The sequence below is a fragment of the Anomalospiza imberbis genome, chromosome 3, assembly GCF_031753505.1.
Source record: "Anomalospiza imberbis isolate Cuckoo-Finch-1a 21T00152 chromosome 3, ASM3175350v1, whole genome shotgun sequence".
NCBI lineage: Eukaryota > Metazoa > Chordata > Aves > Passeriformes > Viduidae > Anomalospiza > Anomalospiza imberbis.
The window spans coordinates 44,213,146-44,285,234 of record NC_089683.1 but is presented as its reverse complement, the minus strand read 5'-3'; the positions used below and the strand labels follow the sequence as shown (position 1 = coordinate 44,285,234).

General features: G+C 41.2%; 3 long non-coding RNA genes across 3 annotated transcripts; 2 read left to right on the top strand and 1 right to left on the bottom strand.

Annotated features, from left to right (window-relative positions):
• Nucleotides 1-19,129: 19,129 nt before the first annotated feature.
• Nucleotides 19,130-20,388, top strand: LOC137469893 (uncharacterized). Its single transcript, XR_010996762.1, has 2 exons — nt 19,130-19,696; nt 20,339-20,388. It is a non-coding gene; the product is annotated as an uncharacterized lncRNA (long non-coding RNA).
• Nucleotides 20,389-38,201: 17,813 nt separating this feature from the next.
• On the bottom strand, nt 38,202-39,539 carry LOC137470615 (uncharacterized). Its single transcript, XR_010997160.1, has 2 exons — nt 39,280-39,539; nt 38,202-38,824 (listed from the first exon to the last, which is right to left on the bottom strand). It is a non-coding gene; the product is annotated as an uncharacterized lncRNA (long non-coding RNA).
• LOC137470614 (uncharacterized) lies at nt 39,453-43,725 on the top strand. Its single transcript, XR_010997159.1, has 3 exons — nt 39,453-39,660; nt 42,386-42,519; nt 43,431-43,725. It is a non-coding gene; the product is annotated as an uncharacterized lncRNA (long non-coding RNA).
• The last annotated feature ends 28,364 nt before the right edge of the window (nt 43,726-72,089 follow it).

Genomic DNA, 72,089 nt, shown 5'->3' with positions numbered 1-72,089 from the left:
GAATGTGTTCTAGTTTTATGTCTGTTGTTTAACATTTCCCAAGCTGTTACCCATTTTTGTGGCTGCCCTGGGCCTCTTTGAAATTCCTCTCAGTCTGTCACACTTTTGGCCAAGGTAACCACTTGCACCAGTTAAGATGGACACCACTTAGCTGAGTTGCACTTAACCTCCTTTTGCCTGCCAGACTGTGGGCAGGATGAGGTTGCTCAACGAGTTTAGGAAAGAAAGTAAAGGAGAGCTGGATGCTTGGGCCATCTTTTTGTCAAAGGACCTGAAGAACATAATCTCCTGATTATGTTCTTCCTCCTTAAAGGAAGATCCCTTATGCCTCCTCTCTGGAATGGGATTGTAGAAGCAGTGCTTTTGCAGCCTTTTGTGCTGTTTGTTTGAATCTGCTTATCAGCAGATAGATCATGGCTTTTGGAAACAATACTTTTTTTAGTAAAGGGCACACCAAAGAAAAATCAATTTTTTTGTTCAAAAATAACTTTAAATATCAGAAATACTACAAGCGATTAAACAGCTCTTTTCCCCTTCTCTGTTTGGCTATATCTACTACAGACACAAGAGAGACCCCATTCCCTCTGGATTAGAGACATGGTTAAAAGGCTAATAAAAAATCAAGGAGTAATAAATACTAAGTGATTTTTAAGTAAATATATGTGGGTTGTTTTTTTTCCTTCCAAAGGAATGCTCAGCTGTTAGTGTTACGTTTGACAGCTTGTAAAAAGATGAGTTTTTGCTGAAGAGCAAGAACAGGTTGAAGAGAGACAAAGGCATGGTCTAAGATAAAGAAACCGAGAGGTATCTGCTCCACAGATTGAAGGTGTTACATTACTCTGTGCAATGTCCAGAGAGGGAGAAATCTGCACAGCAAAATGGTCATAAAATACATTTTTGCAAAGAAGACAGGAAATGTTTCTGTCAAGAAACCTCTCCAACAAGCAAAAGCAACCTCAAAAAAAAAAAAAAAAAAAAAAAACAACAACAAAAAAAAAAAAAAAAAAACACCCACCAGTCCCTCTGGTACAGTTTTCCCATCTGGAGAAACAAAGTGAGACAGATCTCTCCCCTCTTTCAAACTACATACCTCAAAACAAGCCCAGTAAGCCCAGTGCCTTTTGGCAGCAGTTTCAGAGCCAGAGCAGGGCACTGTGCCCTGGGCCCCTCTGCAGGGAGGCTGTGGGACATGCTACCAGCCCTGCACGTGCTGGGACACTTTTGGCATCTTAACCAAGACAGGACAATCAAGTTGACTAGCACTGAGCTTGCTATAAGATCATGGCTCATTTAAGTATGTAACTCAGAGGTCACTGCATTACCTCTGAGAAAAAACACTTGCTATGTCATTCTTCCCTCAGGGTTTATTCCCAGCGTGATTATATTTTCAGGAGTGACAGGGAGGCCCTGAGCTATAAATCTAAGGGAGATAGAGAGTGAGCTGATTATCAGACACCTCCTTCCCCACTCCAAAGTCAATAACCTCAGCATCTCACAAGGTTACTTTCTGGAAGAAAACAATCTCTCAGATAGGTTCTGTCTGTTTGCATCTGCTGAATTGTATTCAGTCTGTCTTCTCAACAGCTGGGAAATCAATAGCTTGCCAAACATCCCAGAGCCCCAACAACACAATCTTTTTTGTGCTAGTGAGAAAGAGGCTCAGGTGGCACCAGGATTAGGTGAATTGGGTTTGAAAAGTGATTTAGGAGGAAAGTAAGTGCTTGCTTGAACGCAGGTCTCTGTTCCCCTCTCCCAAAATCCAGTATGTATGTTTCTTCCTCCTGGACACGTGGGGGCCCTTCTCTGTGAATCTCCCCCCCCCAAATAATTCTGTGGCGTTTTAATGACCAGGTAGCTACTAAAGACTATGCAAAACGTTCCATTTAGGACAATCCAAAAAAGACATCAGCAGTCTCCCGGAATCTCCTTTTCATCCCCGGGGGTAAGTTTATTTACAGAAAGGTAGCTTTGTTTTACCCTAACGGCAAGTGGTAAACTCAGCCGATAATAACAAGTCATTTATTTAGCTTCTGAGGAGCTGCTTGCAGATGGGAATCGGTTTTTATAAACCGTGCATGGAGGGACACATTTGAAGCAGCTCCCAGCGCTGCGGAGCCTGTAAGGAGCGTCAGGACTCGGCTCGGCTCAGTCACCTCCCGCCCGCGGCACCGCGACGCCGAGGAACGAGTTAACTCCTGGGAGCGAACATAAACCCCGTGCCGAGGGATTTAATGTGTTATCATAAATTTTCGCGCTTTATAACGCACTTAAAAGGGACTTTTTTTTCTTATTTATTTCACATAAATCCCCGTGAAGGAAAAAAAAAAAAAAAAAAAAAAAAAAAAAAAAAGAAGCCCGCTTTCCTTCCCGACACCCGCCCGAGCGTGTTTCCCGAGCATCAGGGCTCGTCCCGCCGGTGGCTGATTCACCCCTCAGCGCAGGAACCGCTAAGCCGTTCCCTGTTTGCGCTGCGCGCTGCAGAGCGGTCAAAGCCCAAGGCCGTGCCGGTAATCCCGCCGGCGACTGGTGCAAAGGGAAAGAAAAACACCCACCAGCCGTGGGGCCCGTGCCGGGCGCTGCAGCGGCCCGGCCCGGGCGCGGGGGACAGGCACCGCCGGGGCGGCGGCGCTCCCCGATCCCCGCGCCCCACCTGCGAGATGCGCCCCGGTGCTGCAGCGGCGCGGAGGGAAGGATCACTTAGCGCTGCGCTAATGAGCCCTCAGTTTTCGCACACCGCTCCTTTCAGCAATCCCCTCCGCGGCCCCAGTCTGCCGGGGTTGCGCCCGGCCCGGCCCACCTGCTGCTCGGCGCACCTGAGCGGGCTCGGCGGGCCGAGAGCAGCCGGCTGTGCCCGCCCGCCGTCCGCGGGGGCTCCGGCGCCGCAGCGTTCCCCGAGCTAGCGCGGAGCAAATACGGGCAGGTCTCCCCGACCCGCCCCTCGGCAGCACCGAGAAAAGTACGTTATTCCTAGCGTGTGCTCTTTTTCTTATTATTTTTTCCTTCCCCCTTTGTTTCTTTCTTTTTTTTTTTTTTTTTCCTTGCGCCCACTCAAAGTGCTTCGACGACGAGTGCGATTTAAATTTGAGCTCCGCCGTAGTTCTGGCACTATCAAACCACATTCATTTTCACATGCTTCCCAAAAGTTTTGCCGCGGTTCCCTCGCTGCAGTTTACGTAAACAGCTTTACTGAGTAACTATCCGGAACTATAAATACACGAAAATAAATAATAGCACGGCAATCGGAATTAATAACCCAGAGCAGATCGGGTAAAAGAGAGCAGAAAGTAGATATTATCTCCCATAATGTGCATTGCGTTTTTTTTTTTTTTTTTTGGTTTTTTTTTTTTTTACCTCGCTGTGCTTGCGGGGAAAAATTAATTAAAAGAAAGGGTTTCCCACCGCCCCTTGTTTGATGTATCTTGCTCGCGTAACAGCAACGTCTCGAAGAAGACAAAGCAGACGGATTCGGGCTCCGCTAATTAGAAAGCAACGAATGCCGGCATTTAATAAACATTTGAGTGGCCGGTGGCGCACAAGGAGCCAGCGGAGGGGCGGCGGTTTCCGAGTGCCGTGGGACCAGCGCCGAAACGGCTCCGCGGGACGGGAATTAGCGCGATTCTCCCCGCCGGACTGCGGACCGAGAGCGGAGTCGCGACGCGGGCAGGGAATCTTGCCCGCCTCTCGCCTCCAGCTCTCTGCCTGCGCAAACGCTCCACACGGCGCCGGGAGAGCCGGCGGGATGTCCACGCTGATTTATCCACGGGGGATCCAGCTCTCCCCTCCCCTGCTCCGGGTTTCTCGGGGTCTGTGGTGCTTCCCGCCCGGCCGCGCACCCTTTCTCTCCCCCGCAAGGTTCCCGTCCTCGCCGCGGGTGGCCGGCGACAGCTCCGCGCACCCCCGCGGCTCTCCGCTCCGGGGCGAGGGGCGGCGAGGACTGGGCAGGGGCAGCGCAGCTGTTGACAGACAGAAAACCTCGATCTCCCAACCCCTCCTCAATCCATCTTCGCGGGATGGCAGTGGACAGCCCCAATGGGTTAAAGTAAAAGGCTTTGTCACCGCTGAAAAGAGAGAGAAGTGGGGAGAGGAGGGAGGGAGGAAAGAGAGGTCTGATGCTGAGGAGGATAGATACAGGGTAGGGGGGGAATCACCTGCAGATCAAGCTGTGAGGGAAATTAAATACACACCCGTCCATCCATCCAACCATTCCACTGCCACCCCCCAGCGCTTCACCCCTGTGCACCCATAGCAGTGTTACCAAGTTGGGACCCACCTGGGGAAGGTGCAGTGCGGCTGCAGGTGTGCAGAGCAGAGTGGAGCGCTGTAGACCAGGGAGGAGAGCTAAGGGCAGCCAGAGAAGGGGTGAGGGTCTTGACCTGCCTGTACACCCCCAGCACCGATGGCCTCCATGGATGGAGGGTAGGGGGTTCACCTCCGTGGGTCGGGACAGGGTGGATGGAGTTTGCCCCAGCAGCAGAACCCTGGGCGGTGTGAGGAGCTGGCAAGGGAAGAGTTCCCCACTTGAATTACACTGGCTTTGCTAGTCCCACAGAAGGGACTGCAGCAAGTGGGGAAACGAAAGCCAGCTGAGCCCTCCTGCCAGCCTCCTCGGGGCTGAACTTGAGGTCAGTGGAGTGCAAAACTCCTCCAGGGAAGGAGGAAACAAATGTTCATGGATCGGGTATCGACAAACTTGAACAAGTGGGAGAGAGAGGAGGAGAAGGGACAGTCAGAGCTGCCTTCATAAAACTGTAAACAGTGGTGTTGGGACAGAGTTGAAAGGAAATTGCCTGGCAGCTGCTTGGAGTTTCCCTACTATGTGCTTGCCCTAGTGAGAGAGGAGAGAGCCCTTTACTGGAAACGTGAAGTCTCCCCCCACCCCCGGGAACTGCATCCTGTGGCAGAAGCTGTCCATCCCTCGCAGATTCCCCTCCAGGTTACAGTCAGACTGGTGGGGGAAAGCTGGAGAGAAGAAATCTTGTCACTGCTGATTCAGGCCTTCACACAGGGACACAATGCACTCCAGTGTCCTGGCCCTCGCAGCTCCTCCTAATGCCAGGGGAAAGGTGACTGCCCCTTCCACAGGCCACCTCTCTGTTCAGGTACTTATTAAATTGGCCCAGTCTGCTGGCAAGGAGAGAACTTCCCATTGATTTTTACAAACTGTGAAACCTTAAGCCTGTATCAGGTGATGAGAGAGAGGGGGAGATCAGGGGGTTTCAGCACTTGCAAATCTCTTCATTTCATCACTTTAAAAAGGAATTTTTATCTCCAACCATATTGAAGATAAATGATCTATTAATAACAATAAAAGAGAGTTCGAAGCAGAGAGACCCAGGTATTCAGTTTTTTTTTAATGGAGTTCTGGTTTAGGATTGATTTTTTGAACAATGCTTCAGTAATGGTTTTTCATAAGATACAATATTTGATTTTTCCACAAGATATCAAGAACAGATGCATCTAAGTAAACAGATACATGTAAGTACAGACTCTTGCAGAAGGCAGTGCTCATTTTGTCCATGTGAGCTTCGCGAATGATTTATTTTTGTAGCCTTTAAGCATAATAATAATAATAATAGAACATATGTGTCCATTTTATTGCCGTATTTCCAAAGTTCATACAACTCAGCAAGCAATGATCATTTTTGTTTCAAGCTGGGCCTTAGACCATATACTTTATTAAAAAGAGAATTCCACAAAACCCAGACCTGGTAAAACTGTGTACAAAGGGCCAGGAAGCTGCTTTATTACCATGGTTGCACCTAACATGCATGAAGGTTCGGAACTGGCTCCATACTTACTTATCTTACCAGCAGGCCTGCGACATCCCAAGCTAAAGCTGTATAATCATTCCATTATAAACCACACATTTCCCAGTTGTAAATGGTCATGGTAAAAAATGTATTTGTGGCTTAAATTTGGTGTGGAGAGTCTCAGGCAGGACATTTTTTTTCCACTCTGTAAGATTTTGAAATTAGGCATTTCGTCAATTGTTTGGGTTTGGAAAAAGTAGAAGAGGGTATTATGAATTTATTTCCAGGTTTTAATACTTAAAAGAGGTCTGGTTTTTAAGAGTGATCTTCAATCATTTGAGAAAGAACTTGAACCTATGCATTAAAGGTTAAGGGGAATTTATGATGAAGTTCAGCAGAAATGGGAGAGAGCTCCAAGTCTTTCCTGACAGTTATATGTGGTATATAGGCTGTGCATTGTAGGTAAAACATAGCTGAAGTTCCAGAAGTCAGTTTGGGAATATAGGGGCAGTGTGAGTGAAAAGTTATGATGAGATAAATACTTCAGTGTGATACATTTATACTGCACATGATGCTCCCAAGAATCTAGTTCTGTATCACCTTGTACAGACGGGAACTCTTCTCAATTTGTCAGTGAAACCTGGGATGCAGGATATGGTAACAGCCTAGCAACATAATAAATTATGAGGGAAATTAATTTTATTAACATTCATGATGTGATTAGCTAAAACTGGCACTCTGTAGTCCAAGGACCTCCCTACATCTAAGGGTCTTGTGCATCACTTCTGAAAATGGCTCTCAGAATGGGATCAGAACAAAGACACACAGGTCCAAAGATTTTGCAGCTGGACATAGTCATCCTGGAAATATTTCCCACCTCTGATTTTATTTTTGCCATAGAGACATAGGTAGTATTGGCAGGATACAGTGAAACCCTAAATATGAAAAAGCAAAAATACAGGTGTAGGAGATGAGGACAAAAGAAGGGTAGGAAGGAGAGACTAGCCAGGACACTACACAGTAGACTGACTGAATTAAAGATGTAACTAGTGAAACTTTAGGAAAGGTCTGCTCCCAAAGGTCAGTCAGAGTCCCTAGACATGAAACATGATCCCCCCATGACTAGTCGCCCAGACTCATGTCTCCATCTCTATCTGTACTCTATGCACAACTATCTACCTACCTGTGGGACTCTGTCTGCATTAACAACTTACGTTTCTGAGCTGTAGGCTGGTAGCAGTCTGGTATTTCTGCCTTTCCCATGTGCTGGGAAGAGCAGCTTCTCTCTCCCTCACAGAATTAGGGTGAAAGCTGGAAAGGGGCTCTGAGAAGGCAGAGGTCGCCATCCTTCTGCAACCTGGGATGCATCTAATGCATCCTGCAGTGCTGGAGAGCACTGACCTTGTGCTGGTTGAACTGCTATGTCAGCTCCAGAAACATGCTACGTTTTCTCAGCAGAATGGGTATCAGCATGTTCCACCAACACCCACAGTTGTCGCTGCCACTTAAGGGGGCTGCCTTAAGGCCCTGCCACAGAATGACTGCATATTGCATGTTCATGGAGACTAGACTTCTGGCGCAAGCCACATGTAATGCTGTTTCACTGTGCATTACACGGGCATGGTCACGCTGCTCATGAGTATCACCTAACAGTGCACATCATTCAGCACACCCACAATGTAATGCTGTGAGACCTCTCCAGCATGGTCAAAGTATCCAACAGAATGCACACTGAAAACTGCTCTTCAGCTAGGGCCCAGGGCCAGACCCTCTGAGCTCATGCTTGGCATTCACTAACATTATTCTGTTCAGAAAATGACCTCTTAGCAGTGAGATGCCTCCTAGGGTCACTCCTACTTCTGTGCTGGTGCGTGGTGATGGTGAGACTTGTGTTGAGGTGAATGGATCACAGGTTGAGGAAGAATGGATGTGTGGACCAGAGGGGGGGTCACACCCACCTCTCTGTCAATGTCAACATACTGCAAATATAATGTTTAAAAAAAGTTGCCTGAAAGGAGTAAAGAAGACTGAAGGAAGAGTGTGAACATGGAGACAGTTGCTATTATTCACTTATCCTTAGGCTGATGTTCCCAAGAGCAAGATGAATGGCCAAGAACAGGAGACAGGCTTAGCTAGCAAGAGTTAGATAAAAATTGGCAGTGTTAACAGTTGGACTTGATGATCTTACAGGTCTTTTTCAAATGAAATGATTCTATGATTCTATGAAAATGTGGCAGGTTCTGTGTGCAATTTCTATAAAGGCTCTTAACTAAAGCAGTGACTGTATTTATTCTTTGTCAGCTGGCCTGGTGCATGTTGTGGCCTCTCAATAGTCTCAGTTTTTGTGGTCCAAGGGTCGCGGAACAAGCAGATTGTGTTCCTGGTCCAGCATGGGGATGCTGTGTGCCTGGCCCCGCAGCCATAGTCACCTTGAGAAGCTGAGACACTGCCTCGGGGCACATCATCTGGCCCTACTGAATCTCCTTTTCTCTTTCACATGCTATTCTTGTCGGCCTGGCTTGTAAGAGCACCATGGTGTCACCTTTTAGCAGTGTGAGCGGAGCAGCCCTTCTGCTCCCCTCCCGGTGTCATGCTTACAGAAACTGAAACAAAAGGCAGGAGGAAAATCGGTGGCTGCATTTCAGTGTTCTGTGAATTACAACCTTGTGCCATCCTGTGGAATGAAATGCTCTGGGGGGTAAAAGAAAGAGGAAACACTATTTAGTTTTCCACGTGCTTTAGTGCACAACAACTGAGTGTGCTACTCAACATCTGCTAGTGATATTTAATTTAACTTCTGAAAGTGTGAGTTTAGGTACTATCAAATGGATGGTTCTGATCCTGGAAACCTCTTAAATGCATAGCTCTTACATACATTAATTGCTTTCATTTAAGTAAGAAGATTATTCCTTTATCATCAGGTAATTGATTTAAAAGTGTTTCACCTTATGCTTACACTTGATACGAATTGGTGCGACCAATAATTTAATCATTTAATAGATTTAGTCATTTAATAAAATCTGGTGGTCACTGCATTACACTAACACCTCATGACATTTATGCATTTCTTTCTTGAGGAGGAGCTGCACAACTCTGTATGCAGGAAGAACATTTCAGGGACTTCAGCCTCCATTTTTCCACCAAAGGTTTTGAAAGGGCTTATTGTGTGTGAAAGGTAGGCCACTGAACTGTGCATGCACATGAAGAGCAAATATTCACAATGCACAGTTTTTTACTGAATCTATCAGTATATTCTTTGTGGCATTGTCTTCGTAGCATTGTCCATATATAAGTTTTCTGTGTTTTATGGACTTTTTTTTGAAGCTGCCTGTTCATCATCAGCCTGCCCTGGTGTTTTTTGCTGCTTTGTGTCTACCTGGTAGATGCTGGTTAAGATAGTCTCCAAGAAAATAATAAACTTTTAGACCAGTTGTGGAGATGAAAATCTGCCAAATATCCAAAGTGCCTTTTAAAAACCAAATTCTAAAAAAATCTTTTTGCATTTTCATCTTATTGAGGTGACCAGCAGGGTAATGCAATAAAATACACTGCATTTAGCCTTGTTGTAAACCAACTTCTATTGATATGCAAGAATGTGTGAGAAGTCTTTCATTTGACTTTGCATGTATCTTGGGGTCATTTGCAGTATTAAGCAATCTTAGAGCTGGTCTTCAGCAATAGATTTTAAAAGTGACAAAGTAGAAATGCTCTGTAAATATATTACCAGTGGAAAATGCCTTTCTGACCAAAAGAGTTTATTGCGTTTTCTAGTTTGAGTTCTCATTTGTGGTTGATGGCATTCATACCATTAAAAGCAGTTATGTCAGGTTCTCAGTCAATGATAATGGTTAAGGATACTTGTGCTGGAAAAGCCTTTAGCCTATATTCAGTTTCCAAATAATTTTTATGGTTTCAGAGAAGTATCATTACTGCTCTAAAGGATGCACAAGCATGGATTTCATCTCCTTATACTTTTGCTTAATATAGTGTTATTTTTTTTCTCTTGGTATGTATGTAAAGGTGACATAATTTTAAGTTTATAGCATATTTGCTTATGACTATGAATCTTTCCCTATATATTCTACATTTAGTTCTCCAGTGGTACTTTAACTATTCATATATTTGTTAGGTCCCAAAGCAGCATATATCAGACTTGTTACTCTGGAGTTACCAAGCTCTTCAGTGCCTCATAGCAGCTGATAAAGTGCATTATAATGTTGAAGGAAGCTGTAGAAACACAGCTTCAATTCAGCAAAGTGTAACTCCCTCCTACTTGGATGTAAAGATACCTTCTCCTTCCCCTTCTCCATCATTGCCATCTTCCCTTAAAAATTGTTATAAACAACTCTTACTACTTTGTATAATTCCTATTTTTAAATCAGCCATCTTCTGTTTCCTCCTCCCCCCACCACAAATAATGTTACTCAGCTTTTGAGACAATAGCTGTAATTTGGCTATAATTAGAATCTGATCAGAGCAGGGAGAATGGGAGAATAAAAAAAATCATCATATTCCAGAGATGTGATACCATAGGCCAGATCCCACTTGCTTTGCTAATGAAAACTGACTTGCATGAGTTACATGAATATAATTTTAATCAAAAGGAAAAAAATCAGCTGTTACAGAGCCTAAAAAGAGAAAAAAAAAAGATCTGAGGTCTTTAAGTAAAAAAAAAAAATCTTCAAAGGCATATAAAGTATTTTGATTTAATCCTGCTGACATCTGCCTGTTTTGAACCCGAAAACAGCCTAATGTTTATCTAATAGTCTTAGTGCATTTTGTAATTAAACTAATTAAGGAAAACATCTTGCTGCTTTTCCCTGGAAAGGACTTCCCCCCTTCTCACTCTCATAACAGAAACTGAAAATAATCTCTTTTGTTTGCAGGGCAGATAAAATGAATTCCTTCTTATAGGCATATTCTCCAGCAAAACCCTTTTAATATTGGAGACTCAAGAAGCAATTGAGTCCTATCCAGAGGAGGCAGAAATTGCTCTCCCCTGAAACCTTTTTCTACAGAAGGAAAGTTTTTGATCTCAGGAGCTCTGCTTCCCCCCACTCTCGACTTCCAAAGTCCATAAAAATGCTTCTAAGCAAAATTAGCTTCCAAGTCCATAAAATTGCAATATATCATTTAAATCATGACTTTTATAGCATCCTTTTTTTAGTACTGGAAAGGGGAAACCCATGAAAGGGTGTGAAGACATTCTAGGCTTTGAAGATGGTTAGAGATATGATGGCTTTTTCAGCACACCTTCTCATTGCCATGAAATGAAAAGTGCTTAGTTGATTAGCAGGCTGATCCAACGGAGTGAACTACAATTAAAGTCAGTGGCAGTTTTGCCAGAGTAAGAATTGCATGAACAGCCATCCTAGGACTTCTTAACTACTTTCTCAGAACTGTAATGAAATCTCTCTTTTTTTTTTTTTTTTCCCTCCTCGTACTCCATCTACCTTTCTTCTTTGTTACATCTACTCCTGCTTAGACTCGATGAGTTCTGCTATTAAATAATTTATATCACCCTTATATATCTAAATAAAACCAAGCTTGCAAAGAGCATGGGCTTTTTGGTCTAAAGATTGTATCTATTTTCACAGCTGAGACTTTAAAATTCTGTCTCTGCTTCATGAACAAGAAAGTCCAGAATTACTTTGTGTGAGAAATGTGGTGCACTGAAATAGAACACATTGTGTTAACACCTAGGCAGTATTGGTACTAAGTGTTACTGATATGAATTGTGTATCTAGCTCTCACTCATGTGTGTACATGAACAACCAGGACAGTGTGAATTCTAAAACCACAAATTTTCTGAGACATTTGCAGGTGGCACCTCAGATGGTGTTAGGAAACTCTGCAAGAGTCTGCTCCCCCTGGACTCTGTGACAAAATTTCTGGTGCCTTCATGGCAACATGCCTTCATAAATACATATAACCTATTAATGTGGGCCCATGCCTGTTCTTGAGAAGCAGGATTCCCTTGCTTATCTGGGAAGCCCCTGGGCTGCAAGTCAAGAATTGTGTAATGCCTTTGTTCTCTGTAAGATCTGCTCTACTGAGTGGTGAAGACACAGAAGGACTCAGTATTCACCCATTCTGACTTTAAAGGGATGGGGGTACGACTCCTAATGAATATCACTGCCCCTTCAAGGAATAAATAGATTGTTCCCCCCCAGGAAACAGATAGGTACATTACATTAAGTGATGCAAAGGACAGTGCTATTTCCAAGATTTTTTTCAATAATTTCTCCAGAGCTTAATGCTGTATCCCCATACACAGCCTGTTCCTTTCCAAAAACATATGGTCATGATCATGATTTCACATCAGAGTGTTTGACATGCAGTTGTTTTATACATTGTGCAAGTGAATGTAAATGACACTGCTAACTTTATTACACTTTACAATTTCAATGACCAGATCAGGTGCAAGGGCTGAGAATTGCTCCTGTCAACTTCAGCTCATCTCCTCAGTGTCAGAAGTAAATCAGGTTCAAAATGTTTTTGTGTAAGTATAATACAAACCAACAAGACAACCAACAAACTCCCCTCTCTAGCAATATTTTCACATATTGTTTCAGCCAGAGAAACCAGCTACAAGGAGGAATTGAATTTCTAGAGGCTGCCAAATGTCTGTGCTCAGCCGAGACATTTTTATTAGTCAAGAGGAGCCTTTTCACTTGGCCAAAGCAAAACAGTACTCAAACCAACATTAAAAAAATGGGACATCGTGTCTATCACTGCTCTGGCAATTAGCAGTATTTTGTGCATGCATCTCTCATCTTCACTAATGATACTATCTATTGGTAGTGTTAATGCTTTTTAAGTGAAGCTTATGAACAGCAAATGTCAGCTACACTGGGAACAGTTCAGAGTGAAGGTGTGATTTTGCTGATCAACTTCATTGGATAGTGGCATATAAAAGTTTGATGTTTCTCCTTGTGTTACTGGAGTCCTCTCTGCCTTCTTGGCTGTTAATTCCATCTCCTGGTTCCTATTCTTCTTTTCTTGTCTCCTTGTGTTTCTAATGTTGTCAAACTGATTAGCCACTAAATTGCATTGCATTCAGGTAACAAGATCTTTGTTATTGATTTGCTCTGAAGGCTTTCTTTGACAGACAGACTGGCAGAATCCTTCATCCAGGTTAGAGAATAATCTATTTGAAGGATTCTTCCAGATGTCACTGCTATAGCAGCAGCTTCTATAGTGTTAATGCTGATATTAAATAGGGTTCAGCCCTGCATTACCATCTAGCCATATGGCTCTGTTTTTTTAAACTTGAAAATGAGTTTGCTGCTTCTTCCGTAGAGAGAGCCGCCTGTCTGTACCTTCTCATTATTTCCACTACTGACTCCTCTATCACTTCCAAAATCAGATTGTAAACCTCTCAGAAGACCATTAAGAAGGAGCTCAAATTCTTTTTTTTTTTTCATCTGTAGATCTGATGAGTCTTCCTCAGGAAATTATGGAAATCTGTGAGATTGTATAATTATCTTCTTGTTTAACTTGGTATTTCAGACATTTTCTGTTTGCTGTCAGTTGCTTTCTTTCCTAGGTAGGCTGAGTTGTGTCCATTTCATTTCCTCTCATCTCTTATTCACAAGAGTCCCAATCCAACTTCTTTTGTCTTCTAATTTCTAGAAGCTCCCTAAATTTCCAGGATATCTGATATTCCTGGAGACCCAGGTCTCCTCTCCCTGCTGGTAGAAATCTTCTGGGTAGATCATTTCCCCACTGGATGTGGCCATCTTTAGGTTTTTTTCCTCCTTTTGCTTGAAGTATGAGGGATAAGATTTAGCCAGCCTGTGTGTGTTGTGACCCCATTTTTTATTTCAAGTAGACTCACTAAATGCACCACAGCATCAGCCCTGAAGATCACCAAGGCCTCCTCTCTGATCAGACCCCACTAGCCAGACCCCAACTCACAAAGTGAGGAAGCCCCACCAAACACGGTGGGAGCAGCACAGCTGGTTTGGATGCCACTATGGAGGGCTGTGAGACGAGCAGTGGCCAAGGACCAGGGGAAGGTGGTATGAGGGAGTGGGGCAAGGCATAAGCTGGGTGGGAGGACCCTGTGTGACTGCAGGCAGCCTGGTGTGCATGAGGAAATGCAATTTCTCAGCCAGGCTCCTGGGACATGGACTCCCACAATGGTGGGAGTCACCTAAGATCATGCTGCAGGATGCATGGAAGGCTTTTTGTTCCCATAAAGCATTGCCCAATTAGTGAGGTACTTTACAAATAGAGTTAAAAAGGACAGGAAGGATGGTCTTGTAATTATAGGATTCAGTGGCAAATCAGGAAATCTGGGTTTAATAACCAACAGTGACAGATTTCCTTTGTGACCTTCTCTGGATCACTTCTTACTCATCCTGTGACTCAAGTCCCAGTTCGTAATATGGGGCAACAACACTTCTTTTCTCACACCTTTTAAGTGGCTTGTCCATTTGGGCAGCTCTTCCCATGGGTAAGGAGTTTCCTCCAGCTACATGTAGCACCTTTCCCCAAAGAGGTCACTTTTAGTTTGGTTCCCTCCTGTCATGGTTTGACACTGGCGCGATGCCAGCGCCCCCATGAAAATATACTTTTCTAAATAATTGCTGTGAGATGTGATCAGGAACAGAGCAGAGCAGGCCCATCTTAGTAACAAAGGAAAGAACTTTATTAAACTACTACTACTAGAAAACTACAAACACTAAATCCTGGATGAAGACTTTCTAAAACACCCCTCCTCCTCCTACCTAATTTCTAAACAAACTTAACAGTGAGACACCACCCAGGATCTTGATCAAGTTGCTACCCTTCAAATATTCAAATACTCAATCTTTCAAGGGAGACAGGAGTTTCTCCTGTGCCACAGACTCCCCAGGAAACACAATTGCCACCCTTGTGTTTCCATGTCACACATGGCAACCGCCCGGAGAAAATCTGCCATGGTGACACTCTCCTTTCCATGTCACAGTGCTCTCACCACCGTGCATGGACAGACCGCTCATAGGGCTCCTTTAAGGATGCTTTGCTATGGACCAAAAGAGACAACAGTTCAGCATCTCATTTCGGGACTACAGTCCCCCCCATTTCCCCCTGGGGCCAAGGGTCCAAGAACAGAGGTCTTCTTTTCCTCTTCTTCTTCCTTGAAGATAGAGGGCTTCTCCACACCTCCAACTCTCCTCTGTTCTCTCTACTCCTCTGTTGGTAATCACTGAAACAGGTCTCCTGGCACACCAACGCACCACCCTAAGTGCAGCTTCTGTTAGGAGAATTTGGTTCAGTCTATGGCTAACAAGAGAAGTCTAGCCACAAGCCACTCCATCATCTCCTTCCAACTCAAGATTTTCTTCTTCCATCATCTTGGATCCCAGACTGTCTCTCTTCTACTTCAAATCAAGGAGGAGTAATATTTTACAAAGCCTTCGTTTCTCAGGAAAGGGTTAAAAGCTCAGACTCCCTGGACGGCTGATATCTCTGCCCAGCAGCCGATTCCCAAGGCCAAGGCTGGGCGCCTTCCCCCCCTCCTTCTCCTCCGCGACGGCAAAGTTACAGGTGCCGTCCGGACTCTCTATCTCTTCCCTCTGGGGGAGGGGAATGACAAAGACATCTCCGCTTCTTTCCACCCTTTTGTCCACAGGAGCTGGCTCAGTTCCAGTCCTTCTACCCCTCGGCTCACCTCAACCAGGCCTCATGGCTCCCCCTCCCCCACCCAGCCCTATGGCTGGGCAGGGGAGGTCTGCACAGCACCTTGACCGGAACCAAAAAGAGAGCGAGCTCTTGGGAGTTCTTGCTTTTAACCCCCTGTGTTCTCAGAGGCGTATCGCTATCTTCAGTGGTCACTTCAGGTGCCAATATCCAAACTTGACCACTGATTGGTTTGACCCAACTTCCTGAAAAAAAAAAAAATCACTTCCATGTCAAACCACGACACCTCCTCATAAATGAAAGTACTTTGCTGTTACTTCAGTTCATACAGATTGTCATGGATCTGGCAAGACTAATAACAGAATCAAAGAGTCACAGAATCATAGAATGGTTTGGGTTAGAAGGGACCTTAAAGACCATCTAGTTCCAACCCTCTGCTATGGACAAGGACAACTTCCACTAGACCAGGTTTCTCAGAGCCCCATCCAACCTGGCCTTGAACACTTCCAGAGATGTGGCATTCACACTTCTCTGGACTACCTTTTCCAGGACCTCACCACCCTCACAGTAAAAAAATTTCTTCCTGATACCTAATCTTCACCTACTCTCTTCCTGTTTAAAATGCTTCCCCTTTGTCCTATCACTACATGCCCTTGTAAATAATCTCTCTACACCCTCTAGGCTTCTTTCAGGTACTGCAAGGCTGCAATCAGGGCACCCCAAAGCTTTTTTCTTTCCCTGAGTACATATTTTGATAATATGCTTCATGGCCATTTAACTATGAGAAGCCCCTTTTCATCTGAAATAACTGTATTTTTCTCAGAAGAGAAATTAAAGTGCAGTAATAAGAGAGGTGATCCCACTGATATATCACTAAGTAAAATCTGACATGCAGCTATAATGAAAACATGAGGCAGTTTAATAATGAAAAATGTATTGTCCTGAGCTAATGGCTGAAAAATGTTTAGTGAAGGATTACACTGAAGTAAAAAACCACAAGAAAGACATTCAGATAGATTAAACATTGGGAATTCATTTGTATGTCCAGACAATCTATGGCCTGTAATGTACTTTTATAGTACGACAGGATGCAAAGGAATCATTTTTCAAAAGACTTATTATCCTTCTGGTAGGACTTCTGTAGCCTTCATCAAGCACTATGGACTTTGAAACTCCTGTGTATCCCCAGAGTCCTTTGGTGCCATACCCACTGAGGGCTGCACAGTGGACCAAGAGTCCAAGGCTGCCTGAGGGAGAAGAAAAATGCTGGATATACCCAGGGGAAGTACTGAATATTAGTGGAAGACTTTGTGAATTTTTTAGAGGGTGAAACCCTGCACAAAATAGTGCAGTGGGACTGGTGAAGATGGGCCTGGGCTACAATGCTGAGTATGCATTGAATACATGCACTATAGAGACACAGAACATTGTTTACTGAAAATCTTGGTTCATGCTCTTTAACCTGCCTCGAGGCATTGCACACTAACTTACTGTATCTTTGGGACTTTTAAAGAGACTCCAGAGAAAGAGTCCTGCTTAGCCTCAGCCCTTTCTATCCTCTGAAAACAGGCAGGGAAGGGGAACTCTCACCCTACTCTGTGGTTCTTTCAGGCTCCCATGTGTCTTGGTAGGGCATGTGGATGCCTCTGTCAAGCAGGCAGCAGACTTGGTTTCTTTCATGTGCTCTGAAGACTGAGCCTTACACTTCACTGCAGGCTTTCATAAAATGTTCTGTCTGGAAGCTTTGCTTATTTTTTTCCCTGCTCCTGACCAGCCTCATTTTGCCAGCTATCCACAATGCAGGGATGTGTAAATTGTTGTCTCACTTGAAACTGAAGGGTATCTGCTCAGTATCAGCTTTGAGGACAACTCTTCTGCCCTGTCCCTGTTATTTTTTTTATTTTGCTGTTTCTTTAAATTTCTGTTATATCCTTGAGATTTTGTTTTTCCTTTCCCATCACCAACGACTTCATTTTTTGAAAAACTTTTGCCCAGCAGTATGCACTGTTGGTTGGACTACGAGGAGGGTGGTGCTTTCACAGTATTGGACAAGGTCCAGTGAAGGGTAGGGGCCAATGGGACCAGCTCTGGAGAGTTGTAATCAGCTTTTATGGGTAGGAGAAGAGACCTGAGATGCCAGGGCCTGCCACTGAGCCTTTTGTCTCAACCCTTCTTTTGCCTGACATGGGGTGTGTCAGATCCCGGCTGGCATGACTCCAGATCTCAGGAGGCCAGGCTGGGAATAGTCTGATGTTCCTCATTTGCTGATTATGGCTTAGAGCCATTTCTTCCCTGCACTGAACACTCCTTTGCACGTTAGCATTATGAACTATTGACTGGTAAACTATCTCTAACATAGTTGCTGTCTACCACTTAGGCACATCTGTTGCATCTTAACCCACCTGAGTGTTCCAGTCAAAGCCTTTCCACAGTTGGGACCAGCTTCTTCATGCTTTTGTTGTCTAATTTTGTGATCTTGGATTAACCCTTGTCATGTCTTCACATTTTAAAAAAGTGATGTCTTTGCAAGAGTCACAATCTCTAATGCTTTCAAAATGTGCCCACCAAGTTTTTATTTGAAGAGCACAGAGAGCAGTGAAGATGCTTCACATTAACAAATTACTGGGAGCTTTGTAAACAATTTTCTGTACAATTTTCTTCTCTGTTTTCCACTGTAGTTTCCCATTTTCTCTTTGCTTTTTAAAATTTATAAGGTTTATTTTAAGAAAACTGCTCCCTGAGCATAAAAATCAACATAAAATCTTTTAAGAGCTAGTTTACATTGACCAGCTGTCACAGAAACAGAGAAATGTGTGGGATAGTGGTCGACAACATGTGTACAGAGGAAGGTAGGCATTTTAGAGTAGTTAAATCCTATTGCTAAGCCCAGGGCTTAACAGGCTTCACATTTTTTTGCTCCAGGGTATCATGGTACAGTGAAAGCAAGTCGATGGGCTCCATTAGCATGAATGATAGCTTCCTTCTACACACAAGTCAATTTGCAGGTAACTGTTCTTTTTTCACGCTGTCAAGAGATAAAGGAAGCCTTTCTGAAAGTGTCCCAGAGCTGATCTTAGGGCAAGGGAGGGTCTCAGTTCAGTCAAAGCAAATGTTTGCTGACATTGTTCAGCTATTTTGGAAACTGTTAACCATTGTTTTCAGCCTGACAAAATTAATAAGTGGATTCCCCGAATCTGAACATTAATCTCTGTCATCACCAGCTTCACTTTAAACTTCAGGAGTGTTTTTGTTAAATTCTTGCTTGCATTTAGTTAGTAAAAGGACTTGTGTCGTTCACAAACCTCTATTCACACAATAAATGCTGCATGCATTTCTTGAAACTAGTTTTTTAAAGATATGGGTGCTTTTATAAGTTCTCCTTGCAGACTTGTGCTTGATTCCTTTGCCATTTGGTTCAATTGTGTCTTTTGCCAATGAATGAAGTGGGACAAATGGGAGGCCTTTCAAAAAATAGACTGTAAAAGAAAGCAGCGTATGTATTAGGCTATGGAAATCTAAAGAAGACATTATTAGGGCCAGGCGTAGAATACTTGAAGGATTAGATCCCAAAACAGCATGGGTGTTACATGCAGCATATTCTTGCTATTAGGCAATACTTGATGTCACTGTTTGCACTTTTAAGGAGAAATTTCACCTGCATGCTCTAATGCATCAGAAGAGTTAAAACACACATAAATTACTGCCTAAAAAGGCCACATGTGAAAACTCTCAAGTGGCAACACTGCTGTAAATATTTATGCTGGAATTAGGCACCTGCATATAACATGCCCACAATTCTTCAACAAGCTGTGGTTAGATTAGGTGTTATGGAAATAGCAAAAATGTAAATAAGATAAATTGTCACAAGACTGATCCAGAAAGTGAGTGCAAGCTCAGTGGTGAATCTTCAGCACTTCCCAAGACAGAGAAGAAAAAAAAAAAGGTGGTTCGGTCAGACCAGAACATCAGTTTGTGGCTAATCTCCGCTTGCTTTCCCTCAAAAACTTTCAGGGTCCTGGTGGTAGCTTTGTGTTGCTCCTTTCATTGCAGCTCTGCATGGAGCAGTTGAGGGTATTGATTTAAGCAAGGAGAGTTAACAGGGCTCATGATACTATCACTCAGGCTGTCTGCATCCTTCTGTTTCCTGGGGCTTCACCCCCTAGGGCTTAATGCCATTAAAATTGCTGAAAATACTACAAATAACAAGCGTAGCAGCACTTTCCAAAGACTGATGAGATTGCCTGGCAGCTTGTACAGATCAGAGTGAAACTCTGGCCTCAAGAAGTCAGTGTTAACATCCTGCTAACTTCAAGAAGGTAAGATTTTTATTCTTCATATGTATCTGTCTGCTAGAGCATGCCACTGCTGCCCCTTCATGCTCTTTCATTTTCCATTTCATTACTGAAAGGAAACCCAGCCCCAGTTCATAAGGTACCAGGAACTAGAAGTGTACAAGGAAATTGGCAGGAACTGACTTTTGGTTTATGGGCAGACGGTCTGCATTTGTAATGAAGCTTTTTACAAGAACCTCCATGGCTTTATAAAAGTTCTGTTCTCTCTCCAAGGACATCATGGCTCTGTCTCATTTATGGGCATGGTGCAGCATGCCTTATTCACCCAGAGTGTTTGCCATAGCCAGACATAACCTTTAATATTAATTTATTTCAGGGAGATAATACAACAAGCTCTGCAATGGCTTACAAAAGAAGGAGAATTCAGATGAACAATGTCTCTGAAGAAAGTGTTTGCTTACATCTCTGACCTGCAAGTTGCTGGAGGCTAGGAGAGTATTATGGTTGAGAAAGTGTACTGGGAAAACATTGCTGTATTTTTCCTTGTTTTGTACCCCTCCAATGTTATCTGCTTTTGGCCCCTGTCCCCATGGTTGTGGGCTTTTTTGTTGTTGTTGTTGTTGTTGTTGTTTGTTTGGTTTTTTTTTTTTTTTTTTTTCATTATAGGTATGGGAAGCATCCCATCCCCAACAGAAGCTAAAACAAAACAAACAAAACATATTAAAAAAAATTATAACAACAGGCACAGAGGGAGAAGAGGTGAAGAGAAGACCCTGGGGAGGAGGAAAAATACCTTGTGATCATAAGTGGCAGAAATTATAAACAGAGATACAGAGGAGAGACTGTGTGTTGAAAACAGGGAAACATAACAGGGGGTACTTGGCAGGGCAGCCCAGCTGTCCTCATTCCTCCCTTGAGGCACCCAAGAAGCTGCCAGATGGTGACCAGGGGTATCCTGCAAGGGGATATGGCAGGGCCAAGTATTGGAAACAGGTCCTACAGTCCCAGACTGACAAATTTTCCAGGCACACAGAATTTGCTCAGTGTGTGATGGCCCTCTGATGCTCCTGCCTTCTTCTGGTAAGGAGAGATCTTAGCACATTGTGTCTGGGTGGAATGGGTTGGTGAGGCAGTGGAGAGAGGGCAAGGACTCATTAAAATGTCATCAAGGTGTGCAAAGCAGTCTCTCTGGACATCATGTTTTCCTGTAGAGCAGCATGTGAGAGGGCACCTGGCAAGGATTATAAACTGGCAAGCCAGCAGTAGATGGGAATGCTTTGGAAGGGCTGAGGTTGCCAGCAGCATAGACTGCTAATGTACAAGACTCGTAGCTCTAATCTGCTGCAGTCCTGCCTCTAAAGCAGTTTTGCATCTCTCTGAGGCAGGGAATAGTTTGCACCTCTGTTTCTAGTGCCTTTCGTGGCACCACTTGTATCCCGGGAGAGCAGATTAGATCAGTCTGTTTCCAAGTGTCCAAAAGTCTCTGTTTCTGAACCACAGAGGATCTAAGGAAAAGCAAAATCAATCAGAGCTGATCCATGGCTATCATGGCTGAAAGATGGACTCAAAGAGTGGGTTAGATCCTGGGCTACCTTTTCTGTACCATTTGGACTCTGAGACACTATACCTTGTGCAAGAAACTTATTCTCAGCACCAGCTTCCTGGGAAAACAATAAACACGCTGTGCAGTAAGAAAGCTCATGTATAACTTCTCTACAATATATTTTTGACTGAGTAATTTACTTAGCATTTTTGAAAACAAAGCCATGTCCTTTATAAAAAGAAATGCTTGTTCACCTGCACCTTCTGTCTGCCTGACAAAGTTTAATTATCAGTTTTAGTGGGGCTTTTATCTAGTCAAGTGTGGGACAAGAATGAAGACAACCTTCCTTAGATGTAAACTGCTGCAGCTGCTTGGATTTTTCTCGTGACTCCATGCTGTGGGAGAGGACTCTGCTCCCTCAGGGCGTCAGTCATTACAGGTGAGGCAGTGGAAGGTCTGCACTGATGGAGGAAAGGTCACTGAAAAGATGGACAGTTAATGCAGGCAGAAATCCTCTTTTTTAGTGTTTTTCTGAAGATCTTTACAGGTGTTATAGACAATGACCTGTCAACCTAATGGCAAGCCATTGCTTGTTTGAAAGCTGGGGATGGATCCACCTTCCTCCTTTCTCCACTGCTCCTTCTGTCCTCTGCTGTGTCCATCTCTGCTTCCTCAGGCACTGGGTACCTGGTTCCTTGCAGTGTGATAAGAGTTAGATGGGCTTAGCTTCTTTGGCAGGTTTGTTGCTTCAGAAAGATCTCAGAGAACTAGTTTGATAGGAACTGAACTACAGCCGCTCGTGAAGAAGGGACTTTGCTGCTCTCACCACTCCCCACACTGGGCTGACTGAGGAGTCTGACATGCTGTGAGAGGAAAATCCCCTTGCTAAACCATATATATAGAGAGATATATAGTTAGCTATTATCTTTCCATGCAGCATTTTCCTTAAGGAAACATGACTGAATACCTCTCAGCCTGTGTTACCTGGGTCTCAGCCTGGGTCTCAGGAATTAGCAGAATGCACCTACTACTTCTCCTTAGGGAATTTGTCTGTCCTCCATCTCTTGCACTTGTACTTGTACCCAGAGCTACAGGGGTGGCCATCTCTCCACCCATTTCTCTCTTTTGCATGGGATACCTCACAGGGGTGCACTGTCCATTCCCATACCTAGCACAGAGATTATCTGAGTTACCCAGTGTCAGCAATCCTACACATCCCAACCTTAAATCCAAGGCAAGTCAGATTCAGCCTGGTGGGAAGACATGAGACCTCTCACTTGGCTGTGGCTGCTGATCTGCATCCTGCTTACCTGCACTGAGCGATATGCATGTTATTTTTCTCAGGTTATTCAAATGAGATCATTATGGGAATATTCCTCCCCCCTACAAAGCTTCTCAGCAATTTGAATTTCAGTTGAAAAGGAATTTATTAAAATGTGAAGACTAAAACTGATCTAATTCTTCCAGGAAAATTTAAACAAAAGCCTGAAACTGCCCAATCTGTATAGTTAAGGTTCAGTAACTAAACAGATGCTTGTGTGACCAAGGGGTGTATGAGCCCTTGAACTAAGAAATGAAGCCATGTCAGAATTTAAATTTGTCAGCTTCTATAAATGTGATTTAAATGATAGAATATGGTGTCTTCTTCAAGAAACTTTTGGAAGAAAGTAAAATGGTGAAAAAATATTTGTTTAAGGCTCCTCAGACTTATTCTTTCTCTGAAGTATTTTCTTCTTTGAAATTTTAAAATATAACATGTTATTATTTAGGCTGATCTGCATGTACATTAAATAGAGAATGTACTCCAAATACTTCTTTATTAAAAGAGCACTAAAAATAGTTAAGTTCTCTTTGTTTTCCTCAGCTTCTCAGACAACTTTGTGTGAGAGAATACCATTTACAGACTGCTGTAAATGTAAGATCCTTGTGAAGATATTTGCTTGAATCTTTGGCTTCAAATCAACAAAAGAAAAAAAACCAAGAAAAATAATAAGCTCAGTCTGTCTGTCTGATTATCTCGGCACCTATCTGGGTTTTATAATCTTGTTAGTACCTGAGTATGCTCTACCTAAAATCAGCGCAGCAACAGCACCGTCTCTCTGCTAAATTCTCTTTCTTCATATTTGCTGTGGTTTTCATATTCCTGTGACTTCACCAGTAAATTTCCCTCTTTTTCTCTCTCAAATTTTGGAGAGTAATGGCAGATTGCTGGAATGTGGGAGGGTATTTGGTCCAAGTTATTTTTTCTGGTGAGAAGGCATTTCTAAAAAGAGAGATGTTGCTGTGTTTCCTGAAGAGACAAGCTCTGGACTCACTCAGCTGATGTCCTCTGGGACACATGCTGCACTGTGGGATCCTGTGGCTGGGGCTTGCATTGTCTCCTCTTCCCTCGGTGCTGGTCAGGCTCTACCTGTCTCCTGGCAGCCACAGAACTCCAGTCAGGCAATGTCACACAACAAGACCTCAGTCAGAAAATTAGGAAGTCACCATCTCATATATACTTAAGAGGTTTCAGAAGTTTAAATGAGTGATTAGAAGTACTATGTTATACCTGTAAATTTAGAGTTACTTAAATACCTTTCTCCCTCTTAAAAACCTCTCTTATATTACAGACTGGGACTCTATATTGAATAATGTTTCAGCTTACATGAAGTTTTAAGTCATTTTTCAGCATGTCTATAATCCAACTCTGAGGTAAACAGGCTAAATTCTCTAGAAACTACTATGCTGGGAAAGAAAAAAAGCAAACCTCTTGTCTTTGTTCTGGTAAATTGGAATGATTCATACCCCTTATGAATGGTCTTGATATGTGTTCAAAGTTTCCAGTAACACGCTTCAAGGTATTTCAGAAGGGAACATGGGAACATTAGGATTCTTCTATTCCTTACAGGTGTCATCTCCACCAAGAGAAACTAGTCCCTGTACAGAAGATTAGAAGTCGCCTTTTCCTTTAATGAGGCCTTATGCTGTTATTCCTTTACCTCTGTGACAATAATTTTATCTTAGCTTGTTTAGTATGGAGTTCTGGGATTCTCTTGTGGGTCACTTTCTCCACCATCTGGTAATTATTTTGGCTGTGTTCAGGCACAGACAGAGGATATCTACACTGCTCACATTTCTGCTGTCTTGCATACTCTGCTGAGTGAAGCACAAACACAAATAACTTTCCAGATTTGGTTTGACAGGTCCAATCCTATAGAGAACACAGTTGCCTACAGGTTAAATGGCACAACACCTGCTAATATGTAACTTCCCAATCCCTGGATGAGGGCCTTTTGATGCCTGTTGAATCCTTGATGTGAATTTGGCATTTCAGAGTAGGTTTCAGCTCCTGCAGATATCCTGCCCATAAGTGCCTGGAGTTAGCCAAGGGAACAGCATTGTGGTTTCTGGTCCTCCAGCATCCAACTTGGAGTTACCTGGCTTTCTTTGCTCTGGATTTGTCACTGTGCAAAATGGTGTAAACCATTCTGAGATGAACCATGCACCTGACCGAGAATGGTCCTTTTTCTTTTGCAACTCTGCAGGAACATTGAGCTGTCTCACTTCAGTGCTGTGGGTACCTGTAAGGGCCCTCACCCCAGAGTCTTCCTAATGTACTTCTCTACCGGTGAGCATGAAGTAGTCCTGAGACCAGGATGAAGAACCTAGAGCTTTTGCTTCCTGACTCTGCCATGTTACCTCCTATTTGGGAAGCCAGCTTGGCTCACTTTGTGGGGTAGGCATGACGTTCCTCAGCTTTCTGTGTCAGGACAACCTTGGCATTGCACACAGGTCTGGAGATAAAAACCTCAAAACCTTTTGGCCAGTAAAGACCTTCTGGGGTTTTGATGGCAGCTGAACAAGGTCTTCCAGTGTGGTGGGTGTGGATGTGCCTAAGGAGTGGAGAGAGCTGACATTACAGCTCAGACCCACTGCTGGGGAAGGTCTCACTCTGCCCTCCCCATGCCCACTGCTTCCCATCCCTGCCTGTATGATCCTTCAGCTTGTTTTGTGCCATTTGTCAGTCCCTGAGGATGTTGGCCCACAGCTTGGCTCAGAGCTGGGGAGATGGAAGGAATAGTGACTTCCATCCTATCCCCATCTCCTAATGCTCACTAAGGACCTTTTTGAGTCTGGTTCAAGAATCCACACAAAAAACCCCAAACCCACTGAAAATTAAGTAATGGTCTAACCTACATAGCACCCAAGGCATTCTATCTGGAATTATTTTCCCATCTAGCCCTTCTAGAGACCACGACTTGAGGAGGGCTGGTTGAGTCTCCACCAGTGTCTGGTGAGTCAAATTCCTGTTTGATAGTGATCAGCATTGCTCTGTGCAATATCATGAAGCTTCCCCATCACAAATGAGTTGTAATGATCTGTGCTAGCTGAGATTTTGCCTTTTATTCCTCTCTCAAGTTACATGGAAAAATCAATTTGTTAATAACATCATAGTTCCTAGAATATAAGGGCGTGTCCCACAGCTGGTAACCTCTGCTGTGGAAAGAAGAGGAGCAGGACAGTGTGCAAGTCAGGACTGGAGAGACCTGGCAGGGCTGTGGGGAGCTGGAACAACTTGCACGGCATCTGCAGGCACACCACATATGTGGAGCAGCCGTCAGAAAAAAAACAGGTTGTTAATATGCTATATGGAGAGATAATTTAAAAGCCTGCCCATAAAGAGAAAAGCATTATTCCCAGAGCAGTAAAAGGTATTCTCAATTGTGCTAGTTCTTGTTTCTCCCACAACATGCCTCAAGCTCAAGCACTGGAGAGGTGATTATACGTGTGTGTACCTTTTAGGTCTGCCCTGGTTCAGGGCCTCCCCCTCCACCACACATGTCTGAAGCCGTGATTAGCCACCTACTTATGCAGAGGTTAAAATCTGGCCTTTAACCTCTTTCCTTTTTAGTTAAGCTTCCTGTGAAATGGGTTTAACAAATATAAATGGCACATTATTTAGAGTAATACTTTTAATGAGGTGACTAATAAGTGTAAACAGGTACTTAGCTGTTAGCATAGGTGTATCTGTTTAACCCAACTTATTTTTACCCAAGGAGTTTTTCACTTCTGCAGTATTGCCAGGTTGTCAAGCCCTCACTATCAAAGATTTCCCTGTTAGTAAGAAGCCTGATGCTGTAAGAGGAATTGGGCATTTCAGGTCAGTGTGTCAGGACGTGAGAGAATTAATGCTATCACAAGGCTTCTTCAACAAGCTCTTTTAACTGCAAGACATAACTGTTTAAGGAGTTTGCACATGAAAACTGGAATGTAACAAGAAATTACAACAGGGATGAACTGTCTCATTCGCCTTTATGTTCTGGTACCTATAATGTTACAGTGATTACAACATTCAGTATTTTCACTTCCTTCTGTGAGGACTTTGGGCTTCCTGTATTTTAGCTGTTGGTCCACATACCACTAGAGATCCTCAGACTTCTTCTCCGAGGGTTCCTCGGAGATATGAGGCACAGAGCCTAAGGCAATGGTCTACATGTGCTCTACAGGGGTGCACTCTGCCCCATCTCCATTCTTAGGTGTACAATTTGGGGATATGTAAAGTGATAAAATCTCCTGAATTCGAGGTTGCAATTAAGAAACTAGGCTCATACTCTGAAGGTGAAACAATAAACACAATACCAGAAATCAGGCTGTTGTTGCTACATTTCTCTCCAAATTAAGGTAGTTCTGTGGTAATTGCATGACAGATCTGATGACTGATTCCAAGAAGAACAAGGGTTTCTTAGCACTAGCATTATTTAAGATTCAGGTTGGTAGAAATACTTGAAATTATTGCTTTAGCAGTGACCTTGTCCAGAACAGAGTCGTTGCCTCGTCTTTAACACCACCCTGTTGAGTTACTGGAAGTTCAGAAAAGCACCAAGCTCCACAGGAAACTACACTGGAAGCACTGGCCCTGGCTGCCAGGCCTAAAATCTTTCAGCAGCTTTACTTGTTTCAAAGTGCAGAAGTGGTTCAGATGTCTACTCAGCTCCACCTACTCTTTTGGGAAGTTGCAGGTGTGTTTTGGCATGGCTCAGCTTTGTTGTTGGTTACCTGCTCTGTGTCTGGAACATATGGTATTGATACGATATTCACATTGATATGAGCATTGCAGCTCATATTGCCATGATGTAGGGAGGAATGGAAAGGAAAGCCAGCTAAAGGTCATCTGGGAAAGAAACCAGATCTGAGTTCACTTTAGAAAGTCATTAGAAAGCAAATGAGGACACTAAACGGATGCAAGGGTGGGGAAAAAAGCAGTAGGCTGATTGTGAAGAGCAAGCAGTGGAATTAGGACATTCTCCAGATGGACTTTACAAGGATTAGTCCCTAAGGCCATAGTTAGCTAGACTGGCCTTGGAGGTTAAGCTTTCTCAGTAAGCTACTAGTACTTTTCCTCTGAGGAAAAGCTATCTATTCTTTTTTTAGACGACTAAAGTTATTTTAAGTTTTGGTGTTTGTGATACGTCACCTTTTAATTAACTGATTATTTAAGGACAAGCCACAGTATAAGGTCAGTTGGAAGCCCAAAGGCTATATTTGGTCAGACTGATAGGAGAAGAGGAGTATATTCCATTTGGATCTAAAGTTGGTAATCTTTTAATTCTACCCTTTCTTGGAGTGTGAACAGCAAGAACAATAGGCAAGTGAGGAGATGTGGTTCAGTGTAGGTAGATGCCCCTTCTAGAATGAACATTTAAAACTCCAAAATGTTCTGTGCTCCATAACTATTTCACAAGCATAGGATGACACTTGATGCTGTTGTCCCAAATTTACAGCTTCCAGCCAAACAGTTTAACAAAGGAAACAAAAGAAATGGTTTATTGGTATTATTAGAGGCTCCAGCTATTGATATGCAATGACACTGGTCACAGTGTAATTGAACCAATTCTCCTGCAGCCAGTGAGGGGCCATTAGAACCTAGTTAAAACTGGGTTTTATTTTCTGTTCTTTCAAAATTTTAAGTTTTACAAAGTGGCCACTTGAATGAAGCCCTTTATCCCATGTCATTAGAGAATATTTTAGGAAGAGAGTTCTGTTTGGCAAAGGCCACTTAGTTCCCATTTCTTGAAAGGAAAATATTATGTTGTAGAGTAACCCAACATCTACAGTCATAGGAAACGGCATAGGAAAATGACCATAAATAAATATGTTTTTGACTTGAAGTTTGTGGTGTAGCAGTTATTTTAATGTCTGGGGAGAGATTGGGGAAGTATAGAAGATTATATTTTTTGCCTTTTTTTTTTACATGCTGTTGAAAGTATTAATAAACATTTAATGTATATATTATTTGCACTGAAAGAAATAGAAAAACATAATGTTCCTTGATATTCTACCTTCATTTTTCTGTATAAAATAAAATTGTACTCTAAAAATTAATACTTTTTTTTTTTTTTTATTCAGTAGAAACTCATAATTCAAAAGAGGTTTGAGTTTCTGTACCATAAAGACATACTTTCATTTCTTCCTTGGTAAAACAGGAGTGCTCTTTGACATCCCCAGTTTTGTGTCTGGCCACCTTTGATGTAGCTTGAGATAAAAATTCCCTTTCATTTCAAACTTTTCAAATTGAGAACATCAAAATATTTTTCTGTAAGGAGACACTGGAACAATTAATTTAAAATCTATCTAAAGAACCCTGTTCATTTTGACAAACATGAAATGATTTACTTTTTTAGCAAATAAATTACCCATGCAAAATATTGTCAGATTTCTCTGTGCTCTCTTGTTCCTCTTGTAAGTCAGGAACTTGCCATCCCCCTAAAAGCAAGGAGACACTCTTGGGAGCTACAGGGATATAAAATTGTCATTAAAAACAGTAATTTCAGGATATTTTCCAATAGTAAATCATGGTCTAAAAAAACTTCTGCAGATTTATCTGAATAACTAAAGAGAAATAAATGAAAATCTGTAAGATCCTACTTAGTTACCCCTTAACAATCAAATAGTAATAAGTAAATAGTCAAATTGCTGCCCAGCTATGCTGTGTTATGTGCTCAGCCTTGGGAGCACCTTCAGGCTCATGTTTTACTCTCTTTGCTTCGACTATATTTTCTGTAGAGGGTCCTATCCCTGTGTTTCCCAGGCCTTGACTATGTGAATGAAGTCAAGAAAAACCCTGCAACAAATCCCACCCCTGCTGTTCTTTCCAGCTCAGACTTTCTTAGCATTTGCCTTCCAGGACTTGGGCATGGGAAACTCCCCTTAAGGGAGCAGGGATGCTACTGCAAGGCCTGATGGGTGGCCAGGATTTCCCCTAGAGCCTCACAGCAAAAAAGATGGAGACCTCTCCTGAGTAAGAAGAGAGGATCAGCTGCTGACCTAAAGCCAGGTCACAGCAGCATGACTGATGTGCCTCAAAATCCATCACCCTGAAATTCCAGCAAAATAAGGTACAAATAACGGTGTCACTTCTACGTATCCTTTAGCTGTTTCAGATTTTGGGGTTAATGTTTTCCACAAAAACATTATGATCTTTTAGTACTTCTCTTTTCCAAAATGGAATTACTTCAAAAAGGCCTTTTTTGGCCTATCAGACATTCTTGGCAACTGAAATGTACAACTTATTTAGCTAGTCAACATATGCTGTCCATTTGCCAACAGGGATTTAATTTTGCCTCAAGTGATCAGTTTGTACTGTAATTTCTGGACACAGGAATAATAACATTGAACACATGTATTGTTGGGCTATTGTCTCCAGAGGATTAATTAAACATATAATTCAGATATTTCTTTTCTTAAGTTCATAATATGTATGCAATTTTGTTAAATGAAGACCCGTTTACTGGAAATAAATGTTCATCTTGGTTTAATCTGTTATATCCTGGACATCTATCAGAACCATGGCCCTTGTTTCAATACAGGGAATGTACACAGACTGAAGTTTCTGGTTTAAACATCAAGCAAAAGGAAAGCACTTAGGTCTTTTAACACACTTGTGTGTGTGTGTAGCTGGTCTGTGCTGCTGTGAAAAAGGGGAGTTAGTGAGAATGTCATATGGGGAGAATTACATCACGGGTGCACATAATATCTGTGGATGGATTCATCAAAGAAGAGATTTTCTCTTCTCTTTATTAAACAAGGGTAAACTGCAACTACATGAGGTAGTTGTACCAGTGCTTTGGAATTAGAAGTAAGATTTACCCAGCTAAATTTGATTTTTTGTTGTCTTTTCCATGCAGATCTGTCTACTTCTTTTGCATGCCTGTACAGAGAAAAATGGATGTATTCAGGCCTAGATACATGTGTTTTACCAGCTGCAGGCTGCTGAGTGGGCAGTGAGGGGAATGGAGCCACTCCAGACCTACCAATCCAAAATTCTGCATGTCTCGACAAATGGTGCACTCAGAGGTGGAAAGCAGGGGACAGTTGTGTTATACTACTTATAGCAATAAGTTATACCACAATGGATGAAAAAGAGATGGGGGTGGTTGGAAAACTGAAATTAGTACAGATGAGGAAGATTATTGGCAGCATCAAAGCCCAAAGTTCCTATCTGGCGAAGAAAAAGGGTGTGGGAACCGAAAATTAGAACAAAATTTGTATATTGCATTTCAGTCTAAAATGGTGACTGAAATAATGAAAGTCTATGTTTCCCTTCCCCCCTCCCTGCTTTTTTTGGCATCTTGAGAAAAGGGAAGCTTTGGGCAGAGCAGATGTTTGGGGAATTCCCCAGTGGAAGGCCTGCTTTGCCATGGAGACTTTTCCCTTTATTAGTAAGCATCAGTCACTGATGATCCACACTAGTCCAGCCAGGAGGCCCCTTCACCCATCCGGTGGGACCAGACCAAGCTTAAATGCCTAGGGCAGAATTCTGCCTCTTTCTTGTGCCCCTTCCTGTGCTCACACCCTGTGTCTGCCTTCTTGCACCTTCTCCCTCCTTCTCTCCCTGCTCTTTCCCTGCTGAGCCCCGGGGCCCTCTTTTCCCATTTTGCCATATTCTTAGAGACCTACTGAGTTATGCAGCATTCACAGTGAAGGGCAGGCATTTGGTTACAGCCAGATAACATCCCAGGACAACATGGGGTCTAAAGCAAAAGCAACCTGCTACCCCAGAGTATCTGACCTGTCCAAGCAACGGCTTCAATTCTAGAGAATGCTACAACATTTTGCACTACCTGGTTTTCCTTCCCTCTTGTTTGCTTTCTCCAGGACTAGAATGTGGTCTCCAAATAATCAACTTGTGATTCCCCAAGGGAAATAATTTTCTGTTTGGCCCAAGTTAAAGAGCTTAATTGAACAAGAAATTAGAATTGGATGTCACCTAACCACTAAAGGGACTTCCTGTTAAAACATCTTGCCATTTCAAATGTTTTGCTATGTTTTGAAGTTTCCTGATCTTGTGATTCCTACCTAAAAAAGAGACATTCTTAGAGCAGGTTAATTTCTGCCACCAAACCCATGTTAACTCCTCAGTGTAGCCAGTGAGTTCTCAGGGCCATCACATTTGAATCCCTCAACCAAATTTTCTATATTTTCAAAATGTCTTTTCATGTGAAAAAGCACAATATTTTTCACATCCTAAGTGGAAAAAAATACTCTGTTAATACTCTGTTATTGTGCCAATAACTCCTGCAGAGGAACATGAAACACAAGGTAAGGAAGATAAACGAAGGAGAACATATAAAGGAGGAACTCTGAGAACATGAATAAAGTGAAATTTGAGTGGATTTTTTCTTGGAGATGTTTTGATTTAGACTAGTTCATAAAAAGGGATATAGAACAAAATATTTGTTTGAATGTGCATGTAGAAAGACACAGAACAAAACCAAATAAGCGTGGCCTAAACACCCTGAGTTGGATACCATGTACATTAGATAGGATCAGAGAAGACAGAATCTAGTGGTTGTCAGGCACCCTGTTTTATCACTTGCACTTAATACAGTTGCTGTGGCAGAGCTCTCTTTTGCAACTTAAGCTCTGTTCTGCAACTCAAAAATAAGTTTATCCTAATTAATTGTTAATTAAACATTAGTTAATTAAACATTAACTCAGCACTTTTGCAGGGCTGACTTAAAGGGGATGGGCATGACATCTTGAAATTCAGTATTTTAGCTCAACATAATGTTTGTAAAGATTTCTGCTTTCACTCTTGCAAGTCTTTCCAGGAATACCTCTTTTGGCAGAGCACTCCCGAGCAAGAGGCAGTCAGAGAACAGGTGTCAATGAGGTTAAAAACTCCCCAGGAGTTTGTACCCCAGCAGCAAATTCACATTTCTCTGCCTTGCTTCCTTGTAGGGAAGTTTTCAGCTGAAAACTGCAGAGGTTGCAGTCTAAACGAACAGAGACGCAGGTATCACGTCTGAACCTTAACCAGTTTCCCTCTTCCACGCAGTCAGGAAAGAAAGTGGTCTTTTCAGTGAAATGAAACTTGGCCTGATCAGCAATATTTAGAACATGGAAGGAGAAAGTGTTAACATCAGCTGATATATTCTGAGTCTGGGGCAAGAGATTGTGTCACATCATGTGAGAAGGATAAAACTTTCTTGTCAGTGACAAACATCAAATGTTTTGTGGTAAGATCTGCTACCTAACAATGAGATGATAATTATAAAATAACATTTTTTTCACATTTTACCTAGGAGTATAATATCTCCACAGAGATGTGTTCAGGGCCAATTTCCAATCTCAGTTACATTAACTTCTGTTTAGATTAATTTCATTCCAGCTTTTTGCAAGCTTCCCTTATTGTAACTAGGGAGAGCTCCTGGGAATTGCCCTGACCTTGGCATTCATTCTCTCATGGCTGACTTGAACATTTTCTTTTTCACACTACAGAGACAAACTTTTCTGAAATGAAGATGGTTGGCTGGCATGTTAACTGTGGATGCTCACTAATAGGTCATTGCTTGTGTGTTTTAGAGTAATGGTTTCCACACCAAAATGAAGCAGTCCTCATAGTCCAGTACATTTTCTATCAGAATATGTATTTAAGGAGAGAAAAGGCAAAAAACCCCAAGAAAGTCCCTGGATGAGACTGCAATAAGGCAGTGGATGCAAAGGCTACAGGTCCTGCAGGTAGTATCCATAACACCAGGTAGGTAAGGTGAGAAGATTAGTTAATTACCAATAACAAAGGGCTACAAAATGATGCATTGAAAATATTTTTATTTTTCCTGTGGCATTTATTCCAGTTTCATCTGAATGCATGCTCATCAGACCATGATGTGAGAACGAGATCTGCAAACACTGTTTAAGCACTTACTGAACAGGTTTAAGTCCCACTAGGAAGAAGAGGCATTGCAACATCGTGTCCCAGTCCTTCTACACCTGTGCCCTAGCCAGGAGCCTATGACATTAAAAAGGTGGGAATGAACATAACAAACGGCTTCCTTCCCTCCTCCAGCATTTTGTGTAGGTGACGGGAGTGTGCCTGGGCACTGATTGTGATAGTTTGTATGTATGGGCTGCAAAGGACTTCTCTGAGCCACCAGGTACTTGGCATTGGCAGCAGAAAAGTCAGACATCACATTTAAGAAAGCAAGGGAGTGCATTGCAGGCAATGTACTGTACACGTCTTGTGCAATTAGTTGTAACAAACTTGGAGGTCTCTCCTGTGTACTCTAAGAGGTACTTACATGTCTCATATGCTACTTTACAGGGAAACAGTGCTGATGGAAAATCGTAGTACTTCCGAGCTGCAGTAAGACCCTGTATGTGGGAGACTGTAAGAGATGCAGTCTGATCAGGGAGAATAAAATGCTAAAAATATAGAATACTTCTGTGGCACAGAAGTATTTTCAAACTGATATATTTTCAATTTTGTCACATGAAATCTCCTCTGAGATTCTAATTTAGTTTGGTTAAGGCAATCAAGACTTTCAGAGGGAGGGGTATGATGGACTGTCTGAAGGAAGCTTGCTCTGTTTTCTTTGTTGGCTAGTGCTTCTGAACACTCATTTTAAAGCTTTGTGATACAATATGATTTTCAAAAGTTTCTCTGCATTGACTGAAGACTAGGTTTATCTATGTGAACAAATAGGCTTTGGAAATGAGACTGGACATGCTCTTGAATACAGGAAAAGAAAGAAAACTCTGTGTCACAAAACATATGTATAGGGATGGGAGAGGGGAAAAACATGTGGCAATTCTTTCCAGATAAAATTGTCAGTAATATTGCATCCCATGACACATTTATAGATATCAATTTCTTCCAGTAAAGCACAGTAGCTAATAGGAAGTGGAAACTTCGAGTGTTATTTTTTAGTATCCTTATCCTCTACAAAGTTTAAATGCAAGAGCCAAGGAGAATGCCAATGTAATGATGTGTTATGCGACAGCAGGTTATTTGACCTCCTTCCTTTGAAGTTGGCTCTTTTAAGATAGCTTCTTTGTCCTGCTTCTCTTAGAAAAAAGTAATTCCTGTTCCCATTGTTGTCAGCACAAGCTTATCAGTGACTTAAAAAAGATGACAGTTAGGATACCAGAGAGTAAATTCTTTGAAATCCGGAAACTATCCAGTTTACAAAATATTGAACCCATAATTCAGATCCCTGGATAAAGATGTAATTTAAACATGTGGGTTTTTGGAAGTCCATCTTTGAAAATACAGTTCTGTAAGACAGAAAATTAAGAATGAGAAACCAGTAAATGGTCATAGCTTTGGTTATTATCCCTTTGTCTTTTTCACATATAGGCACAGACATACATTTTGCACTCTGAATGTACCAGCTGTGCTTAGTGCCTTGTGAGTTTGGCCAGAAGGTGAACTGCAAAGCAGGCTTAAATTTCAGATTTTGAGTAGTTTGGGAAATGTTAATAAAAGATGAGATGTTGTTAATATAAGGAGTATCAGCTGTTTCTAAGTGCATGCTTTCCTGTCCTTGAACCACATTGACTATGCTTCTTTTATTAATCCCCTTTGAAAATGTCAGATTTTTAACCCTGGCTTTGGGAGAGGTGCAGAGTCCACTGTGTCCCAGCTCCTTCTCCCCTGCTTACACCAGCCTGTATCACTGTAGGAGCTGCTGCCTGTTGTTAGACAACAAATCCTGGAAGCTTGTCCTTCACTTGGTCACTTGGACATATCTGGTGAGTTGAAAAGAAGCTCTTATGGTCATCACCCCAGTAGGGCTGTTTCCCAGCAATTTTCCCTGTAAAACAACTGCAAGGGTCCATGGGGGGAGCGCACACACGTCAGTAATTTCATACCTGGCATCTTAGAGTAACCTGTTCTTCCTTTTATCTGTTTGTTCTACCCCACTTTATGCCAGTCTTGTGTTGTCCTATTGTCTTCTCATTTGCTTGACTGCCAAATCAAACTGATTTTCTGTCTTTCTTAAATGACATGCTTCAGTCCCTCCCTTCAGTCTACAGAGGGAATGAGATCTTTGCCACCTTTCACCCTGCCCTTGCTCTGTATGCTACATTTATACAGCTTTGTTCTTCTCTAGAAAGTAAAATCATCAGGGCCCACACTGTTCATTTTCATAGACAGGGAAAGAGGAAATTCAGCAAATGTATTAGTACAGGCTGAGCACAATAATGCTCATCTTTCTGTTCTTTGAATCTGCCTTAAGGCCAGTTGCATTAATATTATGATTCTTGATACATCTATGGAAACTGGAGTCTTCCAGAGAGCAGAATAACTAACAGGAAGCAGGAATTCTATTAATTTGTTTTTTAGAATCCACATATTTGCAGAATTTATAGCTTTTGAACTTAGATGTGTTTTCTGGTACATAGGCTTTGACAAAAGACATATTCTGTCTCTTATTTTGAGACATATTTTTTAAGGAGTAGCAAATGCAATTGTTCCATCAGAAACACCACTGACTTTATTTCTGCTCCTGGAAGAAACAGTGACAATGATTTCTTAATTTTATGTGCAAAACCACGTCAGTGAGACTATTCGTGTGAACAAGATGAGTGGTAGTTAACCTCAATTTAGCAGGGGAAATGAAAGTGCAGTATATAAAAAAAACATGCTATCGCTGGCTTTCTGTTCAGGCACTAATGCTATTTTTAGAAAAATCAAATGCATTAATTTTGCAACCCATGTCCTGCCACAGAGCTGCACATCTACGTAAGGACTGACAAAAGTCTTGCATAAAATCTCTGAGCAGCCATATTGCAACAGAGTGGGAAAGCTAAGAGTCAGACAGCATGTGAGCCAGCTGGAAAAATGAGAGCAAGGTACAGAAACCACCAGAAATGCAGAGAAGTTAAACATGCTGGCAAGTTTTCATGGTATATTGCTCATACTGTAGTTATCCGGTTGTGAAGTTTGTTAAGAAATGGATGTAATGCTCCATCTAATTGCAAACAGCTGCCTATTAGGCAGCTTGGCCAAAAGTTTTTAATTCCACCCTATGATGATGAAGGAAATGGGCAACTGTGGTCTGTGCTGTGTGTGAAATTTCTGAATGCTTCTTTGCAAAGTCACAAAGTGTGGTGCAGAGCTGAGAAAAGACTTTTGAATTGACTGCAAGCTTTAATGATGCAATCTCTTCCTAGTTTTACCCAAATGTGTTTGGAAAGCATGGATCTGCATAGGAGATCAAATTGCAGTTTTTGTCAACTTCACAAAGTTATTTCATATGAGGGTAGTGACTGCCAGCGGTGAAAGTGGTTTGAGCAAAAATTGGATCAGCTCATCTATTATGGAATTCCAGGCTGAAGAGGGAGAAGGAAGCTTGGAGGGTAGGCAAAAGGAAAGCTCTTGGGAACCCTTTAAATAGCTGACACGGAAAATATTGCAATCTGGTGCATTTTAGAAGTGGTTTCCTGTAAATGTAAAGTCTGTTGTGAATTAAAAAAAAAATAAAGAGTTTTCGGGAAGTCTTCATTTTTTTCAGTGTATTAAAGTTATCCAAATTTTTGAAACAGTGTAATTCTTGCCCACCACTAATTAGTTTTGGAAAACAGGTGTAGCCACTGAAATTTTTTACAGGCAGTATTTACTTGTCTTAATGTGAAGGACAAACAGTTGAGCACTAGGAGCAATCAAGGATGCTGTAAAGGGGATGAAATGCAAATTTTGCATTGCTATATGATCCCATACACATTTGTCTGTGGTATAATATCAACTTTCCAGAGAAAAGAGCTGCAACAGGTATAATCTCTCTGGGCCTCATCAAAGCAGTAATCCTGCAGCATGGATCATAGCACAGAGGAGGGGATACATGCAAGGGGACTAGGGACTATACACATACACGTATGGGGGCTAGGGAAAGGAGGAGGCTGGTATTGCAAAGGAAATGGTATGCCTAGATGGATGCAGACAAGGGCAGTTCCTGAGGGGCTTCGTGCTGAGGACTGATCTCGTGTCAGACTCTCTCTAGTGACTTGTTTGGTCATTTTTAGTTCCAAAGAGAGCTGAGATGGTACAACAATACTAGAATAATTGGAATGACCTAGAGTTGAGGATTGGCATAATAGGAACAGAAATGTAGTAACATTAAGTGCAAAGTCATCACATTGTTATGGATTAATGCCAATAATTTCTCTACATATTGGACCTCATCTTTTGGAAATGTATTAAGAGGAAGAATATGTAGTCATAGGTTACTGTGAGCTACCAGCATGACATGGCTTTAAAGAAGACCATGTCTAGGAAGGAGAGGGAAGCATTGCCATCCTAATAAAAACATAGCAAAATTATCTGGTTTGCTATGTACTGTTCTGGTCAGCCATGTTCAGGAAGGGGAAAATTCAAAGAGAAACAGATGCAAAGAAGGTGCAGAGAGGATTGGGAGAAGAACACTGTCTTCCACGAGGAGGAGATTAGAAAATTCTATCTCCCTTAGCCTAACAAAATGAAGGCTATAAAGGGATGTAATTGCCTTCCAGAAATAAATCAAAGAAGTAAAAAGTGGAAAGAGAAAAGAGCTATATATATCAAAGTCCAGTGCTGGCACAGGAACAAATGTGTATGAAGGGGATTTGAAATTGTGCAGGAAAAGAGAAGAAAAGTCTTGACCATCAAGGCAGGGAGGGTGTGCAACAGCCTTTGTGTGGGAGGAACAGCAAAAACTGAGTAACTTTCAGCTGAAGCTCCTCTGCTTTATGGAGACATTATATAAGGCTTCCAGTAAAGGCAGGAGATGATGAACCCAGTGACTCGGGAAGTTCATTCCAGCTCCTAATTAGCCTATCATTTTAGTTCCAGGATGTTGTAATCACTCAACCTAAATGTATCAAGTGAGGCGTACACTAAAGGCAAGCCTATTCCTTGTATGTGGGAGCTCTGTGCTTGAGCTGAGTCTCACAGCAGCTCTTACACTGGAACCACTAGAGGCATTTTTCAGTGAGATGCAATGCATCACTAGCCATTGCTGTACACTAGCACAATGTCTACAGATCAAGGGAATTGCACATGTAGCAAATTTAACTGCAATTCATCATCCTTGTGTTACATGTGTCAGAGAAGGGAAGTTAAAACTAGGGCTTTCTGATAACAAAACACCTTGCAAGAAGAAAATCTCCATTGTAATTACTTACAGACTTCTCCAGACATCTCAAATTGCTGTCATCATCATTATTTAATGTGTCACTGCATCCCACTTTTCCTGGAAGTTGCTGTTGATACAGTCTTCCATCCTTCCACAAGGCAAGGCATATTTCCTTTAGCAGATTGCAATGAGGAGTCCATTTCCAAGACTCATCAAGGATTGCAGCTGTACCTGTACTCAAGAAATTTTAATAGGAATCATCATTATGCATCAAAGGAAGGTCCTGACAAGAGTCATCAGCTCCTAAGGATATCTTGGCTACCCTTGGAGTTTAATATTCCATTCAAAGTGTATCAGGACCTATGTGCAACTGAAAATTCAACTCTGCATTTCCACTGTTTTTGCATGGTTGGTAGAAGACATTAACTGACAGAGTCTTAGAAAATGATTAGAGGGATGGAGCACCTATCCCATAAGGAAAGGCTGAGAGAAATATTGAGATTGTTCAGCCTGGAGAAGGGAAGACTTCAGTGTAACCTAATTGCAGCCTTCAAATACCTGAAGGGAGCCTACAAGAGACATGGAGAGAGACTTTTTCCAAGGGCATGTAGTGATGGGACAAGAGAGAACGCCTTGAAACTGAAAAAAGGCAGGTTTAAATTAAGTGCCAGGAAAAAAAAAATTACTGTGAGGATGGTGAGGCACTGGAGTAGGTTGCCCAGAGAAGCTGTGGAGGCCTCATTCTGGGAAGTGTTCAGGGCCAAGTTGATTGGATGCTGCCTTGAGCAATGACAGGTGTCCCAGCCCATGGCAGGGGTTTGTAACTAGGTGATCTTCAGGTTCACTTCAAACCCAAACCATTCTGTGGTTCTGTGATTCTATGAAAATGAGCAGACAGAAACACAGCTTTGTTACGGTCTAGCCAGACTGGCCGTAGACCTTTTTGTTCCACTGCTTCCAATATTTTAAAATCTCAGATGGAAAAGCAAGTCTTAATTTAATAATAAGAAGGAAAACACTGAATATTATTAACTTCATTATCAAACTCAATGCAGAATATTTCAGAGGTACAATTAACTAAATATATTTCAGATCATAATGGATCAATAAATTAATTAACACATATTGCAAACATTTTTTGAACTTGAGTGAGCAGGTATCTTTTCATGTCTCAGTGCCTGAGTAGCTGCACTTATTTTTCATAGATCTGTGGCATGCAGTTTCTACTGGAACTTCATCGGTATTTAAACAAACCTGAATTTCAGCCCCCTTGGTACTCCCAAATTAGTGCATGTATTCAGCAGTTTTAATTTTAAGTAATTATCTACAATAAAATAGAGTAAGAGAAAGGTAGCTAACAGACAGGGATGGGAAAAAAGTAGGAATCACACAATGTGAAACAAACTATAAAGAAAAAAAGGTAAAAAAAGAAAAAAATTTAAACAAACCCCATCCCAGTTGATTCCTGAGCTAAATAAATGTTTTATCTCTGTTTGGAGGACTCTTTACAACTTAATGTCACCATGTCATTGCAACTGAGGTTTATGGCCATTTTGTGTCTTTCCATTTAATTCAAAGTGTTTCTCTTAAACACTCCTGTTGCCTTCTCCCAAAATCCTTCTCAAAGCACCAAAATTCATACAATTTCTGTTATATCCTTCTTCTGCTCTCTTGTCATAATGCCTTCAGAATCCACTGCAAAAATTGTGGTCTATCAGGTGAAGAGCTATGAGTACCCTCCTACATCCCTACTGCTACTGTTTTTTTTTTTTTTTTTTTTTTTTTTTTTAATTAAGTGAAAATTACAGTATGGCTATTTAAGAAACTGGGCTATTTAAGAAATGAGTTTTTCATCTCATTTGTTTGGATGAGATAACTAACTTTCCTATTATTATTATTATTATATCATCACTTTAAAAACATTTTATTATTATCTTTGTCTGGAAAATCCCATAGAAGAGATTATCTTTCTATATTTGCTTTCTAGAGAGAGGTCCTTTACTCTGTTTGTCCTTTTCCCTGAAGATGAGTATAGAGATTACTACTACTATTAAAATCTGAAATAACCATCCTTCCTGACTCACTGCTGAGTTTTCTGCCTTTTCTGACTATAAGACGTAGTTGATGAAATATGTTTTTCTGGCAGTATGGTTTTTGAGCCTTCTGGTTTCATTAAAAAATTTGGTGTTTCAACAGTTTGTTGTCTGGAGAAGGAAACATCTCTTCTGGTGTCAATTTAAGGTGGTCATCACAGTCTGAAACAAACATGTGAGACTTTGTTCATCAAGTCTTTGTGTGATACATACCAGTAGGTCCTGGACCAGGAAGATCCCTTCTTGACTAAGCGTTAGATCATAGCCTTGGTTTGTGACAAAGACACAATGAAGACACAGCGTGTTTAAAAGATGTGCTTCAAAATACAGGACAGTGGTCAGGAAGCAGAGTTACTTATTTTTCTAGGTAGGAAGTTATTGTTTCCTAATTAGAAGCCAAAGTAGAAAAATTCAATGGCTTTTTTTCCCCCACCAAGTTCTAAAATAGTTATGGGAATATTACGGCTTGGGCAAAATTTCTCAGTTGTGTTAGCTATGTTGGTTTATTTTTCAGGATTTTTAAACCCATCATTCCTTCCTTTTCTTGACTAAAAATGATGTCACCCATAATAAAGTCATAATATCTTTTTGGTCATTACTTCTCAGTGGGGAAGACATAGGAAATTTTTAAAGAGAAAACTGTTCATCTTTATACTGTTAAAATGTATAGATATTACAGTAATTCTAATATTTCCCACTGAAAAAAAGGGAACCATTCTTTTAGTCACTGTACAGTCTTTGGGTAAATCTTTCCAATAAGTGAAACAACAAGGAAGAGGGCAGAAGAAAAGCCAATGATAACAAGAATACTTCTGCCTATTCTACCTATATGCATTTTGCAATTACAAAATGGGGTTAATTTTCCTTAATGGAAGAACTAATCAGATTTAAACATGTGAAGGAGCGAGTGGCAGAAACACTTCTGGGGGCATATACACATATTTCCTATGTGAATCTGGTCTAAGACACCTTGACTAGGGAAAATGTCTATTTTTTCCCCTTAAATCATTTGAATCACATCAAAGAGTGTTAGCATATATGCACAGGATTGAAAGTGTATAGGTTTGGATTTTTTTGAGTCTCTTTTCTTCACATTACACTGTGGTAACATTCTTCCTCTCTTGTGTCAGCACTTTTGGTTTTCACTCTTTGTGAAAGTTCCTCATTTTACAAATGAGTAGAGTCTATTTGCCTTGTAAAACAATGCCTATGATGAGACCATTTTTTTGCAGGCATGAAGCAATCTGTTTTTGATTTTGAGAATGAGGGATTTTTATTATCTGTTTAAAGAACACTCTCTGGTTGCTTACTTTTTTCCCCTGATGCATCAATAACACTAATAAAAAGGAGCAAATTAAGATTTGGCTTACGCTGGAGGAACAAACAAAAACATCTCACATGGATACTTGGTATTCAGAAATGCTTCTTTTTCTTTCCACTTTTGCAGAAAGTTTCTTTTCTTTCGTAACATCTAATGAAATACTACACCAAAAAAAAATAAATAACAGATTTCTTTTTCCCCCAGAAAATGCTGTTCACAGACACAAGGAGTAAACACTCTATGTCTAATACCTTCACAGGGAGCTTTGGTCTTAATGATCTGAGAAGATCTACAAAAGATGTGAAAATGGCTATGAGTGGCTATGTGTAAAATATTAATAATTTTCCTGCTATTTTGTGTTCCTCCTGTTTCTTTTAGGCACCTGCTCTTGCATTATGTGCTCACTTTATAAGTGTACCAGGTTGGACTGGTAGATGCTTCACATGTAGGCCATGTGTGCTAAAATGGGACCTCACTCAACTAAAGCATCTCTTTTCTCTCCACTCAACAATGTGAGTAAAAATAGAGATTGTTGAATGGAGTTTTTCCTCAACATAAGGCCTGAGGGCCTCTTAACAAAACATCTGTGAAATGAATTGTTCATGAGCAGACTAAATGTGTTGATTAAATTTCCAAAATTTTCTCTGGTCAATTAGAAAGCCACCTGTAGAGTATTTTTCCCTTAACCCACTAAGACACAACTGATAAGCTGCTGACTATTTGGAGCTAAATTCTGCTTTTATTTAAACAGTTCACAGTCATTTGAGTAGCTCGGCTAAAAGTCATGCATGCATTGAGATTTCTTCCATTAAGGAGGAGTGATTGTCAGCCTCATCCAGCTAAAAGCAGTTTCCTCTTGACACATATATGACTTTATGACAACTTGCAGATCCTTGCATATGCTGCAGCTGATCAGGGGAAGTTTCTCTCTAGGATTAGGATGTAGGACAAGGTTTTGCCTTGTGAATTTCACCTGCCCAGGTGCTGGGTTCCTGATCTTCCTGGGCTCAGTTTGCAGGTGGAACCGCTCATTGACCTTACAGTGGTTAAAAGCCTTTATTACTGCTTGTGTTAAAGGAAAGTTACCTGAGTAAGAGTCTATGAGATTTTGTGGGTGTGAGAGACCAAAATCTGTTTGATCTGAGATCCTAACCCCGTTTTTGACACTTCAATGCATTATTTCAAAACGTTGTTGTGCTTGGTAGTTTGTTGTGTGCCCTCAGTACAGAACGTGGCCACCAGGTAGGACTTCGCTGCCTGACAGGGTGGCAAAAATGGCTGGTGTTTAGTAGCTCAGCCAGTCTGGAAACCAAGCACTACCATTTTGGAGAAAAAGTGAAGCTATCATCCTTTCTGCCATGAGGGGAGGTTTGTGGCAGCTGCAATGTATAGACTGCCATGCAATTTGCTTCTACTGGGTCAGAAGCCACTGGACACCACTGGGTGGATGCTGGAGCTCTTAACTCTTTAGCAGCTCCCATTCCCATGGCACAAATTCAGCCTATCACAGAAGAAAGAGTAGCATTCCCCCAGAAGTAATGAGAAATCTGAATTGGAGGCAACTGCTCTGCCCAACTTGAACATTGCCAGTGTCTCAGCACACATAACTGGGAAAGATCCAGATGGAACCAATTCCCACAGTCCAGTGGATGACATGAAGTGGAAAACATTCAAGGAGGGTAGAAAACAAATAAACAAACAAATAAAAAAATCAAGAAAAACTCTTCTTGTTTCTTATTGCTCAACAGTTTACTATAGTTATTGTTCCATTTTGGCCACAGACTTGTGACCCCTCTCATTTTATTTCACACTGCTTTCAATTCCCTTTTTAAAACAAAACAAAACAACTCAAAGTGTTGCTAAAGCTGTGTCAAACTTATTTATTGCTGTTTGCAAGTCTTGCATGGGCTGATGGTAGTATCAATACCAGAGATGATGGGACACCTGTCCCATCCTCACCATTGCGCACACAGTACTGAGCCACCAGTGATGTGCCTTGATTGGACATTGTAGTATTAGATGAAAAGAGAGGTATGAGTTAAAGGAATAATTGCATTTAACAATAGTCTGCATAAACACTAGGCTTCCATCCTTGTGCTAGCACTGCTTGAAGTTTTGAAGTGCTGCTAATGCAGGATCAATTAGTGTTTTCACAGTCTAAATAAATACACACAGTATATCTATACCTATATTCATATCTTAAAATGCATACATACAAATACTTATGTGTACAAATGCATTTATTTGCATACAATATGTCTAGAAAATTGTGATCAGAGTGGATGTCAGGAAAAGCACTGCCTGAACTAGCTTATATGTGTGTACAAGGCCTTCTCCTCCATATAACTGTTTCACCACCTTTATCTGAGAGCAGCTAAAACATGGATGTGGCACAGAGAAAGTACAACACTTTTAGGGTGCCGTGCCTGCTTTTGCAGAGGTGCTATTTACTGCTTACATGCTATTTTAAGGACACAGATGTACTAACACAAGTACCTCTGTTCCATAATTTGCTGTCTCTAATGGGAGTAATGGGAGTAACCTGTCTAGTCGGCAGAAGACCCTCACCCTGGAAGACTCAAGACTGTAGGGAAGCTGAGCCATCCCCTTCCTGGACTGGCTCCATGTCAGGCATTCTATTTTGCTTATAAAATGTGAGAAAAGCCCCAGCGGGGTGAATGGTACTTGTGCTGGCAAAGGAGAGAAGCAGCCTGTGGAGATGTAGCTTTGTTCAAAGCAGAGATGCCTGTGGACAAAAGCCTCCCAGTTCATATTTCCTGGTCCCCAGGAGGTTTAGCAGTCTGTAGCCAGGGACTTGTCCCTGGGCCCAAGCTTGCTCACACAGTGTGCCTCGGCGTGGGGTAGGAGAGACCCGTGTCTGCACTCTGAGGAGCCCCGTGGATGCTGGCACTTCCAGGGCTGTGTGGCTGCCGGTTGGAGTTTTTCTGGAAGACAGTTCTGGAAGTGGGTGCCTCAAGCCATCTACATCTTGCCTTAAGTCCCAAAGCACTTTTTTTTTTCCTGTTCCTGACTCAATGTGCCTCAGAAGACTTCTGGTAACAACTTGCTTTTGGCTGGACATACCATGAGAAAATAACTCCCTCAGTGCTATTTTTTTTCTGGCTCTCTTTTTCTGAGTCCTGGACAGAATTAGAAAAGCACAGTCACACCTCTCCTCCTTCAAACTGTGAATTTATTCCCAGTCTTTTCACTTTTCCTCTTCTCTTTGACCACTTTGTTCCCTTTTTGATTACTTTGTTCCTTGACTGGACTCCGTCCAGTGTCCCCACAGGCAGAGCCCCAGCAAGACAGGGTTTGCCTTTACTTTACATATCATCTGGCCAGTGGTGCACCCCTGCCAGCAGGAGAAATCCAGGGAAGGAAGCATCCCAGGTTCCAAAATGTATTGCTGAAGCTCTGCCAACAAATGTTAGGGTGAAATAATGGTATTCAGAAGATTATTTGCAGTTTTTGCTGGTGGCATCAGAATCTGATCTCAATTACAATGAAGTAACCAGGCTAGATTTGGATCTGGATTAGACTGACCACATTTAAGTCCCTTTTAAAAGTTTGCTTCTGCCACGCTACTCCAATGAATCAAGTTGTCTTGCACATAAAGGCATATTATTGTCCTACTTCCTTAGCATCTTTCTATTTGTTTGTTTATTCTTGGGCTTATGTATGAAATTTTCACCAGTAAAAATATAATAGGCTTTTAAATTAATTTAATTAAAAAGATACAATCGTCTGTGAAGACTCTTAAATTGAATTAAACCCATTTTGTTATGGACAGAGCATCAGCATTGCAAAGTTGGTCTAGTACTGCCCTGTATAAGGGTTTGTTTAAGCAGTTACTTCTGATTGTGCCAGGTGTTTACAATTCTGGATTATTTTTCTGACATTTCTAGCTGAGACCTTCCTAAGTGTATATCTCACTTAGATGCTTTTGGAGAAGCTAACAACCTGGATTCAACTGTTTTAAAGGATGACATTAAGAAAAAATACATTGGCAAAAAGTTGATTTTATTTTTCTTTTGTCCCTTTGCTTTTAAGAAGGGCTAGTGCTTCCATGCATTGCCACTAGGATTTGAAACTTGTCAGGGGAGAATAATTTTTTATATCTGCAGTGTGTTCTTTCAGTTTCCAGTGAAAAGGAGATTGAATTTTGCATACTCACCATGAGTTTTGTGAGGTATTTTTCTAAGAATTATGGTCATCTGCGACCTAATCTGCCCCGCCACAATTCCTCCCATGATGAGAGTCAGTTAAAGATATCCTCCATCTGGGTTTTCTTGGACATATCCTCCTTTTCTCACTCTGGAAACCTTGTCAATGCAGATTTTGAGGAATTCATATACATGTCCTGCCCAGATGGTCTGAGCATGTGTTGTAAGTCTGGTGCACTCCAGAAGTCCTTGATTTACAGCACAAAGTAATTGTCCATAGTGTGAGGAACACGGTCATGATACTCGCTCAATAAGTGATGGAAAATAAGGAGCCATGCTGCTCTACATAGGGAATCTTGAGCAAAATGGGGAGGTTTGGAAGCACCCGATTTGCTTAGGCAGACTGAGGGAAGAGGCTTATTTCTTACGCCATCATTTTAATGCAAATTTTAAGCCCAAACTTTTAATGCTACTTATGTCTGTATTATGAACATAAGGGACATTGATGTTCACATTGTACTCCCAGATTGTCCAGTTGAAAGAAGGACAGTTTCTCACAGTAAAGAATCTTTTACCTGATGAATATTTAAGAAAATCACAGTAATGATTTTAATCTAATACAAATACAAATTAAAGCATGAACCACAATAAATGAACAGTTGGTCACTGAAATTTGATTTCCTGCAAATATGCCTGCTATTTGATGGTGGTAGCAAAGCCTTGTGCATAGAAAATATGTCAAATCCAAAACGGAGTGGATGAAAGTATTATCTAAAGTTCCAAATCAGGAAATTTCCACTTAGGATGACCTAAAAAATGAACAAAAACCTAAAGCACATAGTCAAAAACTGTTTGATACCAATGTCCCTGAACAGCAATACTTAAAATTACTACTGCTCATGTCATTTCCCCCAGGTTTGGTTTGTGATCTCTGTGTGTACTAATGTGCCAGAAGAGCATGTCTTTTTGGGAAAATTTGTGGCCTGCATTATGCAGTGAGTTAGCTGCAAAGACAGCAGGTCTCATACGTTTGAGCTGGGCTCATACATTTTTGGACTTATTTATGGCTGCGATTTTCCATGTATTGTCCCCTAATACCACATGGTCATTAAAAACTCAGGAGGTATTGGACTGGCATGTAGGGCCTTCCTTCACAGGTAGGACTGAGGCTGCTCTGACCTTGTAGCTTAAGCAATGAAACAGGAAAAAAAATTGCTTTGCCAAGATAAATCAGACTTCAAGTTCCTGGGGCTGCTCTGCACTTGGCTTCCCCTCTGCTCTGTAATGCCATGCTGGTGGCCCTCCATGTCAGGACAGGTACATCATCTGCATCACACCTACATTTGGTCTGTCATTTAGGGGTATTTTAGAAAGGGTTTTATTTTTGTTTCTGTATTTGCAGTGTTTTGTGCAAAGGTTGTTTCACCTCCATAGACATTTCTAAGGCTAATTGGGATCTAATCCTTGACAACCTGTGAAGATGCAGGTAAGGTTGAACTGGTCATGTTTGGGTCTTCCATCTCACTGGTCACTGCTCATTTTTCTTCCAAATCAAGTCAAACCAAGCAATTCCAGAAGTTACCTTGCAGCAAAATTTTGGGAAGAATTCCTTTTAAAGACATTTTAAAATGACAGAATATTCACGTATGATACTTGAATTTAACATTTTGAATAGCATTTTTATTAGAATAATATAAAATTTCAGAGTATATCTGTACATTAAGTGTTAAATTTTCCCACAAGCTGCATATTGAGCTGGAAAAAAGGATGAGACATATCAGTTCATGTTAGGCACTGGTGCCACACATAAAACAAAGGGGATGGACTCTATCAGTTAGGATCATGCTTTGATGATATGTCCTCAATAATAATATTCAGAATTGCACAATATGTCAGAGAGCTGCCACTAAGTCAAAAAAAAAAAAAAGGTGCATCATGAAACAGGTAACAGCATAAATCCATATAGAAACAATAATTATTGGAAACATCTTTTTGGGATGTGAACCACATAGTTTTTAAAATATGTTCTTGGAGAAATTTTCCTTTCAATTTATAGAATATGAGAATAACTGGTTGACCCTACTGGCCTTTTTTGACAAACTTACATTGCAAGAATGTTTTCCAACCTGTTCTTATGTGAAATGAATGGAAATGAAAGCAGATTTGGGCCCTATTTCTATATGGTTCATATTAGAGATGGGCTTAAACCAAACCCACTAGATCAGAACATTCCCAGACTTTGAGGAAGTTTGGCTCTGATTTCAGTTTTAAAATTCAGTGCTGGCTCCTTTCAACAAGGAACTAAATCATCTGAGCACTGCTTTGGGAAATTTGGATCCAGATCAGTACTTTGCTGCTGCAGCTGCAGCCCTCATTGAAATCTAGAGCTTCTTGAGACCAGTCTGGGGGGGTCAGGAGACCACGAGGCTCTCCCAACATCTCATCCTTGCAGACAGCCCAAGTGAGGGCAATAGTCACACTCGGGCTCTGCCAAGAAGGAGATCTGGAAGGAAGAGGTGCATGGAGAGCACACACACAGTGCCATGTATTAGCCCTCACAGGAAGGTTGTGTATCCCAAATCAGTCAACACTCAGGTTAGTTTTCCTGTAGTGTGTGGACTCAATGTGAAATGGGCTGATCTTCTGCTGTTGAAGGACTTGGCCCATACTCTTGAAAAGCAAGTCTATTCTAACAGTTTTATTTGACAAGTTTTCATTGTTCCAGTCTCTGTGGTGTAGCTGAGAACTGGGATGGTGTAGGAGCTGATTGGTCAGATTGGCTAGCAAAAGTGTTAGTGGAAGCTTACAACATGCTTGATCCTGGAAAACCTGGAGCTGTGAGTCCTGGAGATTTGCTGATGATGCCAGTGACAGGTGAAACAGACCTGAAGTTTGTGCTGCTGTTATATGTCGTAAAGCCACTTTTATTACTTTTCCCCTTGAAGTCAGTCAAAATAGTCTAAACTGTTTCTTCCAAGTTTGCTGTGTGACCACATCAAAGCCACTGAGATGCTGAACCTCTGCAGCAAGGACAGCAGGTACTTCAAGGAAAATAATAAATACACCTTCTAGATTTGGTCCCATTCTCTCTGCCTCAGCATCATGGCTGAGCTGCAGCCATGTGGGGGAGGCCCTGCAGTGATGGAGTCATGAAGAAGAGCACAGTGATTTCCTCCAGACTCAGTATCTGCACAAGAGGAATTCTTGGACACTTCAGCTGGAGAAATGGACCTGTATCCTAGGTCCATTCACTGAATGGCTACTTACCTTTTGTTCACTAGACACATCCTTCATCCTTATATTTGCAATATAAAGGGAGCAAAATCATTTTTATTCCTTTGTTGCCAGAGATCTGACTTGATTGTCACAGTCCAAGCTAATAAGTACATTTACACCTCTGTAGTTTGTCACAATGCTGTGTAAGACTTGTGCGATAAGAAATATGTGCCTTGCAAAGTTTCCATGAACACTGTGATCCTGTTTGGCCATGAGGATTCCTAAAAACTGAGCATGGCACAGGAACAAGACAGAAGACACACTTGGGAATGGGAGTAGTATAGTCTGTGTTTCCCCATCTTTCTTAAAACCCTTTTTTTTTTTTTTACTTCAATCTGTTGCACTCATTCTGTGTCCATTTCAGCTGTTCAGTACAGTGACTCTCTTTCACTTTCTCTTTGTATGGCACATAGAACAAAGGAGAGCCCATTTCCACTTAATCTTTGGTGTTATTGTGTTAAACATCCTTACTCTTAACACTACTTTTAAAGATGTCTTAACAGCTTCCAGGTTTAAATATGGACTGGTCAAAAATCACTTAAATAGATAACTCATTGCAGTGCAGTTTTTCAAAAAAAAAAAATTTGGCTGACTCCAGTTCTTGTTTCAGATAGTCTTTATTCTTCATGTTAAACAATCACTTTAATTGAGCCTATAGAGCTCTTACAAAATTGCAATCCATCAGCTATTATGAGTTCAAATGAAACAGCAGAGAGTGAACGAGTGTGAGAAATTGTCAGATTCTTTGAGGTGGTTGGAAGGAAACCTATTCTCCAAATAATAATAACAAGACATCTTGTACCATCACTCATCAAGCTCCTAACACCTAATCTGGTACAGAGCAAAGTTTTCAACAAGTTCTTCAAAGGGGGTTATGGTTTGGTTGGCCACAAAATATTTTTGTATAACCTCTTGTGGAAATGTAGCATTTCCCTAAGCATGTGGAGGTGCTAACTCCTGTTACTGACTCACAGAAAGCTGTTCATGACCTTGCTGAAGGTTGATGGAGCATAAAGTGGTCCTTGCTGAAGCTGGAGCTGCATCTACAAAGAGGCAGTGAGTTTGAGCTTTTTCCTTCAGCTATTAAATTGTCATTGAAGCTGAACATGTAATATTCTACTTTCCAAATGCCTTAAATCATTTTGAAGCCACTTTTTATGTTCATTTTGACTTTCAAACAGGATTGGTTATATCTAAGAATCACAGAATACTTTTCTGGGACTCTAATTAGTTAGGCCGACCCATGTCCAGACAAATTTTGGCAAAAGCTCCTTTTCCTCCTTTTCACAGTGGGACAAACTCCATTTACTGAGCCATTATTTTACCATGTTAAAAAAGGTGAAAGGCCTGATACTTTTTATACTTTTGTGATTCCCAAATGAATGGAAATTACATTAAGAATGGAGGATTATCCTTACATTGTATTCTATGGTAATTTTACAAGGGAAAATGGAGGTATATATTAGTCTGACCTCATTTTTGCCAGGTTACTGTGAAGTAAGCAAGGTACTGAAACTGTGTACGTAAAAAGCTCACATAGTTAAGGCCAGAATCTGCCAAAATCCATTTTTACCCCTAGGCTACTAGTCCTACAGTCTGGAATTCCCTCTCTGTTTATTGCCCTGGAATTCTGTTACTTTTACAGTACTTGAGATTTCTAGGTCTAATGCTATTAGAGTTTTACAAGGGAACAGTCTCCTGAGTAAGATCTGAGTTCAGCATTTGGCTGACTTGCTCCATGACTGACAAAGTTACTGCAATCGAGCCTGATCTTCTATTTAGGTCAACTCTACTGTTATCTTTCCATCCCTTTTTGGTCTTAACTGGAGTAAGACCAAAAAGTATGTGATTTTTTTTCCCTCTCTTGACTTCTCTTTATTTCTCCTTATGTTGTTATTTTTCATAATCTTGTACCATTTTGAGTTTGTCTGGAAGAAAAGAAAGCCTTAGAGTTACAAAGATTTATGAAAGATTTATGGACATGAGTAAGCCTTAGACAATTCATTGGTCTGCTGGAATGTGTGTAATTGATAAAAATTAGCTCGGCAAGGGTGATTCAGCTGGACAAAGTTACTCATTTGCATAAGGTTTCACAGTCTTAGTGCAGCATGTAGCATATGTAATTCAAAAGCATGCCCCTTGCCCCTGTGTGTGGTTTTTTTTTGTCTCAGGAGTCTTAAGCGAAATACATTTTTAACAGCTTCAAAACATCAAATAAAAATTTGGAAACAAAGGCAGTGAAAAAAAAAATCTGTCAGCAATGATTATTCTTTTTTTTGTTGTAGGCACAGTTTCAGCTGAAAAGAGTTCTGCATTAAAAAAAATCTGGTTTTAAGAAAGCTCATTGATGCCCATGTACTTTTGCAAGTTAAATATTCAGGCATAAAAATGCTTTTCACTGGGTTATCCATTTTATGGAAGCTCAGCCAAGCAGAAATGTTTCCCATCAAGCAGAATTTGGTGCAAACCTTTTCTTCACATTGTTGTGCTGCTACTTTGGGTGGACAGAAGGAATTGCAACAGTTTTGTGCTTTGGAGCACATCTTGTCCAAGCTATGGATGCTAAGAATCAAGCTCTGAACCTCACAAAACACTGACCTTCTGGCCCTGAAACCACAAGGAACTAAAGCAAGTGCTCCCATGGACCCGAAGGTAAGCTAACACTTCTGATCTCTCCTGGATCAAAGGGAGAATGCTCAGCACCTTGCAGGATCACAGCAATGTAATTCATCAGCTTGGGACCAGCCTGCTTAAATGAAGCCATGTAAAAGAGTAAAGAAAATATGGTGAGCAGGGGCCAGAATAAACAATTAGAGATGGCTGAGAAAAAAAAAAAAGGGTTAATTTTCTTTAATTTGTCTGTCTGACTCTTTTTTGACTTGAAAACTTCTGCACTGATATCAAAGTAAACTCAAAATGTTTGTGCTGGCAGAATTACACCTGCATCAGGTTCATTTGGTTTTACTGTCAAGCTAAGAATAGAGCTTGCAGCCACACAAACCTGTACCTGTTCTGAAAATTAAAGAATATTAATGAGGCTGGATATGATTTTGTTAGTTGAAAAAGTTTGTTGTTCTTGCATTTTCCTAGAATTTCCTGCTCTTGGGATTACAACATTGAAATTTTGAAACTTGAGGAGACCAAATGCATGGAATAGCCATGAGTCTGGATGGGTGAGAGCCAGTCCCCAGAACTGCCAGCCTGCAGCATGTCTCTGCTCCAGGTCATCTGTCTGGAAATCACTGAGCAGGGGATTGATGAGCACAGTGAACCCAGCTAATAATCACTTCCCTCCTGTCCCTCCCTGTGGGGAGAGGCTGGGCTCTGCTCCAGCCATTTGGCTTGTCTGGGTATACATCAGCCTGGGTGCAGGACAGAGCACCTCTTGACTGGGAATCCTGAGCTGATGGATCCTGGGCTGGACCTTGCTGTGGATTAAGCAACGGGCTAGTGGTAGTGCTGGAAAGAGCCTGCAGGTTGGCTAGCCCGGCTCCAGTCCCACAGGCAAAAGCAGCCTCTGCCCCTTGTCATTTCTTTCACCTCCACTGCATCTCCTGGACCACCTTCACCCATGATTCAGCTCCATTTGTTGTCACCTTCATCATTCTTATGCATGCAAAAACAAAAATGCAAATGACTACCATGGAAAAAAACCCCCAGTTTTTCAAATGAGAGAGAAGTGTAAGTTTTGAAACTGTAGGGAACTCATCTGCTATCAGGAAAATTATCTTCATTTCAGCTGTGGGTGCAGGGCTAGCTTGTGCAGCTGCTGATAGATATGTTTTTAAGGAGACCATCAGAAATGTATCACTAAATGGCCTAGCTATCTGGAAAACTTTTAGCAGTGCCATTTGAAAGACAATTTCTTCTGAGTTTTCTGGACTTGATTCTGATCTCATGTTAGTGTGACAGGGATGTGCTGGTTTAACTTCAGCACAGACACACTAAACATATTTTCATTTTTTTTCCTCAGGATGTCTCTCAAATTGTCTGGTTGGAGAAGAATATTTACATTTGCTCTTTTTGTTCCTAATTGAAAACCCACCTCCCTTAATCTTCGTGGTCTGTATGTTATAGCCTTGCATTTGCCAAACGAAAGACCTGAAGCTGATTTACATGTATATAACTCTGCTTATTTTCATAGCTGCTCCTGACTTACATGTGGAACTCCCGACTGTGAATATTTTCTCTGCCACTTTTTCCAGACTGTGCATTCTAGATCTCTTCACATTATGGCCCATGAGTCACACAACGAAATTTCTAACAGGACATTTGTGTTATGTCTACAGCAGAAAAAAGACCTCAGTGGTTTCACATGAGAAAGTTGAATCCTAAATGTGGGTGGAAAAAAAGTAAAGAAAAGGGATAAAAAGATATCACCACATAAATATGATACATGTATTCTTTTCCTGTAATATTTGCTTATGCAAATAAACCACATTTTCAAAGACACTTCTTGGGGTTTTTTTCATACTTTAAATGGATCACCTTGAACAAAAGCCATATTATGAAGGAAAAAGAAAACAGAAAACAAGTCCGACCTTGAGCAAATTTAGTGTGGAAATGATTCATCCCAGTATCATCTTAGTCAGATAGTCAGCCTCAGCTAATCATAAACCCATGATTGTTGTATATGTATGAGTGTATTTATATAAATATACATATTTATTTATGGCCACTCATATTGGAACTAGAGATGAGCTCAGCATCTCTCACACATAGCACAAATTAGTTTGTAAGTCCCTGTTCAGGGGAGATCTTAAATATGCATTAGTAATTCTAAGGTGCTGCATAAGTCTAACAGCACTCAGATGCTTTTCTGAACTGAATTGCAAGAACTTATTCCTACCCATATTGAAATCTGTTGAAAGACCAGCTCAATGCTGCTGACTTGCCCTTATTCAAGAGCTGCACCTCTGTCTACATCTAGTGAAGCTCAAGGTTTTCTTTAAACAATTGAAACAGAAATGCTGTATTCAATATGGAAACAAACAAAGTTTGGTGTCTGTATCTAGAGGACTTGTCAGTAGAAAGTGATTGCAAGCTACAAGCCAGTGGAACCCCTTATTCAGAAGGGGGTTATGAAACATTTGTCCATTAAGGCTGTTTGTGAGAAATCCCACTTTCTATGTGACAAAAACAAACCAGACCCTTCTGCTCCTCCGGTCAAACTGGTGAAAATGAGAACTGCTGGGGACCCTGGGGGGCTTTTCCATCCGACATGCACATCTTTAGTGAGGGGGAAAAAGCAAGGATTTATGAAAGCCCAGAGGAGAGAGGAAATAAAATAATTGGTCCCAGTGTAAAATTAGAAAGGAGCAAAATATATTTGTGCTGGGTGTGTTTCACATGTCAGTTTACGGACTCTAAGCAATCTAAATAATTACTGGGTTGCAAACATGATGTCCCCAGTTGCCCACATTTTATCTTACCTTTTTGTTTTTCAAAGAGGTTCAAAACCAGACAGAACATACTATTCCTTCACACTCTGTAATGTTTATGTTTGGAAATGAGATTAGAAGTCTTCAAACGAAAGAGAGTTTTATTTCAGGGAGATAAAATTGCTTATTAAGCCTGCCCTTAAATCCAGCTGCCTGACCAAACCCCAAGTGTTGCAAAGTGCAAACATTTCTGTGAGCTAGAGTTTTCTGCTACTTTCACTGCTGCAATCAGCAAGCTATTGTTAGGCAATAGGTGTAAGTATATGAGTATATGGGTGGCTGTGTTCATAAAGAATGGATAATACCCTTTATACAAATCTTTTAAGTTTCAGCACTAAATAGAACACATTCTCTCAATCTCTTTGTTCTTTGGTCAAACTTTGTCTTTGACTCACACTACTTTCCAGAAATGTTCCTATTTTTTTTAAGAGTCCCAAAGCTATCTATCAAAATCAGTACTTTTTTTTCTAAGAAAATTCCATTTAGAAAGAAGGAAGTAGAAGACAACAAAGGCGGACAGCCTGTGACAATGACTCATTATGTTCCTTATAAATTATGGCTGTGAATTTAATGCAAATTGTTTCTCACAGTTTCAAAACCCACTATAAGACAATAACTTAGGGCTACAGAAAGAGAAGCACCTAGAGAAATAAAGGCATTTAAAAATTTTTGTAAACAGAGCGAAATGTGCAATAAACAGGAGAGTTATTTGGAAAGCATTTGAAGATGCACTAGCAGATTAATTTCATGTTGCAGCACGAAAAACTAAAACAGAATCAAACTCAAACTTGTGGCTCTTGTGGTATTTATTAAGCCTGAAATTTCTGTAATTTGTTTGGCAAGCTACCATTAACTGGGGCAATACTAATCGGGAAAAGATCTGAAACCTTCAGGAAAAGCGGCAGATGTTTAACCTCTAGAGTTCAATTTACTCTGACTAGCAAAAACACCTTCTTTCTCTGTGTCATAGGTGAATTTGGGCTGCAGGAGAGCAGAGCACTGCAGCACACACTGAAAGCTTAGCACACCACCCTGTTGGAAGGGAATAGAAAGGCTCACGGACTCTTGGTCTCCATGTTGTCTCAGTATTCAGATACTTTGTTATGATTTCTATCAGGAATGGGAGAGTCTTCAGAGCCAAGTGTGCATGCTTACTTTGCTGTGAAGCTTGCATATTTGCTCTGCTTCCCGAACCAGGCTGGTAACAGAGTTACTGGTAAGTGTGGCATAAGCCTCCAGATGTGTTTGCAGTTGCTAGAATTTTTATGTTCTTATTCAAGAAGATGAAGCCTTACAGCCACATCATTACAACTACCTTCCCCTACCTACTGTGTTGGTACAGCATCTCAGACAGCACTTGAAACCAAATCAAAGATCTCCACAGCTAAAGGCACAAACCTTTACAGTCCTCTTCAGGGGATCACAGTCTGCAATGAGCCAGCCCTCTGGAGAGCAAATACCATGAAGGGATACCCAAAGTTCAGTGACTAGCACTTGGTGGCCTTAATTGATCTGCTCTGCAGTCACTTGTGGCTGTTTCTCAGAGAACAAGGGTCCATTAAAATTTGTAGACAAAGAGCTTTAGCCTAGAGTCCTTTGGTGTTCAAGTCTGCTACTCCTAAACACGTCTCTTAATTGTGCAATGCAGCCACATCATTGCTATACTGGAAATCACTTTGTTTGCAAAATAATTTTTTATGTCTCAGTTCTCTTTGAGAAAACAGATTTGGAAACTTTCCTGATGTACCTTTAAGAAATGTCTTAACTACCAACAGGAGCTAGCTGAGTCACCACCAAGTCACCATGTCCCTGGGCATACACTACAGCTGTAAGTTACAGAAGAAGCATTTTGGTGGAATTGTGTTGGTGCACGCACATATATTTGTGTACAGCCCTAATTATCATTTCAAACAATGTGCTTAAAGGATGTATAAGGATGAACTCACTCAGATCTGGCTTTTACAAATACTTCGGTACTGTGACTGAATTCCAGCTCATTCCCTCCTTAGAGGGATAGATCTGACAGTGTATCATAAGGGATATTTTCCTGTCATTTTAAGAAAGCAAGGTCCTTTATCTTTCCATGAAATTACAAAGAGTTTCCTTGAAGCCATTCCTTATCACGCATCCTGACCAGCACGGAAGCACTCACTCCTGATCATTACATTAAAAGGTCTTTTGAGGAAATGGTTTGAACCTTTGATCCCAAGAAAACTATTTGATAGAGCATGTTTTATAACCTATGTGTATTTTTTTAGTGTAGCATTATTAATAGTTCTGCTTTTTCCACCAACTTCTTTAGCTGCTCATCTTTTAGATAAAAACTTCCCAAGAAATGACACTTTTTTCTTATTAAGAGCAAGTATAGCAACTCTCCTGTGTCTTCAGAGATTCCACTCTATGGACAGTGGACTGGATTAAAGGACTATAATTTGGGTATTATTACTACAGCTATCAATGGGAACACCAATATCTTTACCAGCTCCCCAGACTTTGGGCCAGATTGTCACCCCACCTAGTTCATCTCCTAGCCCTCTGTCATGCCCCACACCCTATCCAGGTGAGCTTGACTGAGTTTAGGTAGACAGAGTCAGGCCCCTGTTTCACCTTGCCATCCTGGATGGTGAAATGATGCTGACATAAATTCAGTAAGCCCTCAGCACGTCAATAGGTATGTGAGCCCAGGAAGGAAAGGGGAAGACTTTTCAGGAGGAAAATAAAAAGGCAGAAGGCTGGAGGGGAACAGCATGGTGAAATACAGACAGAGCATGTGATAAAACATCTCCTTTTAAGGACGACACTGAGCTGCCACACTTTTCCATACACTCCAACCTTGCCACGGGGCAAGGTGGCTTCAACCAAGAAAGCTCTGTCCTCACATCTGGGTGATAGTGAAGAGATACTGGGGCAGGAAGAGTGGATGACTGACTTCATCTGCACCATTTCCTTCTTTTGTTACTGTACCCTTTAGTTGGGTGTCATTCCACACAGTTCCTGACCATCCGTTTGTACTTGACAATAAGTGGAAGAGAAGTCAGAATACAAACTATTATAAATGGTTGCATTAATGCTCCCTGCTGATGTAATATTCCCTCCTACAGTGTTTAGACAGTAATTCAGTGATTGTTTTCTGAGTGGGTTACTCTTTCTTCTGAGAAAAAAAGAAAAAGTAGGCACCTCTTACATTGTACTGTCTATCCTCAAAATGCATCACTGAAACTAATGTCTCTGATGACCTAAGTGATGCTAGCTATCAGCTTTCAGCTGGCAGGCAGGGGTAGGTCAGTAAGGCTGCATCAATCCTGGGTTTCAACCATCTTCCTGCCATTCCAGGAGTCCACAGGACAACTGTGTAATAGGCTCATACTCTTTTCTCACTTCTGCTGAGCTTTTTCTGCTAAACCAAATGCATTTCCAGACAAATATTCATTGTTTTTCCAGCATTATAGGCTATTGCTTTGTGCGGCTGCAATTAGAATGGCTCTGCACTGGGTTCACTTCTGGCATAGTCTCCATACTCTCTCAGGAATGCCATGTTTATAGTGCTGCTAGTAATCAGAGTAAGATGAGCTGAGGGAGTTTCTGAGGTTGGCTTTCAGGATTCTTTTAAAAAAAATTTAATGACACTATCAGCAGCAGCTTCAGTTCCTAACAAGTGCGTTATCATGTCCAGACTCCCATCTGCCATGATCTCATGGTCAGTAAATCGTGCCAAGCACAAGGCAAAGAGGCACAGCTCTGGGTACGGTATGGAGAGTGTGTGACAGTATCTCTTGGCACAGAATTGCAGAGTGTGCTCAATGACTATTGCTTTACCTCTTTAATATGCTCTGGCTATGATGACATATGTATGTGCAGTATAACATGATCTCAAATGGTTGTAAAATTTGTTGAGTGAGTAAGTGAAAAACAAGGGAACACCTGGATCCTTCTGTAGTGTCTGATCCTTCACACCATGTGTCTGAGCCTCAGTGGAAGTAATTTACCCACTCTGAGCTTCACTCCAAGCAACATTTTTTCATATCTTTATTCCACCTGCTATATGTAAGAGCTATAGGGCAATATTTGACAATATAAGGGAACCAAGAAGTGTGCTTCACCCAGGCCTACTCCTCTATCCTCTCTCTGGAAGCATAACTAATTATAAGAAATATATGAATGTACTTTTTTATATGTAGGAACTGCAGTAGTAATGAGACAGAACAAGAGTAATTTTTAAAAAGAAATATGTTTTGTAAAAATACCCAGATTGTTCAAAGACATGCTATAACTCTGCTTACTGACTTGAATTTCTGTTCATCTGCTTTATTAGTTTGATTTCACACATGATGATAAGAGACAAAATTTAATGTCTTCCCTAGGAGCTTTGTGTAATTAATGGAGCATAATGTCTTCTCTAGGAGCTTTGTATAATTAATGAAATATAATCTGAAGATTAATCTAGATCTCAGCACCTTCAGAGAGGTGTAAGCAGTATTTAAAAGGAATCCAGAGTTCTCCTCTTTCTTTCCATTTGGGAATGAAACAAATAGGAAAAGCTACTTGGGGGTCCTTCCCTCAGCCTCCCAACACAAAAAGCAAATAAAGAAATAACAGTGGAGGTGAGGAGCAGAGGGAAAACAGGATCTCTGAATGCTAAGGTGGGCATGGCACAACACAGCATGCGGAAGAACGATGAGTGTTTGTGTTTTAAATGTTCCCCAGTGCAATAACATCTCTCCTGCAGTACAAGCAGCACCCTGAAGCCTGGTCCCACCTTTCTATTTCATCATATACCTGCCAGACGGTGACAACACCAGTCTTAAAAATGGGCAGTGTGCATGCATTTAGTTTATGCACTGTTTATTTTTTTACCTCACTAGAAACATAAGCTCTAATATATGTTTCCACATCTCTTAGTTGCCAAGATCAGAGCTATAACTCAGCAAAATGTTTAGCAGACTAGAGTGCAGCAGAGAACAGGCTTAAATTACTGTAGAAATGAGTTGAAATCTTTTTTCTACTTCCATCTCTATTCTTTGACTTTGTATTTTTTCTTACTTAGATGATCAAATTCATTAATTTTCTCTTCCATATATATATATGTAGTCTTTGAATGTCTACTTTTATGCACTTGGAGGCACATTAAAGAAAGAGCTGCTTTGTTTAGGACTGCTGATTTGAAATAACTTATAAGACAACTAGAACTGAATGACATTTTTTTGGTGATTTTTTTCTGAAATATATGATGCCAGAAGACCTGAAACAGGATTTGACATGACTTTATGCATATTTTTGTTTGAGTTTTGCATCATTTTGTCTTATTATTTTCTGAAACAAGATTTCTGGGTGGTTTTTTTTTGTTTTGAGGCAATAATTAATTTCAAAGTTTGTCTGAATTTAATGCTAATTTTTAAAGGGATAAGAAAATTTAATGAAGAGCTAAAAATCACCAAATTGAAAACAAAATAGCCTATTCTGAATTGAATGAAAGTTTCAGTCAGTAGTAAACATTTCTGTTGTCTTGTTATTGTTGTCTTGTAAAAAATGTAGTTTCAGACTAAACCAAAACAAATGAAAAATTATTTTTTTCTTGAAACAACTGAAAACTGAACTTTTGAAAGCTGTAATTGAAACCACACAAGTTAGTTGCAAAGATAATCTACCCACCAATCCAATAGTCATGGTCAGCCATTGGATGAAAATGAGTGGAATTTATCTAAATGAATTCACCAGTTAAGGTTCTGCTGTATAAACCTGAACTAGTCCCTCAAAGTTTCTATTATAGCCAATGGCATGAGATGAGCAGTTTTTTGGAACATGTATCACATCAACTCTCTCCAGTACCTTTTTAGGATGGCATGGATCAAAAATTCCTACTTGTTTCCTCTGGCAGTAAAAAGGGACCAGTGGCACTGCTTACATATCTACAACTCATGTGAAGTTGAACGGGGTGAATTGTGCCAATTATGTCTTTCCAAGGAAACAGAGGTCAGGCCCAATGCAGCTGAATTATATGAAATGGAATGATTTTGGTATTCTTCTCGTCTTCCTGCATGGATGGTCAGGAACTCCAGGTCTCAAGACAAGCTCCCTCATCACTCAGGAATACAGAAGAAAAAGTCCCCTTTGCAAGATCAGAGCCAGTTCTACCAGACATTTCAATGCTAAGTCAGATCAGTCAAGTAATAATTAACTTTAATTGGCACACCCACAACTGCAACATTTATTCAGTGCAGTTGAATGATTTGAAAATCATGGGCATTCTTATCTTTAAATGACGAGAGCAAAGAAAATAAACTTTAAGCAATATTTCTAATATTACCATTGCTATTTTTGTATGACTAAGACCAGACAGAGGAGTCCTGGCATGAGGTAGTGTTGCATTTTAATGTCTGGTCCTTGCAGTCTTAGTAAGTATGAGCACTGCTTTTCTCTAAAATGACTCTTACTACGTGTTATCAAACCAGCTGTCAAGGGCTGATAGAGCTCTTGAGGGAACTGGACTCTGGGGAGCCAGTAAGCTCTTACCTGGCTCTCAAGCATATGGACGGCAACTCATCTCCCCATGCTCAAGTGAAGCAGCCTGCACTGTGTTTTCACTGGTTTTCTGCTCTTCCCTGTGCTTCAAAGAGGACATTGTGTCTGCTTACAAGGAATTAATATCTGAACTGGACTTTAACTGTGCTGCTCAATGACATAAGCTCAAGAGGCAGTTTTAAACATTGCATTTAAAGCCAAACCCAAGTGCAAGATAGGCAGCCACTCAATGAGTATCTTTGAAGATGAAGAATAATTTCATTACAGTTATGAGTGGTGTGACTTGTCTTCACAAAGATCTCCAGTGTCAGCAATTCTCCTCTGGGTGCAAAAGATGTGACATAAAATACAGTGATAAAATCAAGGAGAAAAATACATACTGGTTGAAGGAAGGAAGGAAGGAAGGGGAAAAAAAAAGCAAAACAACAGAAGAAATAAACTGAATGGATAAAAGAAAAAGAGAAAATGTAAGAATAAATCCCAGTGACTGAAATGGTCATGTTGCTCTATGTCATATGGAACAGGGCAGAAAAATCAAAAAACCCACCAAAGAGTATTTAGAAGAGAGCAAATAGTATATGTGCTGAGTGGACTGGGAAGGATCCACTGGCTAATAGCATAGATAATGTGCTTTAATGGGGACAGATGAGCTGTGGCTGGTTTTTTCGGAATGCTTTCTTTAGCAGGTTCCAAAATTTTTCCTGTTAGTATTGCAATGTGCTTTGCAGGAAATATCTGAATGCCATTAAGACATGACTGTCATACTGCATTTTTTTGTTGTAGGCAGAATATACATAGCAGGGCAAAATTATTTAAGCAAATAAAAGAAATTACTTTGTAGGAATATGTGTATCAATATAATTTAAAAGCATTTAAAATGCAGAAAATTGTGATTATTCTAATTTCTTTACCCTGTGAAAGAACCCCTTACATTTTTTAGCCTTTTCCTCTCTCTTCATCTCTCTGATTCTAATATCTTCTGGATATTTCTAAGGTTTCCACAAAAAGAAGCAGAAACGTGAGAACTGAGTGGGTAAGATTGAAGAAGACAGAGCTCTGGTGAGAAAAAAGAGCTTTGGGGAATCAGGGAAAGTGGATTGTGCTGCTGAAGATATAGATGAATGAGTAGCTGCTCTGTATTGATTCAGGTTAGAGGAGAAAGGGTCTGATGTGGTGTTGTTATTCAAAAGCACAGGTTCTTGGACCACGTATGATGAGAAGGCATAAAAGGGAGTGTCTGCCAGTGCCAGAGAAGAAATCTGATCCAAAACCTTCTCATTCACTTTTTAAATTATTTTGTCTTTTCCAGTGTTCATTAGAAATAACTCACACACAAACTGTGAAAAAAACAGAAAAAAAGTTTTCTTTCTCCCAAGGATAGAAATTAATCTTTTCATGACAATCTTTGAAACCCAAAATGAGCAACAACACATTTTGGCAAGAGCTGACAGGGCAGATGCAGCAAACAAGTACTTTCCACTGTGGAAAAACAGAAACATTCAACTTTTATGATCAGGGGTTTGCAGAATGAACTGACAAGGAGAACTCAGCAGTACAAAAAGAGACAAAAACATCCTGCATACTACTGAAGCAACAAATGGTATATCTACCTCTTTCAAAGCAGAAGCATGTTGTCAGAAATATTCACTTCTTACATGAAAATTTATGGTGTTTCTTTCAAATTCAGGGAACCAATCTGTGTTTCCCAGCACAAGGAAATCAATTTTGTCTGCTCTTGAACATAGGCCAGTCTGTGCATTTTCTTTAGAAAGCAAATGTACAGGAAAACACAGATCTAAATAATATCCTTTATGTCTGTTGGCATAACACAAAACAATTTATGTACCAGACTTTACTTCTTTGTTTGAAGTTAACTAGCAATATAAAACTTTCAAAAGTTGGCTGTGCACATCTCCTTTTAGACTTCTGGGGAGATGTCTTCAAATTGGCATGTTTTAGCCTGTGCTTTGCTTAGATTTGTGCATTCTAGGTATGTGTGTACACCCTTGTGCTATACAGGGACATAAAGTGCTTGATTATGAGTGCTCACCAGGAGACCTGCTTAAGACACGTATTCTAGAGGCAGCAGAGACCAGGGCTTGAGTATTTGCCCAGATGTCAGGTGCTGCTGAATTTTAATCCTTGGTCTGGCATGGATTTGCTGTGTAGCCTGTGGCAAATCACTTAATCTCCCTGCATCAGAGTCCCCACCTGTAAAGTGGGGATAATAACACTGACAATTTCCTACCTCACAGGCTGTTTTGAGGATTAATGGATGTCTGAGAAGTGCTTTGTGTACTGGAAGTCCTGGCTTATGGGGAGGTATTTTGGCAGTGTCTGAGTGAAATTTGGATCATTGTTTTGGACTTTTCAGGAAGAATGAAAGAAAAAAATGATAGAAAATAGCAGCATCATCCTAACAACTCTTTTAGCATGAAAAACATTGCTGTGTCTAGGTCTTCTCATGCATGAAGTTGTTGAACACAAGTTCTACTGTTGGCATCAGCACATGGCCTCACTTAAGGAAGCATTTGGAGGATTAATTCTTAATTTGCAAATTCTCACACCAGACCCATAGAGTCTGAATAAGAACTTGAGAAATTGGTGAATCATCCAGTTTAGTTTTCTGCATACTAAATTCTTCCTTTCTTGCTGCAGTTACCCCTCCATTGCGTGTTGGTGTAATCTAGGCCTGTGACAATCACTAAGAAAGGACACAATCTTTGAGAAGGTACAGTCCTGACACACTGGCAGGGTTAGGAGAAGAAAAGGGAGAAGGAGTGCCAGAAGGTCCTCCAGTGAGAGAGGAATGCAAAAGGGGAACAGAGCCCATTCTTTAACAGCACTCCATTGTCATGGTGTGAGAAGGCAGGATTGTGTATGGGAAGACCCCAAGGACTCTGAGCTGCCTTTGGCTCAGGTAAGAATGAAATACATTCAACTGCTCTGGCTACCCAGGCAGCAGTTCCGGCACTGTAGAAGGTGCTCCCCTTGCCTCAGCATGCCCTGCTCTCACCCCCAGAGTAATGCAGCCTCCTCTGTGAACCACTGAGGAGAAAAACAACAGTGGAAAATGGGGGGGTATTTTCAAACTCAGCTACGCTTGCTAATGTGGGGGTAGTTTGCTGATACCTGGAAAGATGCGGTTGAAGGTGGGGGTGGCAAACATGATCCCCTTCCGCTGGTGTTTCTGCTCAAGTTCCCCTATTGCAAAATTAGGACTTCAGCCTGAGTGGGAGTCATAGAATCTAGTCCCTTTCATGGAAAAAGAGAGACCATGATTCTCCATTACCTGCAACCTTGCATAGTCACTATCAACCCTGCAGAGTAGGAGTAAAATACTATCGGTCTGATTGGTACCTCCACTTTTAACTCAGTTTGCACAATCTAAAATGACTATGAAGGAAGATGTAAAAGGTTGGAATTATTGATGGTAAAACCATAAAATGCCCATGTCATCTTTTTCTCATTGTAGCTGTGGACTGAAAAATCAAACAAAACCCCCATAGCATACAAAGTCTGGTCTCATGAAAGCTCACAATACTGCACACTTCCTAATGCTGCCTGTAACTGACTGCTGTCGAGCAAAGACAGAAATTATGTGGTCTTTTACTTCAAAGAGTACTTTTCATTAAGAGAAAGGGGAGGTTGGCAATGTAATGGCTAAAAAGATTTTAAACAACTGTTGACTAGAAATGGCCAGGGAAAAATATGTTAGCTGGTAGTGACCAAACCTCAGAAGACTTTTGAGTTCATAGTAATGAATGAAAACCTTTTTTGAAATGTCAGAGTGTTTCTAGATCTATTAATTTAAAAACACTGAAATCTTCTTTGCTCATGTGACTCTTACAAACAATCACTATGTGTTGTGTACTGCATTTATTACACATATTTAATTTTCCTAAGCCAAACAAGACTGTTAAGATATCCCTCCAAGAAGAAGCTGGCTGGCACAGCAATTGTAGGTTAAGCTGTTTTGTGACGCTTCCAGATCAGATCTCTCCATGGTCATTCAGTTCTGGATTAAATATATTTATTTTGGCATGATTACTTTTTCTGACAATACAGATTAATTTTTCAGTAATAAACCTATTTTTCTTTCTACATCCCCTGGCCCAAACCTGCGAGATATTTTCTAATAAAAATTAAATTCAGTTTGGATATTTTAAAAGTCTTCATGTTTTGTCCGGGCTTGAAGAATAAATGCCTATTTTACACTAAGAAAATTCTTGAGGGTGGTATATGTTTATCAAAGTTTATGATCAGTGAATATTTCCTTTTCAACAAGCTGCATCAACAATACCTCTGGGCACAGATGGGCTTTGGAGAAATTGAAAGGTAGCTAAAAGATAGGGGAAATAAAATCCTACTCATTCCACCATTACACGTCACATTTCATGGTGTTTCAGGATATTCCATATGTGTTTTATCTAGCACTTTTAGCAAATCTTTCAAAATAATGAGAAGTCGTTGCTGGAATTCTCTTAGAGTTTTCAAGTAAAAAAATAAAGCTGCTCAAGGGAGTGTGCCACATAACTAACCCAGGGAACACTAACCTATCAGTAAGTTTGGGAAGAAATAGGAATACTTGATGAGCTCAAGATTGTGGAAGCCATGAGAGAGAAGCCCATGTTCAGAGAAGTCTTTCCTTCACTGTCTCTTCCTTGTTGGAGAGAACATGAGTCAGCAGACAGATGGAAAAACTTGAGCCAACTCTCAGACCTCAGAGTGCAAGAACTTCTGGAATTCAAGGACGCAACTGCTGAGAAGGTGTTCTCTCACTATCTGCCCCCCACCACACCTGTACGGACATTCACTCCCATTTTTACAGGACAGTATTTCAGCTGAACTTGAGCTTTTTCTTAGGCGTAAAAAAGTCTTAAACAAAAGGAAAAATCAAGAAAAACCCTATCAGAAGCAAATCAGAATTTTAAAAAAATTAAATCTCCAAATGATTTGCCACTTCAAACATCTGGTGCTTGGCAACATTTGGATGACCTGCTGAGAGAACAAGCAGAGAGAGAAGCGCTCTTATTTGAAAGCCAGCCCTGAAATTAGGAGGCAGCTAGATCTCAAAACACAAAACCTTCCTTCTTCCTCCCTTGCCTCCTGCCTGCTTGTTTGTCTCTCTTTCTTTCTCAGGAAAGGCAGGTAGTGGTGACTTGGATCTGGGCGTAAATGCCCTGTTAAAACTCATGGACAGTAACATATCTCCAGAGTTTTGTCTTTGCCTCAGCTGTAACACCCGGCCAGACAATGTTTCATTCCTTCTGTCCTGTCTTGTTTGACCTTCTGCTTGCTTCAAGCACAGTAAATCAGGTTTGAAGACAAGAAAGAAAAGAAGGGCTGAGTATAGAAGGTGAAGGCACTGAAAGGTTGGTGCTGCAACCCTTCTGCTCCAGACCTCTGATCTGTGGCATGGAAACACAGAGCACCAAGCCCCTATTTTGTCCATGTAGACCACTGGGTAGACATCCAGTCATTCCATTCCCACATGCTCCACCCAGCCTGTTTCCTCCAGCTCCTTTCCCTTCTTGTACCCCCCACTGCAGGGCATTGCAGCAACCTGGCTGAAGGGTGGTGGCTTTGTAAGCAGTTGTGTCAGCACGACTGAGGCGGTGGCAAGCTGCTGCTGGGAGGGTGGAAATAAAGTGTGAGGGAGAGCAAGCAGGACACTCGCAAGCATGTTTTGCAGCCAAAAAATATAGATGGAGGACCACACCCTGGGGCACTTCAGCATCCCTGGGCACCTCTGCAGGATGATGTAAAGATCCTGTGTGCTGAGAAGAAAGCCACCAAGAGCTGGTCAACAGGCTACAGTAGTGATTATGAGATTCTGGGGAAGCCTGCACTGCAGAGCAGCAGGTTTTCTAGGGAAGCACCCTGTTCACCTGCAGCCTAATTGAGATCTTGTGAAATAGCCAGAGAAGGCACAGTCTTCAAAACACAGCTTTAAGGAGAAAATTATTGCCAATCTGGCATCCACCCTTTATGTATCTGAGTGTGTAAGGCAAGAGGGAGAGGCAGAACCTGGGAAGAGGGAGGTGGAACTCCTGTGCTGTCCTCGGTCTTGAGGAAGAATGGCGGCTGCAGGTGAGTGTCTAGCTATTAGGCCATCTCTGGAGCAGAGGCAGGGATGTATCCTCAGTCCTGGTGAAGGTGCACACATTGTGCAGTTCATTTGTTGGAAAGAAAATGTTTGGGGGGCAGCCTGCAACCTCGTTTGGTTCCAGCTGTGGTGTCTCATGTTCCAGTCCTTTCACAAGCTGCATTTGAACCATTCTTAGATATGAGCTCTCTGACTGAGAGAAAGCTGAATTTGCTGTCTATATTGCAAACCAAACATTAGGCTGGAGAGTAGTTCCTTAAATTCCTTTTGATAGACTTAATTTTCATTCACACAAGAAACGAAAAGTTGCAGGAGAGTTGGAAGGGACATAACCAAGTTTTACAGAAAGTTTCAGGACAGTTATTTTCCTCATGTATACGGTGTTTTGCCGTGGTTGTTGGTGGTATCACTCCAGTGACTTCAATGGAAGGATTCCTGGGATTAATCTGGCCCACTGAATTAATCCTAATGAGGCACAGAGGAAACTACCAGTTTAAGGGGGAGTCATTAGTCTCGTTATAAAAGAGTTAACACCCTTTGAAGGATTTTAGGAACACACCCTTTCATTGCCTGTTTGTTTTCTACTCCATAAAGCTTCCTTGCACTGCTACTTCCTTTCTCTCCCTGTTTTGTGTTCCCCACTGAGCCCAGCTACAACGAGAAAGCGCAGTGCTTTGGGTTGTGGTGGTAGTATTCCAAATCTTCTCACTTCCCTCTTAAAAGCTGCCATTTCTGGGGGCAATTGATTTTCTTAAGCTGCCGTCTGACATGAGAGAAATGAATGTTAGTGAGAAAACAAGGAGGACTTATTTTCCTTTACTGCCAGGACTGCCTGAATAGCTGCAAGGTACAAAAGAAAGGTAAAAAAGCAATGGGCGTGCATTTGGCTTCTCCCCCTCTAATAGGGATCTGACCAAGAGTGCATAAAAGCTGTCAAGGGAAACTCCCTTCACTTTGTATTGCTTACCAGCTGTCATAACACCTCCAATTGCAGTCTGCACTCAGTCAGAGGGGAAAGAAGGAAGATGTATCTGAAGAGACTCACAAAACCCTGGGAGCACATTATAAAGCATTTTGTGAGCTGTCAGAGCTGTACCTATCCTCAGGTTGCAGGGCACCCCATGCAGTTGCAGAGCAAGGCTAGGAAGACTTAGCACAAGCAGATCTAAAGGCTTTGCAGGTGGAATTGCACTGTGGGTCTACAGTGAGCTATCCCCAATATAAACACAGACAGCTGCTGCAAAGCATAACCAAGCAGTTACTGTGGGAAGACTGGACAGAGCTGAGAGAGTCAGAGAACCTATGTTTACACAGAGCCTCATACTCAAGAAATGTGTCTTCCTTCTTCCTTCCAACATGTACGACACAGCGTCTGTTCATTCTTATTATCCCAGGCAGGCTTTGAAGCAGAGAAGTGCCTGAGGACTTTGTTCCAGGGAGGAGTGTTTAGATGCAATCTGAAAGAGCTGTGGAGAGCAGCCCAAGCTCTATCATCGAGGTGGAACTTGTCCAGGGCCCCTTTGGAGCTGGCAACACCCTATTATGCTACAGCGACTGCCAGGTACCTATCTACCCCTCCGCGGTGTGGCTTCTGATACTATTATTAGTAATAGCATCCCAGCAGCTTCAGTGTGAAAAGCTCCAGTTAGAGGTGGGGGCCTTGATGATGTGAGTCACTAAACAAACACTTATTAAAAAGCCAGGCCCTGCTTTCAATCTGGTTTAGTCTATGCTAATTCTAGACTGCTCAGAGACACCACCTATTCCCTGTGATAGCTCTACTAGCTGGTTTAGCTGGCTTTGCTCTTCTTCTGGCCCAGATATTTGACTACTGTCAAGGGCAGTTAGACACCTAACTGCCCTTGACATCAGATAGGTTCCTAAATAATTTTAAAAGTCTGTCTATTTGTGCCTGTTAGCTTGCAAAAATACGTTACTCAGAATCTGAAGTCGAAAAATAGCACCCAAAAAATCTTCATCTGGTAAAACCCAACAGTCTGTTGCAGTGACAGTACATGAACTGACTGCAGGAGTTTGTTACCTTCTTCATCACTGCAGGATCTTTTAAAACTCTGTAAACAAAGTAATGAAGCACTTTCCTTCAGAGATCTTATATTTGATAAGATGCAATTAATTAGGAAAAAGTCTCCATGAGAAAGGTGGGCATGCATGTCTTATGCTACACAAGAGCTAAACACAACTGAGCATCTAGTAAAAGCAGAAAGTTTGTTTCTGGGGTTTTACATGCTGTAGATAGACAAGAAATTGTAAAAGCTCAAACAGCACACTTTTGCTGCTGCTAAAGACATCTCTTTGCAAAAGCAGGGACTGCAGCATCTCTCAAATGACAAAAGGCTGAGAGTGCTGTGGCTGTTCAGCATCGGGAAAAAAAAAGGTTCAGTTGGGTCTTATCAATGTATATAAATGCCTGAAGGGGATGTGCATAGAGGAAGGGGCAAGGCTCTTTTCCATGGAGCTCAGAGACAGCACCAGACTCAACAAGCACAAATTGAAACACAGGAAGATCTGTCTGAAGATTAGAAAACACTTTGTTAATGTGAGAGTGACTGGCTACTGGGACAGGTTGCTAAGAGATGTGGAGTCACAGTCCTTGGAGATATTCAAAAGCTATCTGGACATGGCTGTGGATAACCTGCTCTTGGTAACCATGCTTGAGCAAGGAGTTAGACCAAATGACCTTCAGAGATCTCTTCCAACCTCAATCATTCTTGGATTCTGTGAAAAAAACCTGTAGCCACTATTGATTTTGAAGCATTTGGAATATCTCAAACACCTATTGGGTAAGAAAGTGGGAAAACACGATCTGTTTCACATGCTTACAGGAATGTTGTAATCTACAACATTAATGAGACACATGGATGTCTCTGACTGCCACAAGTCCCCTTGAATCCAGTGGTTACTTAGGCCAGTGGTACTTGTCCAGAAGGTTACTATCTATGCTGACCTGCTCTCCTCAGTAGACAAAGTACATGAAGAATCAAGAACTCTGGAATCACTTCATTTCTGCTTCCCGGTGGAAACAATTCCTCTTGGCACACACATTATGTCAGTTTTGCAGCACAGCTCTTTTGCAGCTAGTGGTTGAATGGCTGTCACTCTCAGGGGCAGGAGCCAAACAAGCTATGGTTCTGCATCTGTGTTTATAATTTTTAGAAAAGCCACATGTGGAATGTATGTGAAAATGATGTAATCTAGCATGGTAAATCTACTTTTCTGGAAAAAAAAAGGAATAAAAGGAAACAAAAAAATTGTTTTTGGATGTTGACATATGTCCTACCAATGACATTAAGAGACTAGGATCTTTTCATCAAAACTAATTGCCTTTCTCTTTATTCCATAACTGATGTGTCCATTATGTAATTATTGGAGGTCTGCACATACACTAATTCCAAATCCCATGACTATTAAAAAAGACAGCCTTAAAGTTACTTTTGCCAAGGCAGAAAGGATCACATGTCATCTTCTTCATTAAGTAATCATAATTATTTCTTGCTACAGGGGGGTATATCTGTATCTTCTTCAGAGGTTATTATGTGCCTACCATTCACGGCTCCATGTGATGCAAATGTGCTTTGCATGTATGCACACACTTGAACACAATGACAGTCACTCCTAGATTTTTATGAGCAACTTGAGAGCCTGGCTGTGATGGACCATGCAGTCTAACAATGGCACTTGCTCCCATCACAGTCCTAGGGCTGGATCTTTGCTTGGAAGAGATGTGCAAGCCACTGATTTTGTGTGTGTGTGTGTTTGGTTTGTTTGTTTTTGTTTTTTTTTGTTATCTTTTAAAAATTTATTTAAACTGAGTAGAATAAATTTAAGAAAACCAATGTCAATTTAATGATAAAGAAAATAAAAAATTTTAAAATTACACTTCATGAGGCAGACTTTCTTTTGAAAGTCTGAATCACATCTTTCTTGTTCGTTGTGTTTGTTTTTTAAACAATGACATAAAAAGGTAGGATACAATGAAATGTTCTGAAGACCCGAGGCTTTACATTTCCTCCTCTTTAGAAGTTAAAGTGCGCCTCAACTCTGAAATAGGATTAGTTATTACAGGTTCAGTGCAGAGGAAGATTTGCGTCAGTCAGTTCTTTCTGAATTTGTGCACCAACCTCACTCAGAGGTTGTGCAGTCTCAAAATGATCCCATGCCCTTTTTACAGCTCCCTTTGGCAGCTCTCCAGGAAAAGACAATACAATTTAATGCTGTCCTTCCCCTGCCTCAAAGTAATACAAGTAACTGCGCTGCCAACACTGCCTTGCTTGGTGGGATTAAAAAAGGTGTTCAAATGGCACAAGTGTGCCACAGCGCTGGCTATGTGACCACAGAGGTTAGACCCAAATTGTACCATGTACCTACCTCCTTAAGCTAATTGACTGGTCATTAGCCCAGAGATTTGTGTTTAACAGTCCTGAATGTTTATAGAGAAGGGGCAGAGGAAGATGAGACTGATCTTGCTCAGGCACAGAACGATGATGTAATTTCAGTATCTGATAAGAAGCAATGTTCCAGATACAGGAACAATCCAGAGGATGAAGCATAGA